Genomic DNA, 72,089 nt, shown 5'->3' on the forward strand with positions numbered 1-72,089 from the left:
TCAAAAATGTCAAATTTAATTGTCTTTTTCTTCTGCCTATCACCCTGAGAGTAATGGGCAGACTGAACGCCTTAATCAGTCTGTGGAACAATTCTTGAGGTTGTATGTTGCTGATGACCAGCAATTATGGGTGAAATTTCTTCCATTGGCTGAATTTGCTTTGAATAACCATGTCAATTCTTCTGCTGGGGTTTCACCTCTCTTTTGTAACCATGGTTTCCATCCTCGTTTTCATTCTGGGTCATCAGTCTCCTCCTCTAACCCTGAGGCGGATAGGCTCTCCTCTGAACTGTGCACAGTTTGGGCCCGGGTTCAATCGAACTTAGAAAAGGCTCAAAGTTCTCAGAAACTCAAGGCCGATAGGAGACATTCAAGGGGGGTAAATTTTCAGATTGGGGATAAGGTATGGTTGTCCTCCAAGAATCTCTCTCTTAAGGTAGATTCAAAAAAGTTTGCTCCTCGTTTTATTGGACCATATAAGATCACAGAGGTGATTAACCCAGTATCATTTAGGTTGGAGCTGCCCGAGTCATTCGAAATTCATAATGTGTTCCATAAATCCCTACTTAAAAATATTTTGAACCGGTAGTACCATCGAAAGCCTCACCTCAACCGGTTCTTGTTAATGATGCTGTCGAGAATGTGGTGTCTAAAATAGTGGATGTCAGGAAGGTGCTCAATTCCTTGCAGTACCTGATTCACTGGAAGGGGTATGGACCTGAAGAGAGATCTTGGGTACCTGCCAGGGAGGTTCATGCTCCTAGACTTGTTCGAAAATTTCATTTAGAACACCCTGAAAGGCCATCGCCTGAAGTCTTGGGTCCGGTGGCCCCTCGTAAAAGGGGGGGGGGGGTACTGTAACGGGATTCCGAAGGTGCACTCAGTCTCCCGTTAGCTGCAGACCTGCTGCTTAGCTTCGGGAGCGAGGATCTGTGTTTGACCTCGTTCCCAGGGCGGTTTTACTAGCTTGTGGCTCCCTGCTCCTAAGTCTGCCTTGAGTGCCGAGCTGATCACTCGGTGCTCGAATGGTTGGTCTGTCAGGTCATGTGACGCTGGCCACGTCGCATGACCCTCACTCCCCACTATAAATACAGGCAGCCTGCTGGCCACAGGTTGCCTGTTAATTTAGGTTCCACCTGTGATTTTGTCTTCCTGGCGTACTTACCTCCTGCTGAATTCCTGACCATCCTCTGCCTGCTCCTTGTGTACTTTGCTGCTCTCCTGGTATTCTGACCCCGGCTTCCTCCTGACGATCTTCTGCTGACTCCTTTGGTACTTCACGTCTCTCCTGGTATTTACGACCCCGGCTTCTCTTGACTATTCTCTGCTTGCTCCATTTGTACTTTGTAGCTTTCCTGGTATTGACTTGGTCCGTTCACGTTCTGTTTGTCTGTCTGTCATCCCTGCACTTATTCTAAGCTAGGGATTGCCGTCCAGTTGTCCCCTGTCATTAGGACTTGGGAGTAGAGTTGAGCGAACACCTGGATGTTCGGGTTCGAGAAGTTCGGCCGAACTTCCCGGAAATGTTCGGGTTCGGGATCCGAACCCGATCCGAACTTCGTCCCGAACCCGAACCCCATTGAAGTCATTGGGGACCCGAACTTTTCGGCACTAAAACGGCTGTAAAACAGCCCAGGAAAGGGCTAGAGGGCTGCAAAAGGCAGCAACATGTAGGTAAATCCCTTGCAAACAAATGTGGATAGGGAAATGAATTAAAATAAAAATTAAATAAATAAAAATTAACCAAAATCAATTGGAGAGAGGTCCCATAGCAGAGAATCTGGCTTCCCTTCACCCACCACTGGAACAGTCCATTCTCAGATATTTAGGCCCCGGCACCCAGGCAGAGGAGAGAGGTCCCGTAACAGACAATCTGGCTTCATGTCAGCAGAGAATCAGTCTTCATGTCATAGCAGAGAATCAGGCTTCACGTCACCCACCACTGCAACAGTCCATTTTCATAAATTTAGGCCCAGCACTCAGGCAGAGGAGAGAGGTCCCGTAACAGACAATCTGGCTTCATGTCAGCAGAGAATTAGTCTGCATGTCATAGCAGAGAATGAGGCTTCACATCAGCCACCACTGCAACAGTCCATTGGCATATATTTAGGCCCAGCACACAGGCAGAGGAGAGAGGTCCCGTAACAGAGGATCTGGCTTCACGTCAGCAGAGAATTAGTCTGCATGTCATAGCAGAGAATGAGGCTTCACGTCAGCCACCACTGCAACAGTCCATTGGCATATATTTAGGCCCAGCACACAGGCAGAGGAGAGAGGTCCCGTAACAGACAATCTGGCTTCACGTCAGCAGAGAATTAGTCTGCATGTCATAGCAGAGAATGAGGCTTCACGTCAGCCACCACTGCAACAGTCCATTGGCATATATTTAGGCCCAGCACACAGGCAGAGGAGAGAGGTCCCGTAACAGAGGATCTGGCTTCATGTCAGCAGAGAATCAGTCTTCATGTCATAGCAGAGAATCAGGCTTCACGTCAGCCACCACTGCAACAGTCCATTGGCATATATTTAGGCCCAGCACACAGGCAGAGGAGAGAGGTCCCGTAACAGACAATCTGGCTTCACGTCAGCAGAGAATTAGTCTGCATGTCATAGCAGAGAATGAGGCTTCACGTCAGCCACCACTGCAACAGTCCATTGGCATATATTTAGGCCCAGCACACAGGCAGAGGAGAGAGGTCCCGTAACAGACAATCTGGCTTCACGTCAGCAGAGAATTAGTCTGCATGTCATAGCAGAGAATGAGGCTTCACGTCAGCCACCACTGCAACAGTCCATTGGAATATATTTAGGCCCAGCACACAGGCAGAGGAGAGAGGTCCCGTAACAGAGGATCTGGCTTCATGTCAGCAGAGAATCAGTCTTCATGTCATAGCAGAGAATCAGGCTTCACGTCACCCACCACTGCAACAGTCCATTTTCATAAATTTAGGCCCAGCACACAGGCAGAGGAGAGAGGTCCCGTAACAGAGGATCTGGCTTCTAGTGTTGAGCGCGAATATTCGAATAGCGATTTTTTTTCGCGAATATCGGCACTTCGCTAATTCGCGAATATTTCGAATATAGTGCTATAAATTCGATATTTCGAATATTCGTTTTTTTTTTTTGTTTTTTTTTTAATTGTTATATTTTTTCCTTTCCCACTTCCCTAAAGTTGTTCTTACCTGTCCTTTGGATTCCTGGCTTCCAGGCTGCTCCAGTCAGTGCCCGTTGCCGCTTCTGCCGCCTTCCGTGCTCATGGAGCGTCCCCATCTCCATGGGAACGTCTCCATATACTAGAATGTACTGTCGGATTTGAGAATTACGTTGAAATCGCAAATGCGATTAATATAACTTGAAATAATCGCATTTGCGATTTCAACGTAATTCTCAAATCCGACAGTACATTCTAGTATATGGAGACGTTCCCATGAGCATGGAATATAGCATTACTAAGTTGAAATCGCCATGCGATTATTTTGTGTTATAGTAATCGCATTTGCGATTATCTATTTATTTATTTTTTTTACTATGGTTGGCTTCAATGGTAGAATTAGCGAATATGACGAATATATTCGTTATATTCCACAAAACGAATATACGAATGTATTCGTCATATTCCACAAAACGAAGATAACGAAGTATTCTGCATCTTCGTTTTATCTACCCATTCATCAACTTCGCTAATTCTAGCAATCATATAGGAAAGTTTACTATAGAGACAGCTAAGTATAATTCGCTATGCGATTATATTACTTTGCTTTTTTTTATAAATAGATTATAATAATTATCAGGTATTATAATTATTCTATTTATATAAAAAAAGCAGTCATATAATCGCATAGCGAATTAAACTTATCTGTCTCTATAGTAAGCTGTCCTATATGATTGCTAGAATTAGCGAAGTTGATGAATAGGTAGATAAAACGAAGATGCAGAATACTTCGTTATCTTCGTTTTGTGGAATATAACGAATATATTCGCCATATTCGTTTTGTGGAATATAACGAATATATTCGTCATATTCGCTAATTCTACCATTGAAGCCAACCATAGTAAAAAATAAAAAAAAATAGATAATTGCAAATGCGATTAATATAACACGAAATAATCGCATGGCGATTTCAACTTAGTAATGCTATATTCCATGCTCATGGGAACGTCTCCATATACTAGAATGTACTGTCGGATTTGAGAATTACGTTGAAATCGCAAATGCGATTATTTCAAGTTATATTAATCGCATTTGCGATTTCAACGTAATTCTCAAATCCGACAGTACATTCTAGTATATGGAGATGTTCCCATGGTGATGGGGACGCTCCATGATCATGGAATATAGCAGTGCTAACTAAGTTGGCACTGCTAAGTTGAAATCGCCATGCGATTATTTCGTGTTATAGTAATCGCATTTGCGATTATCTATTTTTTTTTTTTTTACTATGGTTGGCTTCAATGGTAGAATTAGCGAATATGACGAATATATTCGTTATATTCCACAAAACGAATATACGAATGTATTCGTCATATTCCACAAAACGAAGATAACGAAGTATTCTGCATCTTCGTTTTATCTACTTATTCATCAACTTCGCTAATTCTAGCAATCATATAGGAAACGTTTACTATAGAGACAGCTAAGTTTAATTCACTATGCGATTATATTACTTTGCTTTTTTTTTATAAATAGAATAATTATAATACCTGATAATTATTATAATCTATTTATAAAAAAAAGCAAAGTAATATAATCGCATAGCGAATTATACTTAGCTGTCTCTATAGTAAACTTTCCTATATGATTGCTAGAATTAGCGAAGTTGATGAATAGGTAGCTAAAACGAAGATGGAGAATACTTCGTTATCTTCGTTTTGTGGAATATGACGAATACATTCGTATATTCGTTTTGTGGAATATAACGAATATATTCGTCATATTCGCTAATTCTACCATTGAAGCCAACCATAGTAAAAAAAAAAAAAAATAGATAATCGCAAATGCGATTAATATAACACGAAATAATCGCATGGCGATTTCAACTTAGCAGTGCCAACTTATATAGCACTGCTATATTCCATGCTCATGGAGCGTCCCCATCACCATGGGAACGTCTCCATATACTAGAATGTACTGTCGGATTTGAGAATTACGTTGAAATCGCAAATGCGATTAATATAACTTGAATTAATCGCATTGCTATTTCAATAGGAGAGTAGCCTTTAAGTTAAAAATCGCATGTGCGATTATTTAAATCGCATATTATTCGCGATAACTAGAATAATAACGGATATTCGATTTCGACGAATATAAAACAAATATTCTATCGAATATTCGCGAATTTCGTCGAAATCGAATATGGCACCTGCCGCTCATCACTACTGGCTTCATGTCAGCAGAGAATCAGTCTTCATATCATAGCAGAGAATCAGGCTTCACGTCACACACCACTGCAACAGTCCATTTTCATAAATTTAGGCCCAGCACCCAGGCAGAGGAGAGAGGTCCCGTAACAGACAATCTGGCTTCATGTCATCAGAGAATTAGTCTACATGTCATAGCAGAGAATGAGGCTATACGTCAGCCACCACTGCAACAGTCCATTGGCATATATTTAGGCCCAGCACACAGGCAGAGGAGAGAGGTCCCGTAACAGAGGATCTGGCTTCATGTCAGCAGAGAATCAGTCTGCATGTCATAGCAGAAAATCAGGCTTCACGTCAGCCACCACTGCAACAGTCCATTGTCAGATATTTAGGCCCAGCACCCAGGCAGAGGAGAGAGGTTCCGTAACAGAGAATCTGTCTTCATGTCAGCAGAGAATTAGTCTGCATGTCATAGCAGAGAATCAGGCTTCACGTCACCCAACATTGGAACAGTCCATTGGCATATATTTAGGCCCCGGCACCCAGACAGAGGAGAGGTTCATTCAACTTTGGGTAGCCTCACAATATAATGGTAAAATGAAAATAAAAATAGGATTGAATGAGGAAGTGCCCTGGAGTCCAATAATATATGGTTATGGGGAGGTAGTTAATGTCTAATCTGGACAAGGGACGGACAGGTCCTGTGGGATCCATGCCTGGTTCATTTTTATGAACGTCAGCTTGTCCACATTGGCTGTAGACAGGCGGCTGCGTTTGTCTGTAATGACGCCCCCTGCCGTGCTGAAGACACGTTCAGACAAAACGCTGGCTGCCGGGCAGGCCAGCACCTCCAAGGCATAAAAGGCTAGCTCTGGCCACGTGGACAATTTAGAGACCCAGAAGTTGAATGGGGCCGAACCATCAGTCAGTACGTGGAGGGGTGTGCACACGTACTGTTCCACCATGTTAGTGAAATGTTGCCTCCTGCTAACACGTTGCGTATCAGGTGGTGGTGCAGTTAGCTGTGGCGTGTTGACAAAAGTTTTCCACATCTCTGCCATGCTAACCCTGCCCTCAGAGGAGCTGGCCGTGACACAGCTGCCTTGGCGACCTCTTGCTCCTCCTCTGCCTTGGCCTTGGGCTTCCACTTGTTCCCCTGTGACATTTGGGAATGCTCTCAGTAGCGCGTCTACCAACGTGCGCTTGTACTCGCGCATCTTCCTATCACGCTCCAGTGCAGGAAGTAAGGTGGGCACATTGTCTTTGTAGCGTGGATCCAGCAGGGTGGCAACCCAGTAGTCCGCACAGGTTAAAATGTGGGCAACTCTGCTGTCGTTGCGCAGGCACTGCAGCATGTAGTCGCTCATGTGTGCCAGGCTGCCCAGGGGTAAGGACAAGCTGTCCTCTGTGGGAGGCGTATCGTCATCGTCCTGCCTTTCCCCCCAGCCACGCACCAGTGATGGACCCGAGCTGCGTTGGGTGCCACCCCGCTGTGACCATGCTTCATCCTCATCCTCCTCCACCTCCTCCTCATCCTCGTCCTCCTCGTCCTCCAGTAGTGGGCCCTGGCTGGCCACATTTGTACCTGGCCTCTGAGTCACTCTCGAGCACTAGAGACTGGCCTGAAAGTGCTAAAAATGACCCCTCTTCCTCCTCCTCCTCCTCCTCCTGGGCCACCTCCTCTTGCATCATCGCCCTAAGTGTTTTCTCAAGGAGACATAGAAGTGGTATTGTAACGCTGATAACGGCGTCATCGCCACTGGCCATGTTGGTGGAGTACTCGAAACAGCACAACAGGGCACACAGGTCTCGCATGGAGGCACAGTCATTGGTGGTGAAGTGGTGCTGTTCTGTAGTGCGACTGACCCGTGCGTGCTGCAGCTGAAACTCCACTATGGCCTGCTGCTGCTCGCACAGTCTGTCCAGCATGTGCAAGGTGGAGTTCCACCTGGTGGGCACGTCGCATATGAGGCGGTGAGCGGGAAGGCCGAAGTTACGCTGTAGCGCAGACAGGCGAGCAGCAGCAGGATGTGAACGCCGGAAGCGCGAACAGACGGCCCGCACTTTATGCAGCAGCTCTGACATGTCGGGGTAGTTGTGAATGAACTTCTGCACCACCAAATTCAGCACATGCGCCAAGCAAGGGATGTGCGTCAAATTGGCTAGTCCCAGAGCTGCAACGAGATTTCGCCCATTATCACACACCACCAGGCCGGGCTTGAGGCTCACCGGCAGCAACCACTCATCGGTCTGTTGTTCTATACCCCGCCACAACTCCTGTGCAGTGTGGGGCCTGTCCCCCAAACATATGAGTTTCAGAATGGCCTTCTGACGTTTACCCCGGGCTGTGCTGAAGTTGGTGGTGAAGGTGTGTGGCTGACTGGATGAGCAGGTGGAAGAAGAGGAGGAGGAAGCCGAGAAGGAGGAGGTGGCAACAGGAGGCAAAGAATGTTGCCCTGCGATCCTTGGCGGCGGAAGGACGTGCGCTAAACAGCTCTCCGCCTGGGGCCCAGCTGCCACTACATTTACCCAGTGTGCAGTTAGGGAGATATAGCGTCCCTGGCCGTGCTTACTGGTCCACGTATCTGTGGTTAGGTGGACCTTGCTACAGATGGCGTTGCGCAGTGCACACTTGATTTTATCGGATACTTGGTTGTGCAGGGAAGGCACGGCTCTCTTGGAGAAGTAGTGGCGGCTGGGAACAACATACTGTGGGACAGCAAGCGACATGAGCTGTTTGAAGCTGTCTGTGTCCACCAGCCTAAATGACAGCATTTCATAGGCCAGTAGTTTAGAAATGCTGGCATTCAGGGCCAGGGATCGAGGGTGGCTAGGTGGGAATTTACGCTTTCTCTCAAATGTTTGTGAGATGGAGAGCTGAACGCTGCCGTGTGACATGGTTGAGACGCTTGGTGACGGAGGTGGTTGTGGTGTTGGTGGTACATCCCCTGTTTGCTGGGCGGCAGGTGCCAACGTTCCTCCAGAGGCAGAGGAAGAGGCCGAGGCGGCAGCAGCAGAAGAGGTAGCAGGGGGAGCCTGAGTGACTTCCTTGGTTTTAAGGTGTTTACTCCACTGCAGTTCATGCTTTGCATGCAGGTGCCTGGTCATGCAGGTTGTGCTCAGGTTCAGAACGTTAATGCCTCGCTTCAGGCTCTGATGGCACAGCGTACAAACCACTCGGGTCTTGTCGTCAGCACATTGTTTGAAGAAGTGCCATGCCAGGGAACTCCTTGAAGCTGCCTTTGGGGTGCTCGGTCCCAGATGGCGGCGGTCAGTAGCAGGCGGAGTCTCTTGGCGGCGGGTGTTCTGCTTTTGCCCACTGCTCCCTCTTTTGCTACGCTGTTGGCTCAGTCTCACCACTGCCTCTTCCTCCGAACTGTGAAAGTCAGTGGCACGACCTTCATTCCATGTGGGGTCTAGGACCTCATCGTCCCCTGCATCGTCTTCCACCCAGTCTTGATCCCTGACCTCCTGTTCAGTCTGCACACTGCAGAAAGACGCAGCAGTTGGCACCTGTGTTTCGTCATCATCAGAGACATGCTGAGGTGGTATTCCCATGTCCTCATCATCAGGAAACATAAGTGGTTGTGCGTCAGTGCATTCTATGTCTTTCACCGCTGGGGAAGGGCTAGGTGGATGCCCTTGGGAAACCCTGCCAGCGGAGTCTTCAAACAGCATAAGAGACTGCTGCATAACTTGAGGCTGAGACAGTTTCCCTGGTATGCATGGGGGTGATGTGACAGACTGTTGGTTTTCAGGCGCCATCTGTGCGCTTTCTGCAGAAGACTGGGTGGGAGATAATGTGAACGTGCTGGATCCACTGTCGGCCACCCAATTGACTAATGCCTGTACCTGCTCAGGCCTTACCATCCTTAGAACGGCATTGGGCCCCACCATATATCGCTGTAAATTCTGGCGGCTACTGGGACCTGAGGTAGTTGGTACACTAGGACGTGTGGATGTGGCAGAACGGCCACGTCCTCTCCCAGCACCAGAGGGTCCACTAACACCACCACGACCATGTCCACGTCCGCGTACCTTACTAGATGTTTTCCTCATTGTTATGGTTCACCACAACAACAAAAATATTATTTGGCCCAATGTATTGTATTCAAATTCAGCGGGATATAAATTTGAGGCCTAGTATTTAGGCGCTGGGTGACCGGTATGGATTTACTAACAGAATTAGACTTGGAAATGCACAGTAGCGTGTGTGTGAAGTTATTCTGAATGACCCTATGTGCACCTTGAATATTATATACCCTTTTAGGGATAGATTTCAAATAGCTCTGATATAGCAGAAACCACTAAATTATGAAATTGCTAAATTGGGAATTGTATTTCAACCCAGAACAAAAAATGTGCTTTGGCGGACACTAAATAACTTGCCCATCCACAACAGTACAGCGGTAACGACAGATTTAGCGGGATATAAATTTGAGGCCTAGTATTTAGGCGCTGGGTGACCGGTATGGATTTAGTGACAGAATTAGACTTGGAAATGCACAGTAGCGTGTGTGTGAAGTTATTCTGAATGACCCTATGTGCACCTTGAATATTATATACCCTTTTAGGGATAGATTTCAAATAGCTCTGATATAGCAGAAACCACTAAATTATGAAATTGCTAAATTGGGAATTGTATTTCAACCCAGAACAAAAAATGTGCTTTGACGGACACTAAATAACTTGCCCAGCCACAACAGTACAGCGGTAACGACAGATGTAGCGGGATATAAATTTGAGGCCTAGTATTTAGGTGCTGGGTGACCGGTATGGATTTACTAACAGAATTAGACTTGGAAATGCACAGTAGTGTGTGTGTGAAGTTATTCTGAATGACCCTATGTGCACCTTGAATATTATATACCCTTTTAGGGATAGATTTCAAATAGCTCTGATATAGCAGAAACCACTAAATTATGAAATTGCTAAATTGGGAATTGTATTTCAACCCAGAACAAAAAATGTGCTTTGACGGACACTAAATAACTTGCCCATCCACAACAGGACAGCGGTAACGACAGATTTGGCGGGATATAAATTTGAGGCCTAGTATTTAGGCGATGGGTGACCGTTATGGATTTAGTGACAGAATTAGACTTGGAAATGCACAGTAGCGTGTGTGTGAAGTTATTCTGAATGACCCTATGTGCACCTTGAATATTATATACCCTTTTAGGGATAGATTTCAAATAGCTCTGATATAGCAGGAACCACTAAATTATGAAATTGCTAAATTGGGAATTGTATTTCAACCCAGAACAAAAAATGTGCTTTGACGGACACTAAATAACTTGCCCATCCACAACAGGACAGCGGTAACGACAGATTTGGCGGGATATAAATTTGAGGCCTAGTATTTAGGCGCTGGGTGACCGGTATGGATTTAGTGACAGAATTAGACTGGGATATGGCCAAAAAATAACCACACTATTGCTGGTTAAATGCACTTGGTGTGACAGCTTGACCAACCACACTACTGAGGGTTAAATGCACTTGGTGACGGGCGCAGCTTGCCCCTGATGTAGTATATGGCCAAAAAATGAACAGACTATTGCTGGTTAAATGCACTTGGTGTGACAGCTTCACCCTGATGTAGGCTTTAGCCAAAAAACAACCACACCATTGAGGGTTAAATGCACTTGGTCGCAGCTTGGATGCACTTGGTCGCAGCACCGCACAAGACACAAAATGGCCGCCGATCACCCCAGAAAAAAGTGACTGACAAACGGTCTGGGCAGCCTAAAAACAGTGAGCATTTGAATTTCAGCAGCTCAATGATGCACAGCTGCAGATCGATCGATTAATCAAGTCCTTTGGAGGAGTTAATCTGCCTAATCTCGCCCTACTGTCGCAGCCGCAACCTCTCCCTACGCTAATCAGAGCAGAGTGACGGGCGGCGCTATGTGACTCCAGCTTAAATAGAGGCTGGGTCACATGGTGCTCTGGCCAATCACAACCATGCCAATAGTAGGCATGGCTGTGACGGCCTCTTGGGGCAAGTAGTATGACACTTGTTGATTGGCTGCTTTGCAGCCTTTCAAAAAGCGCCAAGAAAGCGTCACAAAAGCGCCAAGAAAGCGACGAACACCGAACCCGAACCCGGACTTTTACGAAAATGTCCGGGTTCGGGTCCGTGTCACGGACACCCCAAAATTCGGTACGAACCCGAACTATACAGTTCGAGTTCGCTCATCCCTACTTGGGAGGCAAGTAGGCAGGGCCAGGGGTAGGGGTGGAGCGCAGTGGTCACTTCCCTCCCCCCTGTGTGTGCGTGTATGCGACCGTTACAATCTGTCATTGTGAGATACACGCGTTAAATACTGGTGTTCTATTCTGGTGCACCCAAAATACTGGTGCACCCATTTTGGGCAAAAAACTAAATTTGCGGCCTTGTTTGCATCTGTCAGTGTGAGATACAAGCTTGAAATACAACAATAATATACTTAATATTGCAGCATTTGCAGCATCTGTCATCGTGAGATACACGCGTTAGATACTGCTGTTCTATTCTGCTACAAAAAAAACACCTATTTTAGTCAATAAACTTAATTTGCAGCCTTTGCTGCATCTGTCAGTGTGAGATACACACATTAGATAATGCAGTTCTATTCTGTTATGAAAAAAAAATACCCATTTTGGGACAAATACTAAATTTGCAGCCTTTTCTGCATCCTTGAGTGTGAGATACATGAAGTAGATACTGGTGTTCTGGTGGTTTTTGCCCATTTTGGGCAAAAAACTAAATTTGCGGCCTTGTCTGCATCTGTCAGTGTGAGATACAAACGTGAAATACAACAATAATATGCTAGGTTTAAAAAAAAACACCCATTTTGGCCAAAGTACTTAATATAGCAGCCTTTGCAGCATCTGTCATTGTGAGATACACGCGCTAGATACTGCTGTTCTATTATGTTTTTTAAAAAAAACACTCATTTTGGGCCAAATACTAAATTTGAGGCCTTTTCTGCAAAATATTCTGGGTTTTTAATATTCTGGGTTTAAAAAACACGCATTTTGGGCAAAGTACTTATTATTGCAGCCTTTGCAGCATCTTTCAGTGTGAGATACACGCGTTAGATACTGCTGTTCTATTCTGGTATAAAAAAATAAAAATAAAAAACACAAATTTTGAGCAAAGTACTTAATATTGCAGCATTTGCTGCATCTGTCATTGTGAGATACACGCGTTAGATACTGGTGTTCTATTCTGTTATTAAAAAAAAACTAATATTGTGGGCAAAAAACTAAATTTGCAGCCTTGTCTGCTTTATTTCAGTGTGAGATAGAAGCTTGAAATACAGCAATAATATTCTGGGTTTAAAAAACACGCATTTTGGGCAAAGTACTTATTATTGCAGCCTTTGCAGCATCTGTCAGTGTGAAATACATGCGTTAGATACTGCTGTTATATTCTGTTATTAAAAAAACACCCATTTTGGGACAAATACTAATTTTGCTGCCTTGTCTGCATCTGTCAGTGTGAGATACATGCGTTAGATATTGATTTTCTATTCTGTTATTTAAAAAAAAAAAACTATTTTGAGCAAAGTACTTAATATTGCAGTCTTTGCTAAATCTATCAGTGTGAGATACATGCGTTAGATACTGCTGTTCTAGTCAGTTATTAAAAAATCACCCATTTTGGGCCAAATACTAAATTTTCGGACTTGTCTGCACCTGTCATTGTGATATACACACGTTAGATAATGCTGTTCTATTCTGCTATTTTTAAAAAAAAAACAGCTATTTTGAGCTAAAAACTTTGCAGCCTTTGCTGCATCTCTCATCGTGAGATGCATGCGTTAGATACTGCTGTTCTATTCTGTTATTAAAAAACACCTATTTTGGGCAAAATACCTAATTTGGCATCCTGTGCTGCATCTGTCATTGTGAGATACACATGTTAGATAATGCTGTTCTATTCTGCTATTTAAAACACCTATGTTGGGCAAAAACATAGTTTGGCAGCGTTTGCTGCATCTGTCAGTGTGAGATACATGCATTAGATACTGTTCTATTCTGTTATTAAAAAAACACCCATTTTGGGCAAGATCCTAAATTAGCGAAACATGAGGAGAGTGTAAAAAAAAAGTGGGGTTTCCGAGGGCCATCCACCTAGCCCTGCCCTAGAAGTGGAAGATATTGAGTGCACCGATGCCCAACCACTTATGTTTCAAGATGAGTACATGGGAGGACCACCACAGCACGTCTCGGATGATGACGAAACACAGGTGCCAACTGCTGTGGATTTCAAAAGTGTGCAGACCGACAAGGAAGGCAGGGGTGAGGACTGGGTGCAAGATGATGTGGAGGACGATGAGTTCCTCGAACCCACATGGAATCAAGGTCATGCGAGTGACCTTTGTAGTTTGAAGGAAGAGGCGGTGGTCGCACAGAGAGAACCATCACAGCAATAGAGGGAGCAGGGTGCAAAAGCGGAACGGCCGTCCCCTAGACAGTACGCCTGCTACTGCCCATCGCAGCAAGGGACCGAGCACACCAAAGCCAGCAGTTCCCTGGCGTGGAAGTTCTTCAGACAATATGCTGATGACAAGACATGAGTGGTTTGCACGCTGTGTAATCAGAGCCTGAAGCGACGCATAAACGTTCTCAACCTGAGCACAACTTGCATGACCAGGCATCTAAGTGCAAAGCACAAGCTGAAGTGGAGTAGACACCTCAAAAACCAAGAAAGGTCTCTGGCTCCTCCTGCTTCCTCTTCTGCTGCAGTCTCGGCCTCTTCATCCGCCTCTGGAGTGACAATGCAACCTGCCACCACACAAACAGAGGATCTGCCAGCAACACCACCACCTGGGTCACCAAGCATCTCCACAATGTCCCACTGAAGCGTTCAGCTCTCCATCTCCCAAACACTGGAGAGGAAGAGGAAGTTCCCCCCTACCCACCCACGGTCCCTAGCCCTGAATGCCAGAATTTCCAAATTACTGTCCTTTGAAATGCTGTCATTACGTCTGGTGGAGACGGAGAGTTTTAAAAGCCTTATGGCGGTGGCTGTCCCACAGTACATCGTGCCCAACCGCCACTACTTTTCTAGGCTTGCTATCCCTTCCCTGCACAACCAAGTGGAGGACAAAATCAGGTGTGCAGGAACTCCACCTTGCACATGCTGGCCAGACTGTGCGAGCAGCAGCAGGTGATAGTGGAGTTTCAGCTGCAGCAACGGGTAAGTCGCTCTGTGGAACAGCACCACTTCATCACCAATGACTGGGCCTCCATGCGAGACCTGTGTTCCTTGTTGCGCTGTTTCAAGTACTCCACCAACATGACTAGTGCCGATAACGCCGTTCTCAGCATTACTATCCCACTTCTATGCCTCCTTGAAAAAACGCTGCTGACGATGATGGAAGAGGATGTAGCTCCGAGGGTGGGTTCCTGCACCCACAAATGCCAGGTACACAATTATCCAGCTAGGGCACAGTTCTTGAGGATGAGGAGGTGGAGGATGAGGAGGAGGAGATAGAGGAGGAGAAACCGTGTTCACAGCATGGTGGCACCCAAACCAGCTCATGGCCATTACTGGTGTGTGCTGGGGGGATACATAGGACACAGATGATACACCTCCCACAGAGGACAGCTTTTCTTTGCCTCTGGGCAGCCTGCCACACATGAGCGATTACATGCTGCAGTTTCTCCGCAACAACCGCCAATTTGCCCACATTCTAACTTGTGCTGATTACTGGGTGGCCACGCTGCTGGATTCCCATTACAAGGACAACGTACCATCCTTAATTCTGTCACTGGATCGTGATAATAAGATGCACGAGTACAAGCACACGCTGGTAGACGCTCTGCTGGTGGTATTCCCACCTGACAGTGGGGGCACAGTGGAAGCACAAGTTGAAGGCAGAATAGGAGTTAGAGGTCGCCAATGCAGCTGGGGCACCACCAACACCTCAGAAGGCAGGGTTAGCATGGCCGAAATGTGGAAAAACGTTGTTAGCACACCACAACAACCGTCACCACCAGCTGATATGGAACTTCTTAGCAGGAGGCAGCATTTCAGCAACATGACGGAGCAGTATATGTGCACACGCCTACACGTACTGAATGACTTCAACTTTTGGATCTCCAAATTGGGAACATGACCTGAGCTTGACCTTTTACGCCTTGAAGGTGCTGGCCTGCCCTGCAGCCAGTGTATTGTCTGAACGTGTGTTTAGCACGGCAGGGGGTGTTATGACAGACAAGCGCAGCCGCCTGTCCACAGCCAATGTGGACAAGCTCGCGTTCATTAAAATGAACCAGGCATGGATCCCACAGGACTTGTCCGTACCTTGTGCAGAATAGACATGTATACCGGTCTTAACCTGCCATTGTTATACTACAGCGTAATTGCTTATTGTTGTATTTTTTATATTTCACACTCTTTTGGATTGTACCCTAATAAAAAAATAAAAATAATTAAAACCAAAAACCAGTGTTGGCTACTTCGTCCTTCTCCACCACCGCTTCCACCTACACCGCTACTTCCACTGCCTACTCAAACTCCTACCCTATATGGACCTCCACCTCATAAATCAAGTTTATTTATTTTGTTATTTGCACGTATTTTATTTTATTTTATGTAATTTCGCTAATTTGTCTGTTAAATTTTCTGGTGAAATTCACCAATTTTTGGATGTGATATACCCCTGCTCTACCTAGTAGACAGGTAACATTTCACTAATTTGTCTGTTACATATTTGGGTGAAATTCACCAATTTTTGGGTGTGATATACCCTGGCTGTACCTAGTAGACAGGTAAAAATATTTAACTAATTTGTCTGTTATATATTCAGCTTAAATTCACAAATTTTTGGGTGTGATATACCCCTGCTGTACCTAGTAGACAGGTAAACAAATTTCAGTAATTAGTCTGTTATATTTTCGGGTAAAATTCACCAATCTTTGGTTGTAATATACCCCTGTTATACCTAGTATACAGAAAAAAACATTTCACTAATCTCTCTGCATAGGTAACAGGGAATTTAATTTAAAAAATTCTTTCATTGATGCCCTGCCCCTCCTTTCATTCAGTGCTTAAACTTGAACAACTTGTCCCACATTTGTGCTTCAATAATTTTTCCTACTTTTCTGCTCGATCATATTTAAGTTAAAAAAATTAAGCTCTCTTTGATATGGTCTCTCTTTCTCACGCTCCCTCTATGGCGTATAACACTGATTTGCCGTTAACTGTGTTCAACATGGTAGGCTCAGAAAAGAACATCAAAAGTTGATAGAGAAGCTAAATCCAAATGGATCGTGGACTTCACAGTGACGTGCGATCAGGCAGAAGTTATCTAGCAGCAGCAGAGTCTCTCCTGTCTAACGTTTCCAAATCCTAAATACCCCAGTGACATACCCTATAAGTTTTTATTAATCATTCCAATAACAGGACATCTTCAGAGTTATGTATTGTTATTTATCGTCACTACCTCCCCGAGTCGGGAGTGGGTAATTGCCGCGCGTCCCCTCCTTACCTTCGATTCTTCCATTTTAATAACTTCTCCCACATTTCCGCTCGATCACAATTAAATTTCATCCATTGATCTCCCTTGGATGTGCTATCCCTTTCTCATGCTCCCTCTCCGGCGTGGAACCTTGATTCGCCGCTAACCGTGATCAACATGGTAGGCACAGAAAAGAACATCAAAAATTCATAGAGCAGATATCAAATTGGATCATGAACATCACGGTGACGTGCAACATGGTGGGTCAGTATGTGTGCACATGCCTACACGAACTGACTGATGAGTCTGCCCCCTGCAACTTCTGAGTCTCCAAATTGGGCACATGGCCTGAGCTTGCCCTTTACACCTTGGAGGTGATGGCCTGAGGGGGTTATATTTGCCAACATTTTGGAGTGTACTCTAATTAAAAATAAAACATTTAAAACCAAAAAGCAGTGTAGGCTACCTCCTCCTACTCCACCACAACTTCCACCTACACCAACACATCCACTGCCTCTTCAACCTCCTACTCTATATGGACCTCGTCCTCCTAGATCAAGATTATATATTTTTTTATTTTTACATATTTTATGTTATTTTAAGTCATCTTCCTATCCACATTTGTTTGCAGAGCACTTGCCATGCTCTTAACCACATTTTGCTGGCATTTGCAGCCCTCTAGCCCTTTCCATGCCATTTTTAGTTCTGGTCCTCATTGACTTTAATGCGGTTCGGGTTCGAGGTCAAGTTCAGTTCAAGTTTGGGTCCCGAACCCGAACTTTTTAGCGAAATTCGGCCGAACCCGTCGAACCCGAACATCCAGGTGTCCACTCAACTCTAGTTATAGATCTTGGAAAGATATAGACTTCCTGTGTAGTGTGCATAGAAAAATATCACTCATCTAACATTTGGCTACTATAAGTAATACCACTTAAGTTGAATTAGCATTGATATTTATGCAGTAAAAACTGTGTAAATATTAATTTTATGGAAGAGTTCAAAAATTGTTTTTAAAGGTGACTGGCTTCTCTTTATAGCTTTGCACCTTTAGTCAATCTAAGCTGGAATATAACATCGCTTTCCTGTAAATAAGCCTAGTGGAGATCCTTTGTACATAAGAAAAGGAATGAATATTGATGAACACTCAAACATGCTCCTAACAAAGCTTTTTATTTTGACACCTACTCTTTCCATTTTTCTATTTTCTGATGATGTCTATGATGTCTGTGCACAGTATGTTAATCATCTAGAATGAGTGTTTTATTAATTAGTTTTTACAGAAATCTACACAAGCAAAGGGTTAGTTCAGTGTACTTGAATCCTGAATTTTATCACCTGCATAATTAGGTAAATAGTCTAATATTGATTATATGGTCCTCTGGAATAGTACAGTGAGAATTCATTGTATTAAACATGAAAAATCCCTTGATAGGTATATAGTATGAAAAAGCAAAAGATAAAAACATAAAGGAGCAACATCATGTCATACCTGGCAGATTCCTGCACTGCCTAATACTTAGGCCCCATTCACCTGACCACATTTTTGGTCTGCATCCAACCCATGTTTTTAGAAAATCAGATGTGGACCTATTCATTTCAATGGGTCAGCAAAAAACGCAGACAGCACATAGTGTGCTGTGCTTATCTGTACGTCTGTTCCGCAGCCCTGCAAAAAAGACAGAACATGTCCAATACTTCTGAGTTTTGCGGACAAGAATAAGCATTGTTACAATGAGCCCACAAAAAATGGATGCAACATGGACGTAACACGGTCTTCATTCGTATTTTTGCGGATCAGCGTTTGGCAGGCAGCAAAATTCATACACTTGAGTGAATGCACACTTATAATGATAATAATGATAATTATAATAATAAATTGACCGTGGGCTCATGCACACGGTCGTTGTGCGGCTGTTCCGTGCATTGGGAACCGCAATTTGAGGTCCTCAATGCACTGGCAACATCCATGAGGTGACCAGGACGGATTGAGACCCATTCAACTTGAATAGGTCCGTGATTGTTCCACACCGTAAAAAAATAGAACATGCTCTATTTTTTTGCGGTGCGGAGGCACAGACAGAAGCACCACCGAAGCACTCCATAGTGCTTCTGTGGGGTTCCAATCCGTGCTTCCGTTCTGCACTGCATCTCCTGGATTGTGGACACATTCAAGTGAAATTTGCATCCGTGATGCGGGGTGCACACGGCCGGCGTCCGTGCTATACGGCCACGGCTGTGTGCATGAGCCCTTATTCAGTTCAACTTTATCCCTCAAAGAAGATTCAGCCACACATACCTCTTAAAAGGACACTAAGGCTTCGTCCATATCACTGCTCAGCCTTTCCGTTCTCCTGCCCTGTTTAGGGGCAGGATAACGGAAAGAACGCATTCGGCACATAACTAAGCAGAACGGAGCCCACGGGCCTCATAGACTATAATGAGGTCTGTTAGGTTTCCGCTCAGAAGAAGATTTTGGAGCGGAGACAAAAGTTGTGCATGCAGGACTTTTGTCTCCGCTTCAAAAATCTTCTCCTGAGCGGAAACCTAACAGACCTCATTATAGTCTATGGGCCCCATGGACTCCGATCGGCTCCGTTATGTGCCGTATCTGTCCTTTCCATTTTTCTGCCCCTAAATGGAGGGGCAGAAAAATGATGTGAATGAAGCCTAAAACCAGAATCCAAGCAAATGACAACAAGTAAACAAAATGTAACATAATGTGTCCATCTTGCTGCTCTCCTGTCCTACATCACATTTGCAGACCACAAAAAATATTCATATTAGGGCTCTTTCACACTTGCGTTCTTTTCTTCCGGCATAGAGTTCCGTCGTCGGGGCTCTATGCCGGAAGAATCCTGATCAGTTTCATCTTAATGCATTCTGAATGGAGAGAAATCCGTTCAGGATGCATCAGGATTAGAGTTGAGCGAACACCTGGATGTTCGGGTTCGAGAAGTTCGGCCGAACATCCCGGAAATGTTCGGGTTCGGGATCCGAACCCGATCCGAACTTCGTCCCGAACCCGAACCCCATTGAAGTCAATGGGGACCCGAACTTTTCGGCACTAAAAAGGCTGTAAAACAGCCCAGGAAAGAGCTAGAGGGCTGCAAAAGGCAGCAACATGTAGGTAAATCCCCTGCAAACAAATGTGGATAGGGAAATGAATTAAAATAAAAATTAAATAAATAAAAATTAACCAAAATCAATTGGAGAGAGGTTCCATAGCAGAGAATCTGGCTTCCCGTCACCCACCACTGGAACAGTCCATTCTCAGATATTTAGGCCCCGGCACCCAGGCAGAGGAGAGAGGTCCCGTAACAGAGAATCTGTCTTCATGTCAGCAGAGAATTAGTCTGCATGTCATAGCAGAGAATGAGGCTTCACGTCAGCCACCACTGCAACAGTCCATTGGCATATATTTAGGCCCAGCACACACACAGGCAGAGGAGAGAGGTCCCGTAACAGACAATCTGGCTTCATGTCAGCAGAGAATCAGTCTGCATGTCATAGCAGAGAATCAGGCTTCACGTCAGCCACCACTGCAACAGTCCATTGGCATATATTTAGGCCCAGCACACACACAGGCAGAGGAGAGAGGTCCCGTAACAGAGAATCTGGCTTCATGTCAGCAGAGAATCAGTCTGCATGTCATAGCAGAGAATGAGGCTTCACGTCACCCACCACTGCAACAGTCCATTGGCATATATTTAGGCCTAGCACACAGGCAGAGCAGAGAGGTCCCGTAACAGACAATCTGGCTTCATGTCAGCAGAGAATCAGTCTGCATGTCATAGCAGAGAATGAGGCTTCACGTCAGCCACCACTGCAACAGTCCATTGGCATATATTTAGGCCTAGCACACAGGCAGAGCAGAGAGGTCCCGTAACAGACAATCTGGCTTCATGTCAGCAGAGAATCAGTCTGCATGTCATAGCAGAGAATCAGGCTTCACGTCAGCCACCACTGCAACAGTCCATTGTCATAAATTTAGGCCCAGCACCCAGGCAGAGGAGAGAGGTCCCGTAACAGACAATCTGGCTTCATGTCAGCAGAGAATTAGTCTGCATGTCATAGCAGAGAATCAGGCTTCATGTCAGCCACCACTGCAACAGTCCATTGGCATATATTTAGGCCCAGCACCCAGGCAGAGGAGGGAGGTCCCGTAACAGAGAATCTGTCTTCATGTCAGCAGAGAATCAGTCTGCATGTCATAGCAGAGAATGAGGCTTCACGTCACCCACCACTGCAACAGTCCATTGGCATATATTTAGGCCTAGCACACAGGCAGAGCAGAGAGGTCCCGTAACAGACAATCTGGCTTCATGTCAGCAGAGAATCAGTCTGCATGTCATAGCAGAGAATCAGGCTTCACGTCAGCCACCACTGCAACAGTCCATTGGCATATATTTAGGCCTAGCACACAGGCAGAGCAGAGAGGTCCCGTAACAGACAATCTGGCTTCATGTCAGCAGAGAATCAGTCTGCATGTCATAGCAGAGAATGAGGCTTCACGTCAGCCACCACTGCAACAGTCCATTGGCATATATTTAGGCCTAGCACACAGGCAGAGCAGAGAGGTCCCGTAACAGACAATCTGGCTTCATGTCAGCAGAGAATCAGTCTGCATGTCATAGCAGAGAATCAGGCTTCACGTCAGCCACCACTGCAACAGTCCATTGTCATAAATTTAGGCCCAGCACCCAGGCAGAGGAGAGAGGTCCCGTAACAGACAATCTGGCTTCATGTCAGCAGAGAATTAGTCTGCATGTCATAGCAGAGAATCAGGCTTCATGTCAGCCACCACTGCAACAGTCCATTGGCATATATTTAGGCCCAGCACCCAGGCAGAGGAGGGAGGTCCCGTAACAGAGAATCTGTCTTCATGTCAGCAGAGAATCAGTCTGCATGTCATAGCAGAGAATGAGGCTTCACGTCAGCCACCACTGCAACAGTCCATTGGCATATATTTAGGCCTAGCACACAGGCAGAGGAGAGGTTCATTCAACTTTGGGTAGCCTCGCAATATAATGGTAAAATGAAAATAAAAATAGGATTGAATGAGGAAGTGCCCTGGAGTCCAATAATATATGGTTATGGGGAGGTAGTTAATGTCTAATCTGGACAAGGGACGGACAGGTCCTGTGGGATCCATGCCTGGTTCATTTTTATGAACGTCAGCTTGTCCACATTGGCTGTAGACAGGCGGCTGCGTTTGTCTGTAATGACGCCCCCTGCCGTGCTGAATACACGTTCAGACAAAACGCTGGCTGCCGGGCAGGCCAGCACCTCCAAGGCATAAAAGGCTAGCTCTGGCCACGTGGACAATTTAGAGACCCAGAAGTTGAATGGGGCCGAACCATCAGTCAGTACGTGGAGGGGTGTGCACACGTACTGTTCCACCATGTTAGTGAAATGTTGCCTCCTGCTAACACGTTGCGTATCAGGTGGTGGTGCAGTTAGCTGTGGCGTGTTGACAAAAGTTTTCCACATCTCTGCCATGCTAACCCTGCCCTCAGAGGAGCTGGCCGTGACACAGCTGCCTTGGCGACCTCTTGCTCCTCCTCTGCCTTGGCCTTGGGCTTCCACTTGTTCCCCTGTGACATTTGGGAATGCTCTCAGTAGCGCGTCTACCAACGTGCGCTTGTACTCGCGCATCTTCCTATCACGCTCCAGTGCAGGAAGTAAGGTGGGCACATTGTCTTTGTAGCGTGGATCCAGCAGGGTGGCAACCCAGTAGTCCGCACAGGTTAAAATGTGGGCAACTCTGCTGTCGTTGCGCAGGCACTGCAGCATGTAGTCGCTCATGTGTGCCAGGCTGCCCAGGGGTAAGGACAAGCTGTCCTCTGTGGGAGGCGTATCGTCATCGTCCTGCCTTTCCCCCCAGCCACGCACCAGTGATGGACCCGAGCTGCGTTGGGTGCCACCCCGCTGTGACCATGCTTCATCCTCATCCTCCTCCACCTCCTCCTCATCCTCGTCCTCCTCGTCCTCCAGTAGTGGGCCCTGGCTGGCCACATTTGTACCTGGCCTCTGCTGTTGCCAAAAACCTCCCTCTGAGTCACTTCGAAGAGACTGGCCTGAAAGTGCTAAAAATGACCCCTCTTCCTCCTCCTCCTCCTCCTCCTCCTGGGCCACCTCCTCTTCCATCATCGCCCTAAGTGTTTTCTCAAGGAGACATAGAAGTGGTATTGTAACGCTGATAACGGTGTCATCGCCACTGGCCATGTTGGTGGAGTACTCGAAACAGCGCAACAGGGCACACAGGTCTCGCATGGAGGCCCAGTCATTGGTGGTGAAGTGGTGCTGTTCTGTAGTGCGACTGACCCGTGCGTGCTGCAGCTGAAACTCCACTATGGCCTGCTGCTGCTCGCACAGTCTGTCCAGCATGTGCAAGGTGGAGTTCCACCTGGTGGGCACGTCGCATATGAGGCGGTGAGCGGGAAGGCCGAAGTTACGCTGTAGCGCAGACAGGCGAGCAGCAGCAGGATGTGAATGCCGGAAGCGCGAACAGACGGCCCGCACTTTATGCAGCAGCTCTGACATGTCGGGGTAGTTGTGAATGAACTTCTGCACCACCAAATTCAGCACATGCGCCAAGCAAGGGATGTGCGTCAAATTGGCTAGTCCCAGAGCTGCAACGAGATTTCGCCCATTATCACACACCACCAGGCCGGGCTTGAGGCTCACCGGCAGCAACCACTCGTCGGTCTGTTGTTCTATACCCCGCCACAACTCCTGTGCGGTGTGGGGCCTGTCCCCCAAACATATGAGTTTCAGAATGGCCTGCTGACGTTTACCCCGGGCTGTGCTGAAGTTGGTGGTGAAGGTGTGTGGCTGACTGGATGAGCAGGTGGAAGAAGAGGAGGAGGAAGCCGAGAAGGAGGAGGTGGCAACAGGAGGCAAAGAATGTTGCCCTGCGATCCTTGGCGGCGGAAGGACGTGCGCCAAACAGCTCTCCGCCTGGGGCCCAGCTGCCACTACATTTACCCAGTGTGCAGTTAGGGAGATATAGCGTCCCTGGCCGTGCTTACTGGTCCACGTATCTGTGGTTAGGTGGACCTTGCCACAGATGGCGTTGCGCAGTGCACACTTGATTTTATCGGATACTTGGTTGTGCAGGGAAGGCACGGCTCTCTTGGAGAAGTAGTGCCGGCTGGGAACAACATACTGTGGGACAGCAAGCGACATGAGCTGTTTGAAGCTGTCTGTGTCCACCAGCCTAAATGACAGCATTTCATAGGCCAGTAGTTTAGAAATGCTGGCATTCAGGGCCAGGGATCGAGGGTGGCTAGGTGGGAATTTACGCTTTCTATCAAATGTTTGTGAGATGGAGAGCTGAACGCTGGCGTGTGACATGGTTGAGACGCTTGGTGACGGAGGTGGTGGTGGTGGTGTTGGTGGTACATCCCCTGTTTGCTGGGCGGCAGGTGCCAACGTTCCTCCAGAGGCGGAGGAAGAGGCCGAGGCGGCAGCAGCAGAATAGGCCGAGGCGGCAGCAGCAGAAGAGGTAGCAGGGGGAGCCTGAGTGACTTCCTTGGTTTTAAGGTGTTTACTCCACTGCAGTTCATGCTTTGCATGCAGGTGCCTGGTCATGCAGGTTGTGCTCAGGTTCAGAACGTTAATGCCTCGCTTCAGGCTCTGATGGCACAGCGTGCAAACCACTCGGGTCTTGTCGTCAGCACATTGTTTGAAGAAGTGCCATGCCAGGGAACTCCTTGAAGCTGCCTTTGGGGTGCTCGGTCCCAGATGGCGGCGGTCAGTAGCAGGCGGAGTCTCTTGGCGGCGGGTGTTCTGCTTTTGCCCACTGCTCCCTCTTTTGCTACGCTGTTGGCTCGGTCTCACCACTGCCTCTTCCTCCGAACTGTGAAAGTCAGTGGCACGACCTTCATTCCATGTGGGGTCTAGGACCTCATCGTCCCCTGCATCGTCTTCCACCCAGTCTTGATCCCTGACCTCCTGTTCAGTCTGCACACTGCAGAAAGACGCAGCAGTTGGCACCTGTGTTTCGTCATCATCAGAGACATGCTGAGGTGGTATTCCCATGTCCTCATCATCAGGAAACATAAGTGGTTGTGCGTCAGTGCATTCTATGTCTTTCACCGCTGGGGAAGGGCTAGGTGGATGCCCTTGGGAAACCCTGCCAGCGGAGTCTTCAAACAGCATAAGAGACTGCTGCATAACTTGAGGCTGAGACAGTTTCCCTGGTATGCATGGGGGTGATGTGACAGACTGATGGGGTTGGTTTTCAGGCGCCATCTGTGCGCTTTCTGCAGAAGACTGGGTGGGAGATAATGTGAACGTGCTGGATCCACTGTCGGCCACCCAATTGACTAATGCCTGTACCTGCTCAGGCCTTACCATCCTTAGAACGGCATTGGGCCCCACCATATATCGCTGTAAATTCTGGCGGCTACTGGGACCTGAGGTAGTTGGTACACTAGGACGTGTGGATGTGGCAGAACGGCCACGTCCTCTCCCAGCACCAGAGGGTCCACTAACACCACCACGACCATGTCCACGTCCGCGTCCCTTACTAGATGTTTTTCTCATTGTTATGGTTCACCACAACAACAAATATATTATTTGGCCCAATGTATTGTATTCAAATTCAGCGGGATATAAATTTGAGGCCTAGTATTTAGGCGCTGGGTGACCGGTATGGATTTAGTGACAGAATTAGACTTGGAAATGCACAGAAGCGTGTGTGTGAAGTTATTCTGAATGACCCTATGTGCACCTTCAATATGATCTACCCTTTTAGGGATAGATTTCAAATAGCTCTGATATAGCAGAAACGACTAAATTATGAAATTGCTAAATTGGGAATTGTATTTCAACCCAGAACAAAAAATGTGCTTTGACGGACACTAAATAACTTTCCCAGCCACAACAGGACAGCGGTAACGAGAGATTTAGCGGGATATAAATTTGAGGCCTAGTATTTAGGCGCTGGGTGACAGGTATGGGTTTAGTGACAGAATTAGATTTGGAAATGCACAGTAGCGGGTGTGTGAAGTTATTCTGAATGACCCTATGTGCACCTTGAATATTATATACCCTTTTAGGGATAGATTTCAAATAGCTCTGATATAGCAGAAACCACTAAATTATGAAATTGCTAAATTGGGAATTGTATTTCAACCCAGAACAAGAAATGTGCTTGAACGGACACTAAATAACTCGCCCAGCTACAGCACTAGGGACAGATTTAGCGGGATATAAATTTGAGGCCTAGTATTTAGGCGCTGGGTGACAGGTATGGGTTTAGTGCCAGAATTAGACTTGGAAATACACAGTAGCGGGTGTGTGTGAAGTTATTCTGAATGACCCAATGTGCACCTTGAATATTATATACCCTTTTAGGGATAGATTTCAAATAGCTCTGATATAGCAGAAACCACTAAATTATGAAATTGCTAAATTGGGAATTGTATTTCAACCCAGAACAAGAAATGTGCTTGAACGGACACTAAATAACTCGCCCAGCTACAGCACTAGGGACAGATTTAGCTGGATATAAATTTGAGGCCTAGTATTTAGGCGCTGGGTGACAGGTATGGGTTTAGTGCCAGAATTAGACTTGGAAATACACAGTAGCGGGTGTGTGTGAAGTTATTCTGAATGACCCAATGTGCACCTTGAATATTATATACCCTTTTAGGGATAGATTTCAAATAGCTCTGATATAGCAGAAACCACTAAATTATGAAATTGCTAAATTGGGAATTGTATTTCAACCCAGAACAAGAAATGTGCTTGAACGGACACTAAATAACTCGCCCAGCTACAGCACTAGGGACAGATTTAGCGGGATATAAATTTGAGGCCTAGTATTTAGGCGCTGGGTGACAGGTATGGGTTTAGTGCCAGAATTAGACTTGGAAATACACAGTAGCGGGTGTGTGTGAAGTTATTCTGAATGACCCAATGTGCACCTTGAATATTATATACCCTTTTAGGGATAGATTTCAAATAGCTCTGATATAGCAGAAACCACTAAATTATGAAATTGCTAAATTGGGAATTGTATTTCAACCCAGAACAAGAAATGTGCTTGAACGGACACTAAATAACTCGCCCAGCTACAGCACTAAGGACAGATTTAGCGGGATATAAATTTGAGGCCTAGTATTTAGGCGCTGGGTGACAGGTATGGGTTTAGTGCCAGAATTAGACTTGGAAATACACAGTAGCGGGTGTGTGTGAAGTTATTCTGAATGACCCAATGTGCACCTTGAATATTATATACCCTTTTAGGGATAGATTTCAAATAGCTCTGATATAGCAGAAACCACTAAATTATGAAATTGCTAAATTGGGAATTGTATTTCAACCCAGAACAAGAAATGTGCTTGAACGGACACTAAATAACTCGCCCAGCTACAGCACTAGGGACAGATTTAGCTGGATATAAATTTGAGGCCTAGTATTTAGGCGCTGGGTGACAGGTATGGGTTTAGTGCCAGAATTAGACTTGGAAATACACAGTAGCGGGTGTGTGTGAAGTTATTCTGAATGACCCAATGTGCACCTTGAATATTATATACCCTTTTAGGGATAGATTTCAAATAGCTCTGATATAGCAGAAACCACTAAATTATGAAATTGCTAAATTGGGAATTGTATTTCAACCCAGAACAAGAAATGTGCTTGAACGGACACTAAATAACTCGCCCAGCTACAGCACTAAGGACAGATTTAGCGGGATATAAATTTGAGGCCTAGTATTTAGGCGCTGGGTGACAGGTATGGGTTTAGTGCCAGAATTAGACTTGGAAATACACAGTAGCGGGTGTGTGTGAAGTTATTCTGAATGACCCAATGTGCACCTTGAATATTATATACCCTTTTAGGGATAGATTTCAAATAGCTCTGATATAGCAGAAACCACTAAATTATGAAATTGCTAAATTGGGAATTGTATTTCAACCCAGAACAAGAAATGTGCTTGAACGGACACTAAATAACTCGCCCAGCTACAGCACTAGGGACAGATTTAGCTGGATATAAATTTGAGGCCTAGTATTTAGGCGCTGGGTGACAGGTATGGGTTTAGTGCCAGAATTAGACTTGGAAATACACAGTAGCGGGTGTGTGTGAAGTTATTCTGAATGACCCAATGTGCACCTTGAATATTATATACCCTTTTAGGGATAGATTTCAAATAGCTCTGATATAGCAGAAACCACTAAATTATGAAATTGCTAAATTGGGAATTGTATTTCAACCCAGAACAAGAAATGTGCTTGAACGGACACTAAATAACTCGCCCAGCTACAGCACTAAGGACAGATTTAGCGGGATATAAATTTGAGGCCTAGTATTTAGGCGCTGGGTGACCGGTATGGATTTAGTGACAGAATTAGACTGGGATATGGCCAAAAAATAAACAGACTATTGCTGGTTAAATGCACTTGGTGTGACAGCTTCACCCTGATGTAGGCTTTAGCCAAAAAACAACCACACCATTGAGGGTTAAATGCACTTGGTGACAGGCGCAGCTTGCCCCTGATTTAGTATATGGCCAAAAAATGAACAGACTATTGCTGGTTAAATGCACTTGGTGTGACAGCTTCACCCTGATGTAGGCTTTAGCCAAAAAACAACCACACCATTGAGGGTTAAATGCACTTGGTGACAGGCGCAGCTTGCCCCTGATTTTGTATATGGCCAAAAAATGAACAGACTATTGCTGGTTAAATGCACTTGGTGTGACAGCTTCACCCTGATGTAGGCTTTAGCCAAAAAACAACCACACCATTGAGGGTTAAATGCACTTGGTCGCAGCTTGTGCTGGCGCACCACAAGACACAAAATGGCCGCCGATCACCCCAGAAAAATGTGACTGACAAACGGTCTGGGCAGCCTAAAAACAGTGAGCAATTGAGGATCAGCAGCTCAATGATCCACAGCTGCAGATCGATCAGTTAATCAAGTCCTTTGGAGGAGTTAATCTGCCTAATCTCGCCCTACTGTCGCAGCCGCAACCTCTCCCTACGCTAATCAGAGCAGAGTGACGGGCGGCGCTATGTGACTCCAGCTTAAATAGAGGCTGGGTCACATGGTGCTCTGGCCAATCACAGCCATGCCAATAGTAGGCATGGCTGTGATGGCCTCTTGGGGCAAGTAGTATGACGCTTGTTGATTGGCTGCTTTGCAGCCTTTCAAAAAGCGCCAAGAAAGCGTCACAAAAGCACGAAGAAAGCGACGAACACCGAACCCGAACCCGGACTTTTACGAAAATGTCCGGGTTCGGGTCCGTGTCACGGACACCCCAAAATTCGGTACGAACCCGAACTATACAGTTCGAGTTCGCTCATCCCTAATCAGGATGTCTTCAGTTCAGGACCAGAACGTTTTTTGGCCGTAGAAAATACCGCAGCATGCTGCGCTTTTTGCTCCGGCCAAAAATCCTGAAGACTTGCCGCAAGGCCGGATCCGGAATGAATGCCCATTGAAAGGCATTAATCCGGATCCGGCCTTAAGCTAAACGTTGTTTCGGCGCATTGCCGGATCCGACGTTTAGCTTTTTCTGAATGGTTACCATGGCTGCCGGGACGCTAAAGTCCTGGCAGCCATGGTAAAGTGTAGTGGGGAGCAGTATACTTACTGTCCGTGCGGCTCCCGGGGCGCTCCAGAGTGATGTCAGGGCGCCCCACGCACATGGATGACGTGATCACATGGCACGTCATCCATGCGCATGGGGTGCTCTGACGTCATTCTGGAGCACTCCGGGAGCCGCACGGACTCTAAGTATACTGCTCCCCCGCTCCCCACTACTACTATGGCAACCAGGATGTTAATAGCGTCCTGGCTGCCATAGTCACACTGGACGCATTTTGAAGACGGATCCGTCTTTAAATGCTTTCAGTTCACTTGCGTTTTTCCGGATTCGGCGTGTAATTCCGGCAAGTGGAGTACATGCCGGATCCGGACAACGCAAGTGTGAAAGAGCCCTTAGAAAATGTGTGTATTCTGTTCTCAGGCTGCAGCCATGTTTGGGGCCCGAACTTGACCCGAACCCGAAACCCATTGAAGTCAATCGGGACCCAAACTTTTGGCCACTAAAATGGCTCTTAAATAGCCCAGGAAAGAGCTAGAGGGCTGCAAAAGGCATATGGCAAATGTGGATAGGGAAATAAATAAAAAATAAAAAACATAAAAGACCTTCAAAAAATAAAAATTAGGAATGATGTAGGAGGAAGAAGTTGAGGAGGAGGTGAATGGGTGGATGTGGCCATGTAGGCTCACGTGGCGGTCTAGGTGGAAGCGGCGGCGAAGAAGGAATAGGTAGCCAAACAGATGTGTGTTATTTTGCATTTTTACATAGGGGTATCCCCCAAAATATTGGGACATAAAAAAAAAAATAAAATAAGTGCACTTGAGTACAAGGATGGATGGTTGAGGCTGTTAGAACTGTCTATTCTGCACAAGGTACAGACAAGTCTTGTGGCATCCAGGCCTGGTTAATTTTAATGAACGTGAGCTTGTCCACGTTGGCAGGCCAGCACCTCCAAGGCATACAGGGCAAGCTCTGGCCATGTGGACAATTTGGAGACCCAGAAGTTGAATGGGGCAGAACCATCAGTCAGTACGTGTAGTCGTGTGCACAGGTACTGTTCCACCATGTTCAAATGCTGTCTCCTGCTAACACGTTCCATATCAGCAGTTGGGGCCGGTTGTTGCGGCGAGGTGACAAAACTTTTCCACATGTTGGCCATGCTAATCCTGCCTTCTGAGGTGCTGGCGTTGACACAGCTGCATTGGCTACCTCTTCCTCCCCCCTGCCTTCGTCTAATGCTTCCCCTGGCGTCAGTCGGGAATGCTCTCAGGAGCGCATCTACTTCCGATCACGCTCCAGTGAGGGAATTAAGGACGGCACATTGTCTTTGTAATGGGTATCCAGCAGGGTAGCCACTTATTAGTCAGCACATGTTAAAATGTGGGCAACTCTGCTGTCGTTGTGCAGGCACTGCAGCATGTAGTGACTCATGTGTGCCAGGCTGCCCAGAGGTAAGGACAAGATGTCCTCTGTGGGAGGCATATCGTCTGCGTCCTCCGTATCCCCCCAGCCACGCACCAGTGATGGGCCCAAGCTGCATTGGATGCCACCCTGCTGTGAACATGCTTCATCCCCATCCTCCTCCTCATCCTCCTCCTACTCGTCCTCCAGTAGTGGGCCCTGGCTGGCCAAATTTGTTAGAGATGACCCCTCTTCCTCCTCCTCGTCCAGTGCCACATCCTCTTCCATCATTGCCAGGAGCGTTTTTTCAAGGAGGCTAACGCTGAGAACGGCTTTATCAGCACTGGCCATGTTGGTGGAGTACTCCCCATCCTCGTCCTCATCCTCCTCCTACTCGTCCTCCAGTAGTGGGCCCTGGCTGGCCAAATTTGTACCTGGCCTCTGCTGTTGCAAAAATCCTCTTTCTGAGCCACTTCTAAAAGACTGGCCTGAAAGTGTTAGAGATGACCCCTCTTCCTCCTCCTCGTCCTGTGCCACATCCTCTTCCATCATTGCCAGGAGCGTTTTTTCAAGGAGGCTAACGCTGTGAACGGCGTTAACGGCACTGGCCATGTTGGTGGAGTACTCGAAACAGCACAACAAGGAACACAGGTCTTGCATGGAGGCCCAGTCATTGGTGGTAAAGTGGTGCTGTTTCGCCGAGCGACTCACCTGTGCGTGCTGCAGCTGAAACTCCACTATCACCTGGTGCTGCTTGCACAGTCTGGCCAGCATGTGCAAGGTGGAGTTCCACCTTGTGGGCATGTCGCATATGAGGTGGTGAGCGGCAAGGCCGAAGTTACGCTGCAGCGCTGACAGGCGAGCGGCAGCAGGGTGAGAACGCCGAAAGCGCGCACAGACGGCCCTCACTTTATGCAGCAGCTCTGACATATTGGGTTAATTTTTAAGGAATCTCTGCACCACCAAATTCAGCACATGCGCCAGGCAAGGGATGTGCATCAAACCGGCTAGTTCCACAGCTGCTACGAAATTTCGCCCATTATCGCACACCACCAGGCCGGGCTTGAGGCTGACTGGCACAAACCACTCATCGTTCTGTTATTCAAGGCCTGTCCACAGCTTCTGCACGGTGTGGGGTTTGTTCCCCAAACAGATAAGTTTTAAAACTGCCTGCTGTCGTTTACCCCTGGCTGTGCTGAAGTTGGTGGTTAAGGTGTTATGCTGACCGGATGAGGAGCTGGTAGAGGATGAGGAAGCAGAGTAGGAGGAGGAAGTAACAGGAGGCAAACTGAAGCGACCTGCAATCCTCGGTGGTGGAAGGAAATGCGCCAAACTGCTATCCGCCCTCAGGCCCAGCCGCCACTGCGTTTACCCAGTGTGCTGTTATGGAGATATAACGGCCCTGACCATGCTTACTGGTCCACGTAGCCGTAGTCAGGTGCACCTTGCCACAGATGGCGTTGCACAGTGCACACCTGATTTTGTCCCCTACTTGGTTGTGCAGGGAAGGGATGGCTCGCCTTGAAAAATAGTGGTGGCTGGGCACGACGTACTGTGGGACAGCCACCGCCATAAAGCCTTTAAAACTATCCGTATCCTTTAGACAAAATGACAGCATTTCAAAGGCCATTGATTTAGAAATGCTGGCATTCAGGGCTAGAAATTGCAGGTGAGTAGGGGGTACTTCCTCTTCCTCTTCAGCGTTTGGGAGATGGAGAGCTGAACGCTTCCGTGGGACATTGTGGAGATGCTTGGAGACCCAGGTGTTGGTGTTGCTGGCAGATCCTCTGTTTGCAGGGTGGCAGGTGACACTGTCACTCCAGACGTGGATGAAGAGGCTGAGACTGCAGCAGAAGAGGAAGCAGGATTAGCCAGAGACCTTTCTTGGTTTTTAAGCTTGTGCTTTGCACTTAAATGCAGGTTGTGCTCAGGTTGAGAACGTTTATGATTCGCTTCAGGCTCTGATTGCACAGCGTGTAAACCACTAGTGTCTTGTCGTCAGCACTTTGTCTCAAGAACTGCCACGCCAGGGAACTCCTTGGAGCTGGCTTTGGTGTGCTCGGTCCCTTGCTGTGGTGGGCAGTAGGAGGCTTGCTGTCTACAGGACGGCCGCTCCGCTTTTGCTCCCTGCTCCCTCTTCTGCTGTGCTGGTGGCTCTGTGCGACCATCGCCTCTTCCCCTGAACTGCATAGGTCACTTGCATGACCTTGATTCCATGTGGGGTCGAGGACCTCATCGTCCTCCACATTATCTTCCACACAGTCTTTACCCCTGCCTTCCTTGTCTGTCTGCACAATTTCGAAAGCCCCAGCAGTTGGCACCTGTGTTTTGTTATAATCCGAGACATGCTGCGATGGTGCTCCCATGTACTCATCTTGAAAGATAAGTGGTTGGGCATCGGTGCACTCAATTTTTTCCATCTTCTGGGGCAATAATAGGTGGATGGCCCTGGGAAACCCTGCTAACAGAGTCATCAAAAAGCAGAAGAGACTGCTGCATGCCTTGGGGCTCAGACTACTTGGCTGACTTGCAAGGGGGTGAGGTGAAAGACTGATGGACATGGGCTGCAGGTGCCAACTGTGGTCTTTCAGCAGGAGACTGGGTGGGAGACAATGTGAAGAAACTGGATCCACTGTCAGCAACCCAATCTACTATCGCCTGTACTTGTTCAGGCTCACCATTCGTAGAGCAGCTGTAGGCCCGACCAAATACAGCTGCAGGTTTTGTCGCCTACTCGCACCTAAGGAAGGGGTTTCACTTGTGCGTGTAGCTGGCACAGATCGACCACGTCCTTCTACTGCAGCAGGAGCTCTACCAGCAGCACCACGACCTGGGATACGTCCCTTATTTGACGCTCTTTTCATATTTTTCATATTTAGGATCTTGCCCTAAATGGATGTTTAATTAATAGTACAATAGAACGATAGTATGTAAAGGGTGTATCTCACATAGTCTGAACCAGTGTAGGCCTGAATTAAATATTTCTTTGCACAAAATGGCTGTATTTCAAATGGCTGTATTTCAAATGCCTGATTCAAACCCCTGTATGTAGAGGGAGTATCTCACAGAGCCTGAACCAGTGTAGGCCTGTAGTAAATATTTCTTTGCACAAAATGGCTGTATTTCAAATGGCTGTATTTAAAATCCCTGAATCAAACCCCTGTATGTAGAGTGAGTATCTCACAGGGCCTGAACCAGTGTAGACCTAAATTAAATATTTATTTGCGCAAAATGGCTGTATTTCAAATGCCTGATTTAAACCCCTGTATGTAGAGTGAGTATCTCACAGGGCCTGAGTCAGTGTAGGCTTGAAGTAAATATTTATTTGCACAAAATGGCTGTATTTCAAATGGCCGTATTTCAAATCCCTGAATCAAACCCCTGTATGTAGAGGGTGTATCTCACAGGGCCAGAACCAGTGTAGGCCTGAAGTAAATATTTCTTTGCCCAAAATGGCTGTTTTTCAAATGGCTGTATTTCAAATCCCTGAATCAAACCCCTGTATGTACAGGGAGTATCTCACACTGTCTGAACCAGTGTAGGCCTGAAGTAAATATTTCTTTGCCTAAAATGGCTGTATTTCAAATGGCTGTATTTCAAATCCCTGAATCAAACCCCTGTATGTAGAGGGTGTAGCTCACACAGTCTGAACCAGTGTAGGCCTGAAGTAAATATTTATTTGCCCAAAATGGCTGTCTTTCAAATGGCTGTATTTCAAATCCCTGAATCAAACCCCTTATGTAGAGCGAGTATGTCACAAGGCCCGAACCAGTGTAGGCCTGAATTCAATATTGGTGCACCAAATGGTGGTATTTAAAATCTCTGAATGTAACCCAAATGTATTAAGGGTATATCTCACAATGACATCTGTACCAAAGGCTGCCAACTAAATTTTTTGTGCCCAAACGAGTGTTTGTTTAACAACTGAATTTGACAGCAGTATATAAGCTTGTAATTTCACACGTGCTGATGCAGCAAGGCCTGAAAATAGTGTTTTTTGTCAAAAAAGTGTGTTTTTCAAACCCCAGCAAATGATGGGTGTATTTCTAGCTTAAAGGGCTTCTGTCACCCCACTAAACTCATATATTTTTTTTGGGGTACTTATAATCCCTATACTGTGATATATCTATACATTATGTTATTAATCATTTTCGTTCTGTAGATAAGGCAAAAAACATACTTTTTAAATATGCTAATTACCTGTCTACCAGCAAGCAGGGCGTCTACTTGCTGGTAGCAGCCGCAAAAAAACGCCCCCTCCTCCTCTTGACTGACAGGGCCAGCCGCAATCTCCTCCACCGGCTGGCCCTGTCTGCATTTCAAAAATCGTGCGCCTGTCTTGATTCGGCGCAGGCGCTCTGAGAGAAGGAGGCTCGCCTCCTCAGCACTCCATCAGTGCACCTGCGCTGATGACGTCACCGAAATAGAAGACGTCATCGGCGCAGGCGCACTGAGGGAGTTTTTTTGCGGCTGCTACCAGCAAGTAGACTCCCCACTTGCTGGTAGACAGGTAATTAGCATATTATAAAAGTAAGTTTTTTGCCTTATCTACAGAACGAAAATGATTACTACTTGCTGGTAGCAGCCGCAAAAAAACTCCCTCAGTGTACCTGCACCGATGACGTCTTCTCTTTCGGTGACGTCATAGGCGCAGGTGCACTGAGGGAGTGCTGAGAGGCGAGCCTCCTTCTCTCAGAGCGCCTGCGCCGAGTCAAGACAGGCGCGCAATTTTTGAAATGCAGACAGGGCCAGCCAGAGGAGGAGATCGCGGCTGGCCCTGTCAGTCAACAGGAGGAGGGGGCAGTTTTTTGTGGCTGCTACCAGCAAGTAGACGCCCTACTTGCTGGTAGACAGGTAATTAGCATATTATACAAGTATGTTTTTTGCCTTATCTACAGAACGAAAATGATTAATAACATAATGTATAGATATATCGCAGTATAGGGATTATAAAACCCCCCAAAAAAAAATTAGTTTAGTGGGGTGACAGAAGCCCTTTAAATTGCACACTGACTAATCAAGATGTTGAAGATTGCCAAAAAAAAGTGTTTCTTTTTTGGTAACAGAAATTATGAAAGCTGTATATATTAAACTTGAATTTAACACTTGCAAATCTGGAAAATACAGGGTTTTTTTTAGTTTTTTTTTAAAGTGTGTTTTTCAAACCCCAGAAAATTATGGGTGTATTTCTAGCTTAAATTGCACACTGACTAATCCAGATATTGTAGATTGCCAAAAAAGTGTTTTTTTGGGTAACAGAAATTATGAAAGCTGTATATATTAAACTTGAATTTAACACTTGCAGATCTGGAAAAAAACTGTGAAAACACAGTTCTGGAAAGCACAGTTTTTAGTTTTTTTTTAAGTGTGTTTTTCAAACCACAGAAAATGATGGGTGTATTTCTAGCTTAAATTGCACACTGACTAATCAAGATGTTGTAGATTGCCATAAAGGTTTTTTTTGGTAACAGAATCTGAAAGCTGTATATATTAAACTTGAATTTAACACTTGCAGATCTGGAAAATACAGTTTTTTTGGCAAAAAAAAGTGTTTTTAAAACCCCAGAAAATGATGGGTGTATTTCTTTAAATTGCGCACTGACTAATCCAGATGTTGTAGTTTGCCCCAAAAAAATTGTGATTTGCAATTTCCCAAAAGCTCAGATGCAGTGCTGGTGCACTGAGCTTGCATAAAATGGCCGCCGCCCCCACCCACCTAACTAAAAGAATTATAAAAGTTTTTTTTTTTTTTTGGTCAATGGCCTCAGAGCAGGGTAAAATGATTGTGTCCTGCACCCACACTATTTCTCTGTAGATTACTGAGTTAGATTCTCTCCTATTCTCTCCCTGAAATCACAAGTCCAACAGCATCTTCTCCCTACACTTGTAACAGCAGAGTGAAGTGCAGCGCTACGTGACTCAAGCTTATATAGAGCCTGGGTCAAATGCTGCTCTGGCCAATCACAGCCATGCCATTAGTAGTCATGGCTGTGATGGCTTCTAAGGTCAGACAGTTAACCGCTTGTTGATTGGCTGCTCTGCAGCCTTTCAAAAAGCACCAAGAAAGCACCAAACCTGAACCCAAACTTTTACGGAAATGTTCGGGTTCGGGTGTGGAGTCCAAAAATCCTAACGTTCGGTACGAACCCGAAATTTACATTTTGGGTTCGCTCAACCCTAATTACGGGTTATTGATATACCTGCTTCCACAAAAAAACTAATTAAGGGGTTCGATATACCTGCTTTCACCAAATATTGATTGAGGCCTATGAGATACCTGCTTCCACAAAATACTGATTAAGGGGTTCGATATACCTGTTTCCACCAAATATTGATTGAGGGCTTCGAGATACCTGCTTCCACAAAATACTGATTGAGGGCTACAATATACCTGCTTCCACAAAATACAGATTAGGCTACTTTCACACTAGCGTTCGGGGTTCCGCTTGTGAGTTCCGTTTGAAGGCTCTCACAAGCGGCCCGAACGGATCCGTCCAGCCCTAATGCATTCTGAGTGGATGCGGATCTGCGCAGAATGGATCAGTATGGCTCCGCTTGGCTTCCGCTCCGCTCAGCAGGCAGACACCTGAACGCTGCAAGCCTGGCCGCACGGAGGCAAACGGACCCGTCCAGAGTTACAATGGAAGTCAATGGGGGCAGATTCGTTTGAAGGTGACACAATATGGTGCAATTTTCAAACGGATCCGCCCCCCATTCACTTTCAATGTAAAGTCTGGACAGATCCGTCCGAATACAAATTACACTTAGACTTTTTTCTGAAATATAATGCAAACGGTTCCGTTCTGAACGGATACCATCGTTTGCATTATAGGAGCGGATCTGTCTGTACAGATACCAGACGGATCCGCTCCGAACGCAAGTGTGAAAGTAGCCTTAAGCTGATTTACAGTAGAGACCAAAAGTTTGGATACACCTTCTCATTCAAAGAGTTTTCTTTATTTTCATGACTATGAAAATTGTAGATTCACACTGAAGGCATCAAAACTAAGAATTAACACATGTGGAATTATATACATAACAAAAAAGTGTGAAACAACTGAAAATATGTCATATTCTAGGTTCTTCAAAGTAGCCACCTTTTGCTTTGATTAATGCTTTAGCACACTCTTGGCATTCTTTTGATGAGCTTCAAGAGGTAGTCACCTGGAATGGTCTTCCAACAGTCTTGAAGGAGTTCCCAGAGATGCTTAGCACTTGTTGGCCCTTTTGCCTTCACTCTGCGGTCCAGCTCACCCCAAACCATCTCGATTGGGTTCAGGTCCGGTGACTGTGGAGGCCAGGCCATCTGGCGCAGCACCCCATCACTCTCCTTCATGTGTTTGGGGTCATTGCCCTGTTGAAAAATAAATGATGGTCCAACTAAACGCAAACTGGATGGAATAGCATGCCGCTGCAAGATGCTGTGGTAGCCATGCTGGTTCAGTATGCCTTCAATTTTGAATAAATCCCCAACAGTGTCACCAGCAAAGCACCCCCACACCATCACACCTCCTCCTCCATGCTTCACGGTGGGAACCAGGCATGTAGAGTCCATCCGTTCACCTTTTCTGCGTCGCACAAAGACACGGTGGTTGGAACCAAAGATCTCAAATTTGGACTCATCAGACCAAAGCACAGATTTCTACTAGTCTAATGTCCATTCCTTGTGTTCTTTAGCCCAAACAAGTCTCTTCTGCTTGTTGCCTGTCCTTAGCAGTAGTTTCCTAGCAGATATTCTACCATGAAGGCCTGATTCACACAGTCTCCTCTTAACAGTTGTTCTAGAGATATGTCTGCTGCTAGAACTCTGTGTGGCATTGACCTGGTCTCTAATCTGAGCTGCTGTTAACCTGCGATTTCTGAGGCTGGTGACTCGGATGAACTTATCCTCCACAGCAGAGGTGACTCTTGGTCTTCCTTTCCTGGGGTGGTCCGCATGTGAGCCAGTTTCTTTGTAGTGCCTGATGGTTTTTGTGACTGCACTTGGGGACACTTAAAGTTTTCCCAATTTTTCGGACTGACTGACCTTCATTTCTTAAAGTAATGATGGCCACTAGTTTTTCTTTACTTAGCTGTTTTTTTCTCACCATAATACAAATTCTAACAGTCTATTCAGTAGGACTATCAGCTTTGTATCCACCTGACTTCTCAACAATGCAACTGATGGTCCCAACCCCATTTATAAGGCAAGAAATCCCACTTATTAAACCTGACAGGGCACACCTGTGAAGTGAAAACCATTTTAGGTGACTACCTCTTGAAGCTCATCAAGAGAATGCTAAGAGTGTGCAAAGCAGTAATCAAAGCAAAAGGTGGCTACTTTGAAGAACCTACAATATGACATATTTTCAGTTGTTTCACACAATTTTGTTATGTATATAATTCCACATGTGTTAATTTATAGTTTTGATGCCTTCAGTGTAAATTTACAATTTTCATAGTCATGAAAATAAAGAAAACTCTTTGAATAAGAACGTGTGTCCAAACTTTTGGTCTGTACTGTATATACCTGTTTCCACCAAATATTGATTGAGGCCTGTGATATACCGGTTTCCACAAAATACTGATTAAGGGTTTCGATATACCTGTTTCTACCAAATATTGATTGAGGCCTGCTATATACCGGCGTCCACAAAATACTGATTAAGGGGATTGATATACCTACTTCCACAAAATACTGATTGAGGTCTGCAATATAACTGCTTCCACAAAATACTGATTAAGGGGATTGATATACCTGCTTCCACCAAATATTGATTCAAGTCTGCAAGATACCTGCTTCCACCAAATATTGATTAAGGAGTTTTTATACCTGATTCCACCAAATATTGATTGAGGCCTGCAATATAACTGCTTCCACAAAATACTGATTAAGGGGATTAATATACCCACTTCCACAAAATACTGATTAAGGTGATTGATATGTCTGCTTCCACCAAATATTGATGGAGGCCTGCAAGTTACCTGCTTCCACAAAATTTGGATTAAGGGGTTTGATATACCTGCTTCCACAAAATATTTATTGAGGCCTGCAATATTCCTGTTTCCACAAAATTCTGATTAAAGGTTTGATATAACTGTTTCCAACAAATATTGATTGAGGCCTGCGCTATACATGCTTCCACAAATACTGCTCTTCTCTAGGGACTTGGGCATAGGGTAATTTTAAAATTTGACAGGCAGAGGAAGAGGCAGGCCGTTCCACAGGGTAGGTAGGGGTCAGGCAGGTGCACCACACAAGAGCCTAAGGGGGAAGCTGGAGAATGAGCGTGCAATTACTTCAAAGGGTGCACCAGAGTTGGTTGAGTGGCTCACCCTTCGGCTTCTGTACCCTACTCATCCTCTGTATCTGCACCCCCCTCACTCTCTGCTGTGTGCACCCCCAAATACCCCACAACCACCACTGTAGCCCCTCCACTCGAGTCAGAGGAATTGTTTTTCCATCCATTCCCAGACCTCATCGATGCGCAGCCATCCTTGACATCGGATGAGGAAGAGGCGGTAGCATCAGCCGCCACCCAGAGGTCTGACAACAGTACCTAGGTCAGCCCAAGGAGGGAGGACCCCGCTGTTGCTGCCTACTCCAAGATCTCAAATGTCAGTGGTGGTGAAGGTGACGATAATGACGTGTCGATGGACGTCACATGAGTGCACACAAGAGAGGAAGAGGAGGGGAATTCAGAGGGAGAGACGGAGCAGCAGAGAGGGAGTAGGAGGAGGAGAAGCAAGCAGAACTTGCATGGCAGAGGAGGCAAAAAGCAGTGTGGGCTTTTTTTAACATGCCAGCTGTTGACAGTATTGTCACCTGCAGCCTGTGCTGTCAATGCATAAGTCGCGGTAAGCCCAACACTCACCACCTTAAGAAGGCACCTGGCCTCCCATCTCCAAGACCTAGTGTGAGCAACGCTGTCAGAACAAACAAAGCCACACTCCCGGCGCTCCACATCCTGCCTCTTCTCCTCTCTCCTCCCATTTGTCCTCTATCTTCCACCGTGCCGTTGTCGCGTTCATCTGGCAGAAGGCAGGCTTCCGTGGGCCAAGTGTTCGAGCGTAAAAAGTTGAATGTGCCGGATAACCCTCTTGCCCAACGGCTGAGCCCTGACTTGTCCGAACTGCTAGCTCGCAAACTGCTGCCATATAAACTGGTGAACTTGGAGGCCTTTAGAAAATTTGTGGCCATTGGCACACTGCAATGGTACTGTACATCCCAGGAAGCAAATATATTCCCCAGAAGGGTATCCCAGAGCTATATAACCATGTTCAGCGGCAAGTGAATATATCTTTGGCACACAGTGTCGGTGCCAAGATACATCTGTCCACAGACACGTGGTCTAACAAACACGGGCAGGGAAGGTACATAACTTTTATTGCCCACTGGGTGAACCTTCTGATGGCCGTCAATCATGTCAACCGTGGCTCCCGTGTGGATTTGATGTTACCGCCACGGATTGCATGCAGGCCTGACTCCTCCTTTTCCACTACTACCACCTGTTCTGCTGCAACCCCCAAGCTCCCCAGAACCTATTTGATGTGCCAGGTGAGAAGTTGCGATGCTGGAAGCCAAGAGCGACACCGGTCCTGCACTGCTTTCAGCTCTGCGGTCACAGGCCGATCAGTTGCTAACACCACTCAATTTGACAGTTGGTAAAGTGGTGTGCGCCAATAGTGCCAATCTGCTGAGTGCGCTGAAACATGGCAAAATGACATACGTGCCGTGAATAGCACACGTCCTGAACTTAATCGTGCAGCGATTCGTTGCCAAATACCCCGGGCTCCAGGATGTCTTGTGGCAGGTCAGGAATATCTCTTGCCATTTTAGAAGAGCTTACACGGCCATGGCTCGCCTTTGCTGATGTTCAGCGGCGACACCACCTGCCCGTCAGACGTCTGATTTGTGACAGCCCAACGTGCTTGAACTCCACCTTGTATATGACTTATAGGCTGCTCCTGCAGCAACATGCCGTTAACAACTACCTGTACGAACTCTGCAGCATGACAAGTTGTGGGGTGCTTGGTTTCTTTTCACCGCGCCAGTGGCTGCTCATGCGTGACGCATACAGACTTCTGTGGCCATTTGATGTGATCACCAAACTGGTCAGTCTCAGCCATCAGTGATATTGTACCTTATGCCTTCATTCTGGAGCGTGCATTGTGTTGTGTCATTGATCAAGCCGTCGACGAACAGGAGTTGGAAGATGAGAAAGTCGCAATGCTGAATGAATTCCCAGGGGGGGCTACTCCATCTGAGACAAGTCAGCAGTAGTCTGAAGAGGAGTCAGAGGAAGATGTTGGCTGGGGGGAGGAAGAGGAGGAGAAAGAAGAGCAGGCTTTGAGGGGGGACTTTAAACTTTTCAGGAATCCCTGGTTCTGTCCGTGGCTGGGGGGAGGAGACCGAGGACGACATTCTCCTTGGCGATGAGCAGGAGCCAGGCCGCTCCACCGCTTCCAGTTTAGTGCAAATTGGCGCCTTTATGCTCCAGTGTATGAAGAGGGACCCCCGTATAAAAAGCATAAAGGGAAAGGACCAGTACTGGGTGACAATGAACTTAGACTCCGGGTATAAACACAAAAAAGCAGACATGTTAGGCTTCTTTCACACCTCCGTTTCAGGGGTCTCACAAGCGGCCCAAAACTGATCAGTTTAGCCCCAATGCATTCTGAATGGAAAATGATCCGTTCAGAATGCATCAGTTTGCCTCCGTTCAGCCTCCATTCCACTCTGGAGGCAGCACGAAAACGCAGCTTGCAGCGTTTTGATGTTTGCCTGATGATGCAGAGCCAAACAGATCTGTCCTGACTTACAGTGTAAGTCAATGGGGACAGATCCTTTTTTCACTGACACAATATGGTGCAATTGAAAACTGATCCTTCTCCCATTGACTTTCAGTGTAAGTCAAAATGGATCCGTTTGCATTATCATAAACAATTATTTATTTTTTGTTCATGGTAATGCAAACGGATCCGTTCTGAACGGATACAAGTGTTTGCATTGTAGGTGCGGATTCGTCTGTGCATACCAGGCGAATCCGCACCTAACGCAGGTGTGAAAGTAGCCTTACCAGCATCACAGAGGGTTGGCAGAATGCATAATTTCCAGGCCTTGCTGCAAGAGATGCTGCATTCTTCTGTTGCGGGCGCTGGCAGAGGAATTTCCACCCTCAGCTAAACAGGCGCGGGTACCAATCCTACTGCGCCTGCAAGAAGAGGACGGTTTGAAGATGTGTTGTTCACTTCAGATATGAGATCATTCTTGCAGCCAACCCATCGACAGCTGCCTTCCGGATCCAGCCTCAGGGAAAGCCTAGATCGACAGGTGTCCGACTACATCGGGTTAATGGTGTGGATGCTCTGAGAAGCGAGGAAACCCTGGACTACTGGGTGTGCAAGCTTGACCTGTGGTCAGAGCTGGCACAATTTACCATGGAATTCGTGACTTGCCTCTAGTTGAGTGTCCTGTCCTAAAAGATGTTTAGCACATCAGGGGGGATCGTGACCTATAAGCGCACTCACCTAGCTCACGACTAGTGTGGACTACCTCACATTTCTAAAACTTAATGAGGCATGGATCTTGGAGGAATTCAACACTTTTGACGACCACGTGTAATTGAATTTCCTCATGACAGCCCACACATATCCACCACAACCCAAAACAAAGAATGATCCTTGTCTTATGTATATGCAGCGTCATAAAAGGCCTTTTCTGTCAGATGAATGCCTAATTTTGGGGGTTTGTACTGGCCGACAGTAAAATTTTTATCCAGTGACCGCCTAATGTACCTCTAGCCACATCATGACAAGTTCTTTTCTGTCCGGTGAATGCCTAATTTTTGGGGCCTGTCTTCCAGTGGCCTACAGTAAAATTTGTATCCAGTGACCACCTAATGTACCTCTAGCCACATTATTAAGAGTTATTTTCTGTCTGGTGAATGCCAAATTTTTGGGGCATGTATTCCCGTGGCTTAAAGTAAAAATTGTATTCAGTGATCGCCTAATGTACCTCAGACTGAGCCAAAAGTTAACCTTTAACCCCTTAAGGACCAGGCTCATTTTCACCTTAAGGACTTGGCCATTTTTTGCAAATCTAACCAGTTTCACTTTAAGTGCTGATAACTTTAAAACACTTTGACTTATCCAGGCCATTCTGAGATTGTTTTTTAGTCACATATTGTACTTCATGACACTGGTAAAATAAAGTAAAAAAAAATATTTTTTTTTGCATAATAAAATACCTAATTTACCCAAAAATTTGAAAAATTAGCAAATTTCAAAGTTTCAGTTTCTCTGCTTCTGTAATACATAGTAATACCCCCCAAAATTGTGATGACTTAACATTCCCCATATGTCTACTTTCCCCATTTTGGGAATGATATTTTATTTTTTGGGGATGTTACAATGACCCCATTCTATAAACTACACCCCTCAAGGTATTCAAAACTGATTTTACAAACTTCGTTAACCCTTTAGGTGTTGCACAAGAGTTATTGGCAAATGGGGATGAAATTTGAGAATTTCATTTTTTTGCCTAATTTTCCATTTTAACCCATTTTTTCCACTAACAAAGCAAGGGTTAACAGCCAAACACGACTGTATCTTTATTGCACTGACTCTGCTGTTTACAGAAACACCCCAAATGTGTCCGTAAACTACTGTACGGCCACACAGCGGGGCGTAGAGTGAAAGGTGCGCCGTATAATTTTTGGAAGCCAGATTTTGCTGGACAGTTTTTTTGACACCATGTGCCATTTGAAGCCCCCTGATGCACCCCTAGAGTAGAAACTCTATAAAAGTGACCCCATCTAAGGAACTACACCCCTCAAGGTATTCAAAAATGATTTTACAAACTTTGTTAACCCTTTAGGTGTTGCACAAGAGTTATTGGCAAATGGGGATGAAATTTGAGAATTTCATTTTTTTGCCTAATTTTTCATTTTAACCCATTTTTTCCACTAACAAAGCAAGGGTTAACAGCCAAACAAGACAGTATCTTTATTGCCCTGACTCTTCTGTTTACAGAAACACCCCATATGTGGCCGCAAACTACTGTACGGCCACACAGCGGGGCGTAGAGTGAAAGGTGCGCCGTATGGTTTTTGGAAGCCAGATTTTGCTGGACAGTTTTTTTGACACCATGTCCCATTTGAAGCCTCCTGATGCACCCCTAGAGTAGAAACTCCATAAAAGTGACCCCATCTAAGAAACTACACCCCTCAAGGTATTCAAAACTGATTTTACAAACTTTGTTTACCCTTTAGGTGTTGCACAAGATTTAATGGAAAATAGAGATACAATTTAAAAATTTCACTTTTTTGGCAGATTTTCCATTTTAATATTTTTTTTCCAGTTACAAAGCAAGGGTAAACAGCCAAACAAAACTCATTATTTATGGCCCTGATTCTGTAGTTTACAGAAACACCCCATATGTGGTCGTAAACTGCTGTACGGGCACACGGCAGGGCGCAGAAGGAAAGGAATGCCATACGGTTTTTGGAAGGCAGATTTTGCTGGACTGTTTTTTTGACACCATGTCCCATTTGAAGCACCCCTGCTGCACCCCTAGAGTAGAAACTCCAAAAAAGTTACCCCATTTTAGAAAGTACGGAATAGGGTGGCAGTATTGTTGGTACTAGTTTAGGGTACATATGATTTTTGGTTGCTCTATATTACACTTTTTGTGCGGCCAGGTAACAAGAAATAGCTTTTTTGGCATGTTTTTTTTTTGTTATTTACAACATTCATCTTACAGGTTAGATCATGTGATAATTTTATAGAGCAGGTTGTCACGGATGCGGCGATACCTAATATGTATACAATTTTTATTTATTTATGTAAGTTTTATACAATAACTTCATTTTTAAAACCAAAAAATTGTTTAGTGTCTCCATAGTCTAAGAGCCATAGTTTTTTCAGTTTTTGGGCGATCATCTTGAGTAGGGTCTAATTTTTTGCAGGATGAGATGACGGTTTGATTGGCACTATTTTGGGGTGCATATGACTTTTTGATTGCTTGCTATTACACTTTTTGTGACATAAGATGGCAAAAATTGCTTTTTTTACACCGTTTTCTTTTTTTTTTTTTTTTACGGTGGTCATCTGAGGGGTTAGGTCATGTGATATTTTTATAGAGCCGGTCTATACGGACGCGGCGATACCTAATATGTATACTTTATTTTTATTTATGTAATTTTTACACAATGATTTTATTTTTGAAACAAAAAAAAATCATGTTTTAGTGTTTCCATAGTCTAAGAGCCATAGTTTTTTTCAGTTTTTGGGCGATTATCTTGAGTAGGGTCTCATTTTTTGCGGGATGAGATGACGGTTTGATTGGTACTATTTTGGTGTACATGTGACTTTTTTAATCACTTTTATTACCTTTTTTGGGAAGTAAGGTGGGCAAAATTTCAATTTTCTCATAGTTTTTATTATTATTTTTTTATGACGTTCACCTTGCGGGGAAAGTAACATGACCGTTTTTTAGATCAGGTTGTTACGGACGTGGCGATACCTAATATGTGTAGTGTATTTTATTTTTTTAATTTTTATTCAGTGATAAATGTTTTTTTTATCTTAACTTTTTTCACTTTTTTTTACATTTTTTTGACCCAGACCCACTTGGTTCTTGAAGATCCAGTGGGTCTGATGTCTGTATAGTACAGTACAGAACCTATATAGGGTTCTGTACTGTATTTTACTTATACTGAATAGATCTATGCTTTTAGCATAGATCTGTTCAGCACCATGGACAGCAGGACGCCTGAGCAGGCGTCCTGTTGCCATGGGAACCTTCCCCGTCTGCCACAACTTCGCAGATGGGGAAGGGTAAGGACTGGGCAGCCCCCCGATCGGAGAGGGAGGGAGTTCCCTGCGCTGTTAACCTTTTCCATACATCGGTCCGTACGGACCGCTGTATGGAAAGGGTTAAACAGCTGCCATCGCATCAACGATGTCAGCTGTTTATACCAGGGTGCCAGCAATGTGCTGGCACCCTGGTATAACCCACTAGATGCCAACGATTATTCAAGGGGAGGCGGGCGGGGGATCGCGATCCCGCCTGCCGCACCGCCCACCTCCCGCAACGCCCCGACCGCCTGCGACACCCCCCCTGCACCACTCGCCGCCATCAAATCGTGCATCCTGTTCAGATTAACCCCTGGGGCGCCGGAATGCTGATTTTAAAGTTAGGACGTACCGGTACGTCCTTGGTCCTTAAGGACTCGGGAAATAGGGCGTACCGGTACGTCCTATGTCCTTAAGGGGTTAAACAAGACAATGACCCAAAGCACACAGCTAAGACAACACTGGAGTGGCTTATGGACAACTCTGAGAATGTCTTTGAGTGGCCGAGCTAGACACCTGACTTGAACATCTCTGGAGAGACCTGAAAATGGCTGTCTCCTTTCAAACTGATAGAGTTTGAGAGGATCTGCAGAGAAGAATGTCAGAAAATCCTAAAAACCCAGATCTGAAAACCTTCCTGCATCATACCCCCAAAAAATGGAGGCTGCAATTATTGTCAAAGGTGGTTCAACTAAGTACCGCGTAAAGGGTACTTATGTCAATGCAATATTTACTGTTTACTTTTTAATAAATTAATAAAGATTTTGAACATTCTGGTTTCACTTTGCCATTATGAGATATTGAATGCAGAATGATGGGGGGAGGGAATGAACTTTTTTTTTTTTTTATGAAAAAAGAGAAAGGCTCTGAAGATCCACTGTAAGGTTACATAAGTAACATAATACATATTAGCTAAATTGAACTGTAACGATACAAAGAGCTTTGACAGCGGAGTATAGTTATTTTCTTGAATGCTGTAACATCTTTTTCCCACTTTATTACCCCATTTTCAAACTGCTTTTCAAGAATTCATGGCTGTGTGTGGTCTGTGGAATATGGTCTGTATGACAGCCAAATTTCCCAGACCGAGTTCAGCTCATGTGAGCTAAACTCACTGCATCTATGATGCTCTGACTTCTATCTCAACCATGGGTCTGATGATCTGCACTTAAATTGTGTTGTATGAGATATTAAACCGTCAGTTGGACTGGAGCTCACAACATCATAAATCACAATGATACAATAAGCTTGACTCATATGAGCTGAGTTTAGTCCATCACTAAATACACAGGTGGCTGACACAGGTAAGAAGACAGTCTCTATTCTCCACAGGCGGCTGCCAAAAGTAGCAGGAGAGTTTATTTATTCCACAGGTTGGTCAGCAGGACACTCAATGTACTCCACTCACTGGTTCAGTAGTATACCTTCAAATGCTTTGGGGCAATGAGAAGGGGGATCTGACACTGAACTCCTTTTTTCTCTTCTTGATGTTTTTTCATACAGCCAATATTAGGGGGAGCTCATTTTTATTTCCGCTTTCAGTAAATTATAACCGTGCAGTGACCTTCCACTAGGGGGGGATACAGGCAGCTAGCTATATAATAGAAGGAAAACAGGAGATTTATCAATATATTTTGCTAGTTTTCTGGTGTAAATACATTGAAATATGTGGTTATAATAAGCAGTTATTAAGTACCCAACATAGAAGTCAAATCAAGTGGTTGAGGTGTAGTGAGTTCTTTTTATTACAATTTTTGTCTCCTTATTAATAAAAAGCAAACATAAATTTGCTTTGCTTGGGAGTGAATGGTGCATATATATTGGGAAACAGGGCAGGGGGCCCATGCTAAGTATTGCTATGGGGCCCTATTTGATCTGTCTATGCCCCTGCACTGCAATGTTGTTGCTCCAGCAGCACACTCCCCACTCTTACAGAGCACACACTCCAAGGCTTCTCTAGCAGTTGCCATTAACCAGAAGAAAGTTTCTTTGCCATATCCAGGGTATATATAATTGATGTTCTGGCTGGTATATAAGGTACCCTCTTTAAAGGGATATTCTAGTCCGAGGGATATGACATTAATTGCATTTCAGGGACCCTCTCAAGGAGATTGTGGGGACCCCTTTTTTCCATCTGGCATGTATGGCTCACTCTGTTTCAGGGAACTTCTCTCTTCTTCCAGTGTCTAGTTATTATCAGTTTGGCAACATAAAGTAAAAAAGTTATTACAGAGATCTGTTTAAGCTTCTGTCCCAGGTTATCCAAAATCAATGAAGATAAAGGTAACTTTTCATTCTTATACTATTTTCAGTGCCTTTTTTGCTCTAGGATTTATGCAGTAGAACAAATAAAAAACTCATTCTTGGTTCAGCTCACATGTAGGGGAAATCACAGCTTGAGTTCATGGGCTGCAAGATTTCTGACTCTTAAGAGTATGTAGCCAAACAAACCAGCACAGTGAAGCACTTGCTTGTCTTTCATTAAATTTACTTGAAACATTCAATTGTACAAAGGAATAGCATATACATCAACACTAAGAACTCTGGTTCAAAATTATATCAGCAATACCTATTATTGATGTTCTTTTAAAAGAGTGACTAAATTTTGGAAAAACACTTGATATTTGATTATGAAATATCAAAAGTATTGATCAGTGTTGGTTTGAGTGCTGAGATCACTATAATGATAAGGTAGAAGTGCTGAGCACTCTCTCCCCTCTCTGCTGAAGACAGACTGAAGATGGCTCATAGACTTTCTACTGAACCTTTCTTCAGCAGCTAGATCAGACAGTACTCATGCTTCTACCACCTTTATTCAGCAATTAGCAGGAGTTTCACCACTTGGGCTCCCATCAATCAAAACGTTTGATAAGTCACTATGACATATCAAAAGTTTTTTTCCAAAGTATAGTTACTCTTTAATAATAGATGTGACTTACAAGTTTTGGACTAGGTATGTCAATTATTTGACATTTTGTATAGAAGACAATAACTGTAATCATTGTGGCAGGGAGGAGCCTAAATTTTGGAATCCATATGCAATTTTTCAATGCAAAAAATTGAATTATGGGACTATGTATTAAAACTGTCTTAGCCCTTAGGATACCAGCGCCATACATGTACAGTGCAGAAAAGCGGGACATAAATCCTGGCGCAGTACAGGTACGGCTAGCTGATCGGGTGGGTGCAGGAGCTGCGCCTGCCCGATCAGAGGCAGGGGTCCAGCTGTCACTGATAGCCGTACCTATGCTGTATGCTCCGGCATCGGTGAAAAGACTGTTGCCGGCGCATTAACCCTTGCAGGGCCGCGGTCAGCACTGACCGCTGCACGTGTGGTATCCTCACGGGTGCCCGTGTCCATGGGGTCCCTGTGATGCTGTGACGGGGACATCATGGAGGGGAAGGCATCCCAATGTCTGCCTTCTGGGAGAACCTGTGAAATCCAGCTTCCTGGATCTCACAGACAAGCAGGCTGTAAGCATTTACAGTGGTAATACACTTACAGCCAATGCATTACAAAACAGAAGTATTGTAATGCATTATAAAGGGGATCAGACCCCCAAAAGTTAAAGTCCCATTGTAGGACAAAAAAAGTAAAAAAATAAAATAAAAATTCAAGGAAAAAAAATAAAATAAAAATAAAGTTAAAAAAAATGTAAAAAATTTGGAAAAAAATGAAAAGTAGACATTAGGTATCACCGTGTCCGTATTGACAGGATCTATAAAAAAATCACATGATCTAACCCCTCAGATGAACACCGTCAAAAAAATATAAATTGTCACCTTGCATCACTAAAAGTGCAACACCAAGTGATCAAAAAGGCGTATGCCCCCCAAAATAGTACCAATCTCACCAAAACCTCATCCTGCAAAAAATGAGCCACTACCTAAGACAATTACCTAAAAAATAAAAATAAATGTCTCTCAGACTATGGAGTGTAATATAGAGCAACAAAAAAATCAAATGTACCCTAAAATAGTTCCAACAAAACTGCCTTAAAAACCATATCCCATAGTATCCAAAATAGGGTCTTTTTTTGGTAGTTTCTACTTTAGGGGTGTCTCAGGGGGTCTTCAAATGTTACATGGCAGCTTAAAATTATCCCAGTGAAATCTGCTTTCCAAAAACCATATGGCGTTTCTTTCCTTCTGTGCAATGCTGTCTGCCTATACAGCAGGTTACTACAACACATAGGGAGTTTCTGTAAACTACAGAATCAGGGAAATAAATATTGAGTTTTGTTTGGCTGTTAACACTTGCTTTGTTAATGGAAAAAATGGATAAAAATGGAAAATCTGCCAAAAAAGTGAAATTCTGAAATTTTATCTCCATTTTCCATAAATTCTTTTGGAAAACCTAAAGGGTTAACAAAGTTTGTAAAATCTGTTTTTAATACCTTGAGGGGTCTTGTTTCTAAAATGGGGTCACTTTTTTAAAGTTTCTACTCTAGGGGTGCATCAGGGGGTCTTCAAATGTGACATGGCAGCTTAAAATTATCCCAGTGAAATCTGCTTTCCAAAAAACATATGGTGTTCCTTTCCTTCTGCGCAATGCTGTCTGCTTGTACAGCAGTTTACTACCACATATGGGTAGAGATGTCGCGAACACAAAATTTTCCGTTCGCGAACAGCAATCGCAAATTTTCGCAAATGTTCGCAACCGGGCGAACCGCAATTGACTTCAATGGGTAGGCGAATTTTAAAACCCACAGGGACTCTTTCTGGCCACAATAGTGATGGAAAAGTTGTTTCAAGGGGACTAACACCTGGACTGTGGCATGCCGGAGGGGGATCCATGGCAAAACTCCCATGGAAAATTACATAGTTGACGCAGAGTTGGATTTTAATCCATAAAGAGCATAAATCTAACAATCCAATTTTTATTTTTTTAACAACGTGGTTTAAAACATCCAGTGTGTGTATACGATCAGGTATGATGTTGTATCGATCAGGTAGTGTAAGGGTTACGCCCGCTTCACAGACATTGACAGACCAAACTCCCCTTTTAATGCACCGCAAACCACCGCAAAGAGTCCATTTGCCCAACCGCAAACTTCCCATTTGCACAAGGTTGGATACCAAGCTAGCCATGTCCCGTTGATGTCATTGAAGGTTTCTTCCTCCACCCAGCCACGTACAACACGAAGGGTCTCGGAAAGGTGAATTGAATTGATTTTTCAAATGGGGAGATGGTTAAAAAAACGCTGGCTCCCTCCCCTTTGTTTGAATCCACGGTCACTGCGTCTGTGCCGTGCAATTTACTGTCCCACCCGATATGTGTGCTATTTTCTATAGTTCTCTCTTCTCATCAGTTTAATCCCTGTTACGTCCCCAATCTGGGGTCCATTTATTAAATAGATTTTTCGAACGGGGAGATGGTTAAAAAATTGATGGCTCCCTCCCCTTTGTTTGAATCCACGCCACGGTCACTGCGTCTGCGCCGTGCAATTTACTGTCACACCCGATATGAGTGCTATTTTCTGTAGTACTATTCTCATCAGTTTAATCCCTGTTACGTCCCATATCAGGGTGGGATTGCCTTTTGTGGAAAAAAAATTAGGCTGGGTATCTTCGACTGCCTTCACAATGACAGACCAAACTCTGATACACCAAACTGAATTGATTTTAGGAACCGGGAGAAAAAGCAGCTTGGTCGGTCCTCTTACTCCCAAGTTGGGGCACTGTGCGTGCACGGAGCAATGTGCTGTGACACCCTATATTAGTGGTGTCTTAACTAGTCCTATCAGTTTAATCCCTGTTACGTCCCCTATCCGGGGACGTGTGTCGAATGATTAACCATTGTCGAATTAATGAACCATTACGACATCCTGGAATAATTTAGTTCTGAGCTTTGTACTTGATTTGTATTGGAATTGATGGGGATTTTTTAAATTGTCTGCATTATTTCTAATAAACTATTAAGAGACTTTATTATGATTTTTTTTTATTTTATGTATTAAAAACCCACCCATACAACTTAAAAAAGATAAATAAAAAAAATGTAAGTTTTTTCTATGAAAAAACATCCAGCCGTCCCGATTGCTTTTGGTCTGATCATAATGAAGCAACTGCCTTATCATCTCGGGTGTGGCAACATTGCCAACACACTCATAGAGGTGATGATCGCTTCATTGTGATAAGCAAGTCCCTTCACCACAACAAGGTAACGATCACGAAAGGGGAATTGACACTTGTATGTGCCTTTTTTTTGTTTTGTTTTTGCAGCCACAGTGCAGCACCAGGGGCCAGAAAAATTAGGCATGTACACATGCCTGAAAAACAATGCCATTGTTGCAGCCGCTGTTGTAGCAGCGGCCGGAAAAATTGATGTTTTCAAGGCAGAAAGGTGACTAAAACATTGCGGCTTGAACCCTAGTTGGTGGCGGAGAATTCCCGAAAGTCATCCGGTATGCAGACATTAAATACAGCAGCGTGGGGACCATTTTGAGGCCAAGGCATGTCATCAGGCCTTTTGTTAGTTAAACGTATCCCCCACTGTCAGTCCCTTTGGGATACATGCCTCATTCATCTTAATGAAGGTGAGGTAATAAACACTTTTTTGACCGAGGCAACTTCTTTTGTCAGTGACAATGCCTCCTGCTGCACTGAAGGTCCTTTCTGACAGGACACTTGAAGCGGGGCAGGCCAGAAGTTCTATCGCAAACTGGGATAGCTCAGGCCACAGGTCAAGCCTGAACACCCAGTAGTCAAGGGGTTCATCGCTCCTCAGAGTGTTGATCTGCAGTTAAGGCGAGGTAGTCTGCCACCTGTCGGTCAAGTCGTTCTCTAAGGCTGGATCCCGAAGGGCTGTGGCGATGTGTAGGACTGAAAAAGCTCTGCATGTCCTTCATGAACAACACATCTGTAAAGCATCCTGTCCTTGCCGCCGTGGTCGTGGTAGGAGGAGGATTACGTTGACCTCTTCCCCAGTTAGATTCCCGTTGTGCTGTGACATCCCCCTTATAAGCTGTGTAAAGCATATTTTTTGTTTAGTTTTGAACTGCTGCATCCTTTCTGACTTCCGGTAATTTGGTAACATTTCCGCCACTTTCTGCTTATACCGGGGGTCTAGTAGCATGGCCACCCAGTACAGGTCGTTCTCCTTCATCCTTTTTATACGAGGGTCCCTCAACAGACATGACAGCATGAAAGACCCCATTTGCACAAGGTTGGATGCCGAGCTACTCATTTCCCGTTCCTCCGCCTCACCGATGTCATTGACGGTCTGTTCTTCCCCCCAGTTGGTGCGGGGTCAGCCACTGATCCACCTGTGGGTTCAGGGTGGACAGGAGTGCTGGTCCGGTGTGGCTCTCTGCTTTCAGGCAAGTCAACCCCAAGACAGCGTGACACTGTCGTATCCGGGATGTGGAATAGCCCCTGGGGAGCTGGGGGGGGTTCAGTTGATGTGTAGCCAGACGCCGCAGCAGAAGAGGACTCAGCCGAGGAGGGTATGGAAGAGGATGGAGTAGGAGGAGTAGAGGAGGTGGCAGTAGGCCTGCCTGCAAGTCGTGGCGGTGTCACCAACTCCGCTGCAGAGCCACGCATTCCATGCTTGGCATCCGTCAGCAGATTGACCCAATGCGCAGTGTAGGTGATATACCTGCCATGACCGTGCTTTGCAGACCAGGTATGAGTGGTCAGATGGACCCTTGCCCCAACACTGTATGCCAGAGATGCCATGACTTCCTTTTCAATCACCGAGTAGAGGTTTGGGATTGCCTTATTAGAAAAAATAAACTGTCCGGGTACCTTCCTCTGTGGTGTCCCAGCAATACAACCATTAGGAACTCAGATCTAAGTTGTAATCGCAATGTGATTATTACAGGTTATATTAATCGCATTGCAAATTCAACTTAGAGCTGGGTTCCTAATGGTTGCAGTGGCGTTGCTATGCAGTAGAAAATGGTGTCACCCCTGCCCCCCAAGCCATAATAAAGAGATAAAGAGAAAACAAAAGAAGTCACTAAGTCCGCTCCAATCAGATATCTGCATAGACCCAGAGTCTTACTCTATGTGCAGATATCTGATTGGAGCTGACTTTCTCTTTTGCACATAAACGTTTAAGGCTACTTTCACACTTGCATTCGGTGCGGATCCATCTGGTATCTGCACAGACGGATCTGCACCTATAATGCAAACGCTTGCATCCGTTCAGAACGGATCCGTCTGCATAACAGCTTTTTCAGATCTGAGTTTTCACATTGTGAAAACTCAGATCCGACAGTATATTCTAACACAGAGGCGTTCCCATGGTGATGGGGAGGCTTCAAGTTAGAATATACTAAGAACTGTGAACATGACCCCAATCTCTTACAGGGGGCTGTGATCCGCACAATTAACCACTCAGGTGCTGCAACTGAGGGGTTAATTGTGCGTATCATAGCCCCCTGTAAGAGATCAGGTGCTGCCAGACAGCAGGGGCCAGACCCCCCCTCCCCAGTTTTAAATTCATTGGTGGCCAGTGCGGCCCCCCTCCCTCCCCAGTATTAAATTCATTGGTGGCCAGTTCGGCCCCCCCTACCTCCCTCCCCAGTATTACATTTATTGGTGGCCAGTGCGGCCTCCCCAGTATTAAATTAATTGGTGGCCAGTGCGGCCCCTCCTCTCTCACTCCCCTGTATTAAATTCATTGGTGGCCAGTGCGGCCTCCCCTCTCCCCCCCTAATTAAAATCACCCCCCTCCCCCATCATTGGTGGCAGCGGAGAGTTCTGATCGGAGTCCCAGTTTAATCGCTACTGCAGTTCTGGCTGCCATGGTTACTTAGCAATTTTAGAAGCATTATACTTACCTGGGCTGTTTGTGGCCGGCCGGTCGCTCCTGTTACTGGTAAGTGAAAGGTCTGTGCGGCGCATTGCTAATAGCACAGACCTGTCGCTTACCAGTAGGAGGAGCGCCCGGCCGGCCACAGACAGCGCAGGTAAGTATAATGCTTCTAAAATTGCTAAGTAACCATGGCAGCCAGAACTGCAGTAGCGTCCTGGCTGCCATGGTTACCGATCGGGGCCCCAGCGATTAAACTGGGACTCCGACCGGAACTCTCCGCTGCCACCAATGATGGGGGTGATTTTAATTAGGGAGAGAGAGGGGAGGCCGCACTGGCCACCAATGAATTTAATACAGGGGAGGGAGGAAGGGAGGGGGGCCGCACTGGCCACCAATGAATTTAATACTGGGGAGGGAGGGGAGTCTGGCCCCTGCTTCCTGGCAGCACCTGATTTCTTACAGGGGGCTATGATACGCACAATTAACCCCTCATGTGCAGCACCTGAGGGGTTAATTGTGCTGATCACAGCCCCCTGTAAGATCGGGTGCTGCCAGGCAGCAGGGGGCAGTCATGTACATAGTTCTTAGTATATTCTAACTTGAAGCGTCTCCATCACCATGGGAACGCCTCTGTGTTAGAATATACTGTCGGATCTGAGTTTTCACGATCTAACTCAAATCCGATGGTATATTCTAACATAGAGGCGTTCCAATGGTGATGGAGACACTTCAAGTTAAAATATACCATCGGATTGGAGAAAACTCAGATCCGATGGTATATTAATAGGGACTCCTGACTTTACATTGAAAGTCAATGGGGGACGGATCCGTTTGCAATTGCACCATATTGTGTCAACGTCAAACGGATCCGTCCCCACTGACTTGCATTGTAAGTCTGGACGGATCCGTTTGGCTCCGCAAACGCTGCAAGCTGCGTTCGGGTGTCCATCTGCTGAGCGGAATGGAGGCCAAACGGAGCCATACTGATGCATTCTGAGCGGATCCACTCTGAATGCATTGGGGCTGTACGGATCCGTTCGGGGCCGCTTGTGAGAGCCTTCAAACGGAACTCACATGCGGAACCTCTAACGCAAGTGTGAAAGTAGCCTAAACTATATTTCTTTGTAAAAATGACCAGTCCACACCATGTGGGTCTATATTTATGAGGGCTTGCTTGCGAAGTTTAGAAGTTGAACTTGTGAGTGAGAACTCCTGCGCCGGCACCCTCCGCACCCCCCTCGCAACGCCACTGAATGGTTGTATTGCTAGAATATAACGAAGATTGAGAATATAGTGCTATATTCGTTATATTCGTCAATTCTAGCAATACAACCATTAGGAACTTAGCTCTAAGTTGAATTCGCAATGCGATTAATGCAGGTTATATTTTTTTTTTAGTTTAATATCTCTTTATTTCCATCATCTCCAAATTCATCATCAATAGATTGGATAAAAGTTACATTCTTGAGACATCGAAAAAACATTCCAATCCTATTCTATACATATACAAATATTTTTTATTCCCCAATTACCCACCCTCCCACCTCCCCTTTGGGAGTGGGAGAGGGAGACGTGTAAAAAAAAAAATATATATATCTATCCAGCCCTAAAGTAACCAGCTCTTCCATATTTCATCCATAGTTTTTTCTTTTCTACTATGGCCCTCCATCACCCGTTCTTCTTTAATCAACTCGTCCACTTCTTTTCTCCACTGCCAAACTGTTGGAGGGTCAGCACCTACCCATTTCTTAAGTATTAAGAGTCTAGCTTGGAATAAGACCTTACTCAAAACCATACTTATGTCTCTATTTAGACCCAGATGTTCGGTTGCCCCCAGAATACAAGTCATGGGATCTTCTGATATTTGAACCTTCAAAATTCGGTATATAGTATCTGTTATTTCTGTCCAATATCTAAACAATCTGGGGCATCTCCAAAAACAATGCATTAAGTCAGCATTCTCTCCCCCACATTTTACACAATCATCCGAGGCTCTAACACCCATTTTTTTCAATATCCATGGGGATCTATGTAACCTATGGACTACAAAAAATTGTGAAATCTTATGTGAACCCCTGTTTGAGACTCGAGAATAGTTCTTTAATGCATCGTTCCATTTTTCTTCCGTATAAAATTGAAGTTCGTTCTCCCATTTTTTTCTAGCTAATATTGTGACCAGTTTCTTTTTTCCGTCTATCAATATCTTATATCTTTTTGCCGTTATTCCTCCTCTTTCCCCCACATTAATAAATTTGTACAATAACTCAGATCTTTCCATCTTATATTTATCCTCTTGCATAACTGACCTCAATGCATTCCTAAGCTGAAAATATTTGTATAAGTCCCTATGCGGTATACCAAACTCTCTAACCATTGTATTAAAATCTTTCAATTTACCCTGTTCAAATATCTGGTTTAAATATTTTATCCCATTTTTTTCCCAGTTTATATACATCTTAATCCCCTGCAGTTCTTTAAGGTTAATATTTTTCCATATAGGTGTGTATTGCAGAAACCCTTTAATCTCTAGTATTTTTTTAATCTCCACCCATATATATTCCGTTAAGTTTAAGACTCTATTTCCAATACTATTTCTCCCCAATGTACCTGATTCCAGCACCTCTAAAAAGTTCCATTCTTCTTTCCATCCCAATCTGTTTACTACCTGCCTACCCACCAAACCATCTAAGCTACTTTTTATTTGACCATATTGTGTGATTATATAATAAAAAAAACAGTTCGGAACTGCTAGTCCACCTTCTTTCACTGGGAGCTGAAGTATCTCTCTCTTTATTCTGGGAATCTTACCTTTCCAAAGAAAATCTCCCATTAAACTATCAAGTAATCTAAAAGTATCCTGCGACAACCTGACTGGGGCATTTTGAAGGACATATAATATTTTAGGGAGGAAGACCATTTTTATTAAATTTACACGACCCTGTATTGAAATTGGTAATCTACGCCAGACATGTATTTTGGCCCTAAGTTCTTTTATTAGGGGAAGTACATTTAATTTTTCATATTCTCCTATGTTTCCGGAGATTTGTATCCCTAAATATTTAAAGTTTTCTTGTTTTTGCAGGTTATATTAATCACATTGCGAATTCAACTTACCACACTCTGCGTCAACTATGTAATTTTCCATGGGAGTTTTGCCATGGATCCCCCTCCGGCATGCCACAGTCCAGGTGTTAGTCCCCTTGAAACAACTTTTCCATCACTATTGTGGCCAGAAAGAGTCCCTGTGGGTTTTTAAATTTGCCTGCCTATTGAAGTCTATGGCGGTTTGCCCGGTTCGCCAGTTCGCGAACATTTGCGGAAGTTCGCCTTTCGCCGTTCGCGAACGGAAAATTTTACGTTCGCGACATCTCTATATATTACTAAATGCAGCTTAAGTCTAGTACACAAAGATATGCCATTGCTATACATTTATGATCACTGCCATTTTAGCTCTACAGAACCATAATTTGTTCTGAAAATCAGTGATAGCCCAAGATCACAGACCTCAGCATTGTGACTTTTTCACTTGTATTTTACACAGGCTGCCACGTTCATAGTGTAGAGACACACAGAGGTCAACATCAGGAATTATGGTACAGGGTGCTATTAGCTACCATGGCTGTTTTCATCTGGTATTCATGGAGGGAACATTGACCATCAGAGATACTTCCATCAAGATGGTGGGCATTGTCCATACTACTCAATGTGCTCTTCAGGGCAATCAGGAACATCCCTGGACAGCTCAATCATCATATCTCTCCCTTATAGAGAATGTCTGAGACTGCATTATGGTTTTATAATGTGCAGCAGCCAACAACCCTGTTAAAAGAGCTTGGCGTAACACACTGCAGGACATCCAGCATCTGTATGACCATTACCATGCCAGAGAGGCAACCTCTCTCACAGCAAGGGGAGATGTCACTCAGTATTAATGTGACACTGTGCCTCAATATGTATCTGCTGCATAACCCTATATATATATATATATATATATATATATATTATAGTTAATAGAGGTGTCACATTGCAATTCAACCAATAATGCACCTGAAACAACTACAGGGAAAAAATCACCTGGAAAAGACAAATGGGATTAAGTTTCAATTACGCTGCTAGTAAGTGTATCTTGCTTTACACGCCTGGATAATAAAACATTAGTAGCATCTGGCATGTAAAGTAAAGGCAATGTGAATATTTATACATACCAAATGGAGTGAGCTGGAAAAGTAAAACTTGAAAAACCTCTGTTGCTGGTCCTAAGCACTAGATCTATTCATTAAATTTAGGGTTGAGCGAACCCATGGAAGTTCGGGTTCAACGGGTTCCGCTGAACTTCAGGTCAAAGTTTGGGTTTGGGACCCAAACTTGACCTGAACTTCACCCTGAACCCGGACCCCATTTAAGTCAATGGGGACCCGAAACTTCACTTAATTATTTTCCGTTATAACATGGTTATAACGGAAAATAGTAGCATTCTTAAAACAGAATGCTAAATAAAATTTCTATTGAGGGGTTAAAAAAAAATAAAAAACTCACCTCATCCACTTGTTCGCGCAGCCAGTATCTTCTTTTCTTCAGGACTTGCAAAAGGACCTGAAGGTTCATCTATCTTCATTCAGCAGGACCTGTGGTTATGTCACCGCACTCACCACGTGGTGAGCGCGAGGACGTCACCGCAGGTCCTGAAGAAAGGAAAATACCGGCTGCGCGAACAAGTGGATGAGGTGAGTTTTGTTTTTGTTTTTATCCCCTCAATAGACATTTTACTATGCATTCTGTTTTTAAGAATGCTATTATTTTCCATTATAACCATGAACCCGAAGTTTGGGTCCATTATAACCATGAACCCGAACTTCAGTGAAAAAGTCAGGGTTCGTGTCTGGGTACCTGAACTTTTCAGTTCGGGTTTGCTCAACTCTAATTGGGTTTTAATCCATTTTGGTTAAATGTGTCCCTTGCTAGGCATAAGGATTAGGAACTGTCACATACATTTCATACCTCTGCACAGAAGATGGATACATTTTTCCCAGGGCACTTGACATTGCGGGCGCTCTGTATGTTATTGCAGCTCTGCCTATAATGAGAAGGCCATCCTATTGTAGTCTGCATTACACACTCCTCTGAGCAGACAGGGGTCTGCATGCCTCACTGGGATCCAGATGTCAGAAAAGAAACCTTTATGTACTAAGTGTGTTTTCATTATTCTCTTCACTAATTTACAAAATTAAATGGCTGCTAAATTTAAAGTGCATCTGTTGGCATGATCAACCCTGTTACACCAAGCATTTTGATCATGATGAGTAAAACAATATATATTTTTTCTCTATAGGGTTAATAAGATATATTATAAAAACCTAAAATGTTGTCCGACAAACAACAAATGGATGCCCAATGTATTAAAAATAATAATAGACAATACATAATTATTGGGATATTAAGGATAACAAAAAAGAGATTTGAAGAGTCAGCAGAAAAAACCCGGATGCCGCAGTCCCCCGGCCGGTGTCTCTGTAACCCACCAAAAGATGGAGCACATGTCAGGTGTGTATAAAGTATGCAATATGGTGATTCACAGAAAAAAGAGGGTTATATCATACACAAACCCCTGAAAAATAATTCTAACTGTGATCATCACCTAAGTGCATATCCACAAGATGAGACTCAAGCGCTGGGTCCTAATATACAAATGAGAGAATAGGCAAATAATAATGCCCCTATGGGATACTCAAAATAAATAAATAAATGAGACTCCATACACCAGACCCTCATGAGAGCTGTAAGCAAAATCTCATCCGTGGATATCTGATGGAAAATCACAACATACCATGAGACATGATGGAGGGCAGAGACAGCAGGCGCGGGACCGGCAAAAGACCCCGACGTGCGTTTCGCCTCAGCTTCGTCAGGAGGTCCAATTACAGATCTATTGGCAATCATTGACAGACTAACTTGCGTATACATGCCTAGCTCTAATAAACTAGCAAATGAAAAAAAATATGACAGCTATCCTTTAAGATTTTTTAAAAATCTGCTTTAAAATCAGGTAACCCGTGTATCTAGTCTCGATTTTTCAGTCAGTGAAGAGAATAATGCAAACGCTCTTAGTACATAAAGGTTTCTTTTCTGAGATCTGGATCCCAGTGAGGCATGTAGACCCCTGTCTGCTCAGAGGAGTGTGTAATGCAAACTCCTAGGCGTGAAATATTGGGAGAGACTAGAACAGTTCATAACGAAAGGTGTAAGGTAAAAAATATCCAAAAACCTCTATGTATACCAGAAGCCTAACTAACAAAACTGGTGAACTGGAATTGGAGATGTGTGAGGAGGACTATGACATAGTGGGAATAACTGAGACATGGCTGGATGATAGCTATGACTGGGCAGTTAATGTACAAGGTTACAGTCTGTTTAGAAAGAATTGTCCAAACTGGAGGGGTCTGCCTTTATGTGAGTTCTGTCTAAAGCCCACACTACGGGAAGATATGAACATGTGGAGTCACTGTGGGTAGAAATACATGGAGGCAATAACAATGATAAAATACTGATAGGAGTTTATTATAAGCCACCGAATATACCAGAGTCCACAGAAAATCTACTACTAAATGCAATAGACGAGGTGGTAAATCATAGTGAGGTCGTTATTATGGGGGACTTCAACTACCCAGATATAGACTGGGAAACTGAAAGCTGTACATCTCATAAATGAAACAGGGTCTTGGCAATAACCAAAGATAATTACCTTTCCCAACTGGTTCAGGACCCGACTAGAAGGACGGCCATACTGGACTTAGTATTAACCAATATATCTGACAGACCAGGTTGTGGACACCTGGGAAATAGTGACCCTAATATAATAACCTTCCAAATGTCATTCAAAAGAAATGTTTTTTCACGGAGGCAAAAAAATGCTGAACTTCTGAAAAGTAACATTTCACTGGCTTAGATAAAGGAAAGATCACCTAGATCTGCACTTCTTATTCAGTTGGTAGCATTGATGCCCTGTGAACCACAAACTGATGTTTGTGCAAATCTGGTACAAAGACAAGGATAACAGTATAATTTTCACAAAATAGCACAATTTTTTAAATTCCGCCTTAGAATATAAGAATCAACTAAATCAAGTACCCATTCCCAGACTGGTACCATCTGATTCGGCCTTGTAAGTCATTTATAGCTGGATATAAAGACATTTTAGTGATGTCAGTTATAATATCAATGTATGCTAGAAATGGATGATATAATAATAATGTATACTGCACTGCGAACACTGAAGTCATATTGTTATATATGTCAGTGGCTCAGATACTATGAGCATGAGCATCATTCACTGCGAACTGTATAATGCCGATAACCACAATTACCGGCATAAGCTTTACCAGCATCAAAGTAATTACGGACACATCTATAGACACTGACCAAAAACCATGTAATTTCAAAGAATGCCCATGCATTTATGAACAGTTAGTAACCCTATATTTCATAGAAATATCCATTTATATAATAACTAGCAGAAGGACCCGGCTTCGCTCGGGTATATTTAATCTATTTCATTTCATGTTTGTGTGTGTCGCTAAAAGATGTTGACAGTATCCCCCATAACAGTGACCTCTACAGCACCCCGCCTCTTTAACAGTGAAATACACAGTCCTCCACCCCTTAACACTGACCCCCCACAGTGCCCCACCACTTTAAAATGGGACCTTCACAGCAGCCCATCCCCTTAACTTTGACCTTCACAGCAGCCCACCCCTATAACAGTGAGTTTCACAGCACCCCACTCCCTTGACAGTGACCGCCTCAGGAGCCCTTCCCCTTAACAGTGACCTGACAGTGCTAGTCAGTTGTGGCCTTGTGCTAAAATTAAAATAAAAAAACATTTTTGCCTATCAATCGGCAGCCAATAATACATAATGAGAAAGTGAAAACACAATTTTAGAAATTGTGTAAGAAGGAAAAACTAAAATTTCACATATGACATACATATTGAGACCATTTGCTATGATACTTTAAATTTAGCTCTAGGGGCCTTCAATTTCTCTTGATCATCACTCAGATGTTTCTACACCTTGGTTGGAGTTTACCTGTGATAAATTTAGTTGAATGGAGAAGATTTGGAAAGAAACACCACCGTTAAGGTCTCACAGTAGACAATGCATATCAGAGCAAAAACTAAGCGATTTGGAGAAAAGAATTGTCTGTAGAGCCCATAAACAGTGTGTGGAGGCACAGATCTGGAGAAGGCTATAAGAAAAATTCTGCTGAACGGAAAGTTCCTAAGAACACAATGGCCTCTATAATTCTTAAAAGGAAAAGAACTCTTCCTAGAGCTGGCTGCCACATCAAACTAAGTAATGAGGGGAAAAGGGCCTCGGTGAGAAAGGTGACCAAGACCCCAATGGTCACTTCCAGAAAGTTAACCATCACTGCAGCATTCCACCAATCTGTTCTGATGAAACTAAGATTTAATTCTCCTCGATTCAAGGAGTAAACCATGCACTGCCTCATACCATCCCTACAGTGAAGCATGGTGGTGGCAGCATCATGCTGTCCAGGTGTTTTTCAGCAGCTGGGACAGGGAGACTTGTGACGGTTGAAGGTAAGATGAATGGAGAAAAGTACAGAGATATTAATAATGAAACCTGATCCAGACTGCTCTGGACATCAGACTGGCCCAAAATATTACCTTCCAACAAGACAATGACCCTAAGCACACAGCCAATACAACACAGGAGTGACAGCTCTGTGAATGTCCTTAGGTGCCCAACTAGTGCCCTGATTAAATGCAATTGAATATCTCTGGAGAGACCAGAAAATGGCTGTCTACTAACAGTACCCATTCAACCAGACAGATCTTGTGAGGATCTGCAAAGAAGAATGGCAGGAAATCCTAAAAAAATCCACAAGGGTCTGAATTCTTATGTCAATGCAAGACTTTAGTTTTTTCTTTCTAATAAGCTAGGAACAATTTCTAACATTCTGTTTTCAGTTTCTCATTATGGAATATTTAGTGCAGAATGATACCTTTTAAATTGGCTTGCTACGTATGACGTGTGACTCAAGATGTATTGCCTGAGATGATTAGCTTTGGAGAAAAAAAAAACCTGCTTCACAACACTCTGGAGATATGTATGCTGTATTTGTGTATGTGTGGCCCCCAGTGGTTGGTGTGTGAATTTTGTGTTTGTGTCAATAATGTATTGACACGTTTGTATATCTGTAGTCACACTAATATGGTGAAGGTTGTCAGGTAAGGTCTTCAGGACAAATTGTACTCAGAATTTTAGCTTGCTGCTTTGTGTAATCTTAATAATGAGCAGTCCTACAACAAGATGCATGTGCCCGTATCATGGGAAAGCTTGTTAAGTTGTATTTGATCTTATTTTAATGAAAAATTTAATAAACAAAATATTGCAAGATGCATGTGCCCAGCATTCTTTCCATGATGCCCACAAAGAGATCCTGTCATATAAAAAGGCCGTGCTAACCACTGGCAGAAAGATTTAGTGATGGTGACCTGATTGCCCAATGTTGAAGGGTGCCAAGCTTAGATGTTATCCCCTAACTGCATGATAGGGGATAACTAACTGACAGCTGAGGGGTCTGATCGATCCCGAGAACAGTGGTCCCATTCCCCCATCTGATAGAAGGGTAGGTCAAGCTTGCACCCTGCAAACTAAGGGACAGCCAGAAATCGCCAAACACTTTACTTGTATGCTAGACCTGCCACTCTATCAGAATGCAGGAGCGGGACCCTTGTTCTCGGGATTGATCGGGATCCCAGTGGTCAGATCCCAAGTGATCAGTTAGTTATCCCCCTTAATTTGGCACAAGTCCTGGGTCAAGGGCAGTGTCTGATGGGTAGCTCCCCTCTAGCTTTTCCAAAACCAACTCAGCTTGATTGGCAGGTCTCTCCCTATACACAAATAGGGCAGTGTCTGATGGGAAGCTCCCCTCTAGCTTTTCCAAAACCAACTCGGCTTGATTGGCAGGTCTCTTCCTATACACAAATAGGGCAGCAAGATCTTTTTTTTTTTTTTTACAGTTCTTGCATGATGTATACCTTTTATTTATTTTTATAGTTTTTTATATCAAATAATTCTCAAATTACCTTCCCCCTCCACATATTTGTGTACGATAAATATGCTGATTTACATAATTGTTAAAAAAGGGAACCTGTCAACATAGAATGCAATGTGATCTGCAGGCAGTATGTTATAGAGCAGGAGGAGCTGAGCAGATGGATATATCGTTTTATGGGAAAAGATTCAGCAAAACTTGCAGTATATTCGTGTATATTCCTCATTCAGGGCTATAAAGTCAAGGAGCTGGTCCTATCAGTGACTGACAGCCTCCCCTCTATGGCTGTGTATACAGAGATAGCTGTCATCACTGATAGGACTGACTCCTGGACTTCAAAGCCCAGAATGAGCAGGAATGTAAATGAATGTACTGAAGCTTATCCTAAAAATCAATATATTCATCTGATCAGCTCCTCCTGCTCTGTAACACACTACCTGCAGTTCGAACACCCATTTTCAGCCTGACAGATTCCCTTTAAACATGCAAATGAATGTATTATGTATTGTTGACCTCGTCATCTGGCCACCAATGAGACTCCCTAGATAACGCACCTGAGTTCACATTTGTGTTGTGAATTCTGTTCCATCAAAGAAGCAGAAAAACAAATGTGATGGATTCTTGACAGGTCATATACTAACGGGGCCTGAAGGACCCCACTGACTACTGTTTCCATCAGATATGACGGATCTGCAAGAGAGGACACATGCTAAATCAACTCTTTACAGATATAAACCGTGTGCGCCATACATTGTTTCTTTTCAGTTCTTTGTTATGATACAGCATCCATTTACGGGTGAATCAAAGCTTCATATTCAATCTATCCATCCATCTAAGGATTAAATGCTTCTTTACATAATACAAGCTTCAATTAAAACAGTAAGATGTTGGGATGTTGAAGCATTTTGCATTCACTAAGTATGAAACCATTGACATCACCTTCCTTCAGTCATTTGGTGACATTACTACAATACTCCAAAGTGTGTATCACTACTCACCTACTCGCCAATTATTAGGTTCCACAACACATTATCTATCTATTATCTATATTTATCTAATATCAATCTATTATCTATCTACTATCATCTATTATCTATATATCTATCTATCTAATATCAGTTTATTATCTATCTATATATCTATCATCTATCTGTCTATCAATCTATCTGTATCATCTATCTATCTTCTATCTATCTAATATCAGTCTATCATCTATCTATTATCTTTATATCTATCTAATATCAGTTTATTATCTATCTATATATCTATCATCTATCTATCTATCTATCTAATATATATATATATATATATATATATATATATAATCTATCTGTCTATCAATCTATCGTTATCATCTATCTATTATCTTTCTATATAATCTATCTAATAACAGTCTATCATCTTTCTATTATCTATATCTATTTAACAGTCTATCATCTATCTATCTATCAGTCTATTATCTATCTATATAGCTATCTATTATCTATATCTATCTATCTAGCACTCTATTATCTATCTATAGCTATAGCTATCATATATCTGTCTATCTATCATCTATCTAATAACAGTCTATTATCTATCTATCTATCTATCTATCTATCTAATAACAGTCTATTATCTCTCTATCTATCTCTCTATCTATCTATCTATTTAGTGTCTATCTATCTATCTAGTGTCTATTCTATCTATCTATCTATCTATCTATCTATCTATTATCTATCTATCTAATAACAGTCTATTATCTATCTATCTATTTAGTGTCTATCTATCTATCTATTATCTATCTATCTATCTATCTATCTAATAACAGTCTATTATTTATCTATCAGTCTATTATATATATATATATATATATATATATATATATATAGCTATCATCTATCTATCTATCTATTATCTATCTGTCTATCTATCTATCTATCTATCTATCTATCTATCATCTATCTATCTATTATCTATCAGTCTATCATCTATCTATCTATCTATCTAAGATTTAAATCTTGCTTTACATAACACAAGCTTCAATTAAAACAGTAAGCTGTAGATATTGAGTGTCTTTCTGCCTGCTGATGTGTGAGTATACAGGTACTGTACAGCTCACAGAAGCACATATACAGTAGCTCTGCAGAAGCTTGTGTCAGCAGTGGCAGAGTCCTGTTAGGTAGCTGTGCTAATATTGCCCCTGAACCCCCCTGCACTGTGTATAGCTGGCCTGGCACCATCGGTGTAGTGAGGAGCACAGGAGTCTGTGGTTGCAGTGTTACCAGCTTCTGTTGGCATCCCCACCCCCCTCCTCCACTCCTACATCAGCCTCAGAGTCAGCAGCAGCAGCAGCAGCACTGAGACAACTGGAGTGGATCTGCTGCTCACATTGAGCACACACCGAACTGCTGCCTCCAGTTTTGTGGACCTCACATTCAGCCTCCTTCATCACTTGTAAAGTTGGGGTTCAGCTGGCACCTACAAGTTGGGGGGCAGAGCTCCTTCAGGCTGGGCAGGCAGACCTCTCACTTGCTTCCCTCTCACCCAGGCTTGGTCCAGAGGAAATGATCTGTGAGCTGCTGCTGGTTCCAGGGACGATGCAGTGTGACAGCACTAGATCCTCCTTGCACCACCTTCTCCTCCTCATCATCACCCTCCTCCCTTCCAGATTTCTCCGGCTCCCGGCTTGTTTATAGAGCAGAGTGGGACTTGGGAGGGATTGTAACCACCGATTTCGAGCTCATCCACGTGTTTTCCACCAGTGGGGACTTAAGTTCTTGTCCAGGAGAGATGCTTCAGTAGGAGCTGTATACCTCGGGACTGAGGGGCACACACACCATTGATTTGGAATATGGGAGATGCATTTTATCGTGTCTGCTTGATTTTGGGGAACATCTTGATCATCTGAAGGTTAGCTGGAGCAGATATGTACCAAGGAGGTAACCGGCAAGGTCTGTGTATCAGATGAGCTTGGAGTGACAGTCTTTATTACTAATGAATAATTGGGAACTAAACCTGCTACTACAGAATTGGACTCCTCCTGAAGGCTTATTGTGCCTCTCATTCAGGTATATTCACCTGACTGGTCTCTGCCTTGTGCCAATGGTTCAAGTCATGTATTCTAATTTCTAAGTAAAGATATGGGTTTTAAGTAACAATACAGTCTCCCAAACTTTCTTCTCTACAAGACAGTAATCAAATTTGTGGTTCTTCAGGACGTTGACTTCACTGGATAGTCACTAGTGGTGGTTTTCTTATAACAGTGGGGAATTATTTATTGAAAAACTGTGGCTTTCCAAGTAGCACCAGATTGAAAATTGAGAGCACCTAAAACTGCTGTGAAACTTTTGAGCAGTGGAGCACCTTCTTTCTTTAAGTTCTTGGAGATCTCTGTGGATTACAGTACTCACTTTCTACCAGTACTTGACTACTAGATTTGCTGCCATGAAAAGGAAGCAGAAGAGGTTCATCCAAATGGCTTTGCTATTTACAGCTGCTCTGATTTTTCTCCCTAACATTGGCCTTTGGTCTTTATACAAGGAGAAGCAACTGATGAAGTCCACTGATGGAGGAGATCAGGTAGGGACCATGAGGCATGAAGCTTTCTGCAGCAGCAGGCATTGCTCTCATGGGCAGAGATATTCAATAGATTGTCTAAGGTCTCTCATTATTCACTTGAAATGGGTTATTTAAAATAATTGATTTTCTCTGCAGTTCATGGGGTTAAATGATAGGCTCGATATACAGTAAGATTAAAACCTTAATCTTGCATTCTATTTAGAAGTGTAACGTTGGGCGTTATATGGGTCAAACAGACCTAAAGTGAAACCTGTAAGGCTACTTTCACACTAGCGTTTAGAATTTCCGGTATTGAGTTCCGTCATAGGGGCTCAATACCTAAAAAAAAAAGGCTTCAGTTTTATCCCCATTCATTATCAACGGGGACAAAACTGAACAGAGCGGAGTGCTCCAAAGTGCATTCTGTTCCGTTTAATTGCGTTCCCAGACCGGATAGCAAACCGCAACATGTTGTAGTTAACTTTCCGTCCTGGTAAGCAGAGCCAGACGGATCCGTCATGACCCCCAATGCAAGTCAATGGGGACGGATCCGTTTTCTCTGCCACAATCGAAAACGGATCTGCCCCCATTGACTTTCAATGGAGATCATGACTGATCCGTCTTGGCAATGTTAAAGATAGCACAACTGGATCCGTTCATAACAGATGCTGATGGTTGTATCATCAGTAACGGATTTTTGCTGAATTTTGCCGGATCCAGTAAAAACGCTACTGTGAAAGCAGCCTAAGAAAGCTGTGGTGGAAGTTAGACCGTTGGTGATACATTTGTTTCCAATTCCACAGATGCAATGTGTATGAAGAACTGATATTCCTGTGTATTGGTAATATCTTGGTAGAATTTGGTCAATTATTTGATAAAAACTGAAAACTTAAATGGTGTGCCAGGTATGAGAATTCCAAGACTGGAAAACATCTTGAGAGGTTTACAGTATCCTGTACCAGTTGCTGATTTCTAGGGTACTGATATGTTGCTAGTGCTTTTAGCTTTCTAATCTGGTATTTTTCAAATAACGGATGCAAAATTATTATCTCCATATATTTTTCATTCTATTGCACATCTATCAGCTTCGGTCTAGGCTGACTGTCACAGAGATGTGGTATTTGTAGCAGTCCCATTCATTTAAATGACATGTTTGGGCTTTGAAGAAAAGTTTGCAGCTAGCAGTAGGTTGGCAGGAGATGTATCATGGCAAAGCGGCCAGGTTTATTATTTTATTTTGTGGTGCTGACGATTCATATAAGCATAGTAATAATTGGGAATTCTGATTTGCTTTACATTGAACACTTTTGACATCTCCAGACTAATATGCTTCATTCCTGTCTACATTCATCTTCCATTTTTAGATGTTATTTGTTCAACTTATGAAACTGGAAAATGATATTATGGCATTTATTAAATATGTATCTGTTCTGGCCAAATGAGGGATTCACAGACACAGAGGCCTGTTAAATATTGATAACACTTTTCTTTGTGTTCCAAAGTTACCACCACAGAACTAAAGTTATGTGGCTTAACCCTGGTGATACCCTGATAGTAGGGAGAGCCTCACCTTGTAGTGCACCTATGTGTCTGTGGTCAAGATGATCACTTTGTATTTCTACTGTAAGACAACTTTTGCAGACATTTTGCAATTTTTCCCATCAAATGTTTCTTGAATAAAATAATATCGAATTTATAACTGAACTGGTCAAATCTGACAGTCAGCAAGGTCCTTTAAGGATACATGGATGATGTACAATAGTAGCCTCCAAGGCAACTGATTCCCACTAAGCGTAATATGATTGGCTCATGGTATTTTTCACCCTTATCTTAAACATATAAGAACAGCTTAAATCCATTCCATATCTGATATATGCTGTGGGCTATGAAATACATACTTGTATAAGCATTCATGTAGATTCTACTTTATTTTGCATTACTAGAAGTTGATTTTTACTTGTGATGGTGCATTAATTGTATAGAGATGTTGAGTCGAGTCCCTGATTTGCCTACATAATGAGGAAGACTAACATGCTCCATTAGTGGAGTTTAACAGGCCATCCAGATGTTGAGAAGCATTGGGCTGTTTGATTTCAACATGCCCAATCCTTTTTTTTCTCAAGGGAGATGAAATGCTACCAGAGGTGTCTGACTTTAGCTTCTACCACAATCTTGTTGAGCATGGAAGGGAGTATTGGGAAATACAGCCAAACAATGCCATGGAATACTACTGAATATTATTTATCAGAGGAATCATTCCATTGACTGCATGTGCCAATTTTTTGTGTTCAGTACTAAAGATTCAAATCTGTTTGTAAGATGTATTTCCTCTCATTAAGCAAGTTCTGCATCTGCACCAGGGTTTCCCAGAAGCTGAGGACATTCCTCCCACTGATTGATGGACAGGGGTGTAGCTATAGGGGGTGCAGAGGTAGGAGTAGCTATCAGGCCCAGGAGCCTAAGGAGGCCCAAAGACGCTTGTGCCGCATAATAAAACACAGGTACGGTATTATAGAAAGCTCATGCAGGTCAAGTTACACCTCTGTCTGTGGGGGAAGAGGTTAGGTCAAGGATTCGGCATGGGGGTTTGCTATTTAAATTTTTGTCTCAAGTAGAAGGAAGGAAATGTGCTTCCCTGCCCCTGGATACCAAGCACTGAGGGAAGGGGGGCCCAAACTGAACTCTTGCACCAGGACCCATGAGCCTTTAGCTACGCCATTGTTGATGGACAGTGGCGCATGAGCAGACACAAGATTGAGAGTGCCGGCCTAGGTGTGTAGCCATGAAAATCGAGCATGGTGGGAGTGTTCTCAGTTTTGGTGACACCCTGTTGCAGGTGCAGAACCCTGGTTGATGAGACAAATCGGTTCTTATGGATTGATTCACCCATCTTTATTCAGCACATCCATAGGGTGAGATAAACCATACAAATAAATGATATTAGATAACACTATAAAGAATGACAATGAACAATGTATTAAGTCTGTGAAGGTTCTCATTTATCCAGGTCATGGTATATCTGTAAAGAATAAATCAAGGCAACTGGATGTACTGTAGATTTCTTGAAAATGTTTTACTCGTTCTTCCAACG

This window comes from Bufo gargarizans, chromosome 1, assembly GCF_014858855.1.
Source record: "Bufo gargarizans isolate SCDJY-AF-19 chromosome 1, ASM1485885v1, whole genome shotgun sequence".
Taxonomy (NCBI): Eukaryota; Metazoa; Chordata; class Amphibia; order Anura; family Bufonidae; genus Bufo; species Bufo gargarizans.